This window comes from Capsicum annuum, chromosome 4 (assembly GCF_002878395.1).
Source record: "Capsicum annuum cultivar UCD-10X-F1 chromosome 4, UCD10Xv1.1, whole genome shotgun sequence".
Taxonomy (NCBI): Eukaryota; Viridiplantae; Streptophyta; class Magnoliopsida; order Solanales; family Solanaceae; genus Capsicum; species Capsicum annuum.
The window spans coordinates 21,375,903-21,447,991 of record NC_061114.1 but is presented as its reverse complement, the minus strand read 5'-3'; the positions used below and the strand labels follow the sequence as shown (position 1 = coordinate 21,447,991).

Here is a 72,089-nt window from a genome sequence, read left to right as displayed (position 1 = left end):
ACAAAACCCACTCAGGAGTTGCATGGCAACTCTATGGTCATGAACCATGCTCATTCATTTTTTTCCCATAAATCATGTATGATTTCATTCCCAGCATAAGGAGTCCCAGTTTACTCCGCAGTACGAATCATGTTTCATGAACACAACTTACTTTCATGCACTTTCCATGGGATCATGTGCTCTTTCAGTTCCTAGCATAAGGGGTTCAGTTCTAACTCCCTCAGTGTTACAAATCATGTCCCATGAATGCAGAAACTCCAAACTCAGGTCATGCAGCTCATGACTCATGTACACATGTCACGATTTACAGTATACTTAATTTCCATGACTCATGTATACTCTCAGTTACCTTCTTGGTAAAAAAAACATATTGATATTCTATTTCTCCAAGTTTCAGTCATGTTTCAAGATCAGCTAGTATCCATTCATACTTTAGGTCCTCCTGATTTAATCCTTCAGAAACCTTTCCTTGTGAAACTGTGTAGTAATGAGCAGTTGCTTAGATGAAGAAGAGTAAATATTTCATGTTAAGAAAAGATTGTTGCATGTTTGTTTTACATGAGGGTGTAGTTATGCAGATAGACTTGAACGTCATGTTAGTATACAAGAAATTGGCTAACAAGGGGTTGTACTTTGAAGTTGTGAAAGTGCAGAGTATGATTGTACATTCAGATCCTTGACTTATGTCAGGACCCCTCATGTAACTATCAATAATTCAGTTACTAGTTACTCAGCTATCAGTGCTTCAGTATCTCAATCTATAGAGTGCTTAGTCCTCGTGATCCATGTTACGCTCCTAATGATCACATAAATTCATAATGTGTCATGCATACTCTCAGTTTAGATTCCTCAGTGAATCCATGGGGTCGATGTTCCATCCCACAGTCCTCAGATACAGCATCAGCTCAGTAATCAATATTCAATAAAGGACTCAGACAGTCCTACAAGACTATGACTATCAGTAATTAGTTACTCAGCCATCAAGATTCAGTACTTAATTATCAGTCTAAACTTCAGTTATCAATATTCAATTATTCAAACCCAGTACCAGTATGGGTTCCAGTTATAGGATTAGTTAGGATGTCAGCTTCAGATCAGTGCTCAGCTCAGAAACTCAGTTTGGTTTCAAACTTGCTTGAACACAGTGTACAGTTATCAGCTACTCAGTTATAAGTATTTACATACCTCAGTCTATGGAATATTTCTAACTTATGTAATACGCTTGGTCCTGCATTTTCAAACAATATAGCTTTCAAAAAATCTATGTTCAGTTACCTCATGTTACTCCGTCAGTCCCTTATTATACCTATGATACTCTATGGCCTCAGCCTAGCTATTCAAATTAAGTACAATTCAGTCTTCCATACCCAGTATTCAGCTATCAGTCCTTCAGTTAATCAGATAAGTTAGTGTATTTATGCACTCATGCTCAGCTCAGTTCATGCATTATGTCTCAGTTTCAGATCTCAGATATTTAGACACGACTTAATTCGTAAGTACCTTATGCATCGCCTCAGTTTTCCTTAGTATCTCAGTCAAGTCAACATTCTTCAAGGGATATAGTGTCCCAAGAGGGAGATACACTATAGCCCCTGAGATTTCATGATTTAAACATGTCGTTTTCTTTGATGAATCTATCTTGGAGGAAGGGTTACTTATGAGTCGACCTTCTAACTCCAAAACTCAGTAGTAAGCCATGTACACAATGGCTCAGTTTAATCTACGATATGATACTCCATCCATGTCATATATTACAGACTCAGTTCAGTTCATGTATCATGTTCCAGGATTAGTTACATCCTCATGTTCCCGCTCTTGCATATTAAGTAATTGATCTCAGACTCATTGGTATTTTCAGTTCAAGGTAACAGTCTTTCTTGAACTTACTCGTTCTCATGTTCAAATTTTAGTACCAAACATGATATTTAGTTCCGTGCCCAGTTTTTAGTTCAAACTTAGTATCTTTTACCATTGCATGTTTAGTGGCATGTTCATGAGCCAGTTCAGTCATATATTCACATATCATATATACGTGATCATCTTATCAGTGATTTCAGTCATACATTCATGTATCATGTCGAACATATAATCATGCATCAGATATACATGGATTTAGCTTGTCAGTTATACATCAGATATGCATTCTCATTTTGAAAAACTTAGTTCATCAGAGCACGCAATTCTTCATTCATAAACCAGTATGATATGCTCAATTTTTAGTCATGTCAGTCATGAACTCATGTCTCAGTAGTGAATGTCTTGTACGTACTCTAGTTTATCATTTTTCCCATCTCAGTCAGTCTTATTCGAGGACAAATGTTCTTAAGGGGAGATATTATACTACCCCATGAAATTGCGTGTCAAATTCAGCTCGTAAAGCTCCATGAAAGATCCCAAGACTTAGAAAAATTTTGCTAAGTGTTCAAGACTCACTACTTAGTCTTATTTTAGACCTCCAAACTTTGGGGATTTATTTGGCGACCTTCCTGATATCTATTTTTCAATTCTCAAGTTTTGTTACGATCAGGAAAGCTCGTAGTATATTCCGGGTGAGTTTCAGAATTTTTGGAGTAGCGTAAGGGCACGTTTGGGTGTCCAAAATAGAAGCTTTGGGTGATTAGCCCGCGTCGCCTGCTAACTCCAGTGTTTGCCCAGTTTTTTTCAGCATTTCAAAGTCATATTCAAATGATCATAACTCTCTATATATAATAAACTGTGAGATCTGCTATATATCAAATGAAATGTATGAGAGTATTATTTCCAATTCAATTGATTTCATCCAATTTGGGCATCTGAGTAAAAAGTTATGATCAATTTACTTTAGCCTGTCAGATAGTCAACAGAGGGACAGCTGCGTCTTTTTCTCTTTTCTTAAGGGAATTTTGGTCATCTCTCACCCCATATATACCTATAAACATGGAATTAACCCCATTTTAAACCAAAATACACTTTTTTCTTCCATTTTTCTCTCAAGAACAAGAAGATGGTTTTCAATTGGGGATTTAATTTCAAGAATCTTTCCATCAATCTTCCAAGAATCATAAACTAAGGTATGCGTGTGTTGATTTATGGATTCCTTTCATCCATAAAGCTCAAAAATATCATCTTCTAAATTATGTATTATGATATTTATGATGTTGATGATTGATGATCATGTTGTTGAAATTTGATGATTCCCAAGATGGGATCTTAGTATGTTTGTATAAAACTATGGTGGTATATGATGTATAAACATGTGAAATTGGTGGTTGAATACTTAAAATCTTGATGAATCCACCTATGCTAAAGATTTGCATGTAAGGTGTTTGTGAAAATACCTAAGAAACTAGAAATCATGCTTTTATGACATAATAGGTCCTAAATGACTAGTCAATGTTCTATGCTTATGTTCAACATGATTTCCAAGCAAATTGTTACGCATTGTTGTTGTGATATGGAATGCTCATGAAATTGAATTTATGCAATTATTTACATGTTATATGCATTTCCTTTTCATGATAAAGAATATGATAGCCATGTGTAGTATGAAATCCCCTACTTAAGATATTGTGAATTGTTGACTCTATTCTTATGATCAAGTCAGTCATGTGTGTCAGTTTTCTTCCATCGAGTCCTAGGGGTACTTGTACCTGAAAAATATAGTCGTGTGCCTACAGTCATGTTATGTTGTCACAATATCCTCAGTTAAGCCATGCTCAGTAAAATTCAGTCAGTTATGTGACTCAGAAAATCTCAGTAATCTCATGAACTCAGTCAGTTACCAGAATCAGTAGTAAGTCCATCAATCAATGGGAATTTAGTGTACTCAGTACCAGTACAGTTCTACTCAGTACTCAGTAACTTTAGTTCTTTCAGTCAGTCCTCAGATCTCAGTAGTATTCCATCAGTCAACGGAACTCATTAAATTTAGCTTAGCTCAGCTAAGCAACACTATCAGTCCAATTAATCAGTTCAGTTAGTCATGCTTATTGTCTATTCAGATGGGAGTAGAAGTTAGCACCGAGTAAATCCAAGGATGGGAACACACACTGTCAGATAAGGGTGTGATTCTTAGTAGTCGTCCTTGTGTTCCAGAACTATGTAGCCAGCATAGGTTGAGACATCAACACTGCCATCTTGAGGGTTGATGAGGCGAACATCTGTCGTTCTCATTTGGGGACATTGCCAGATTTGAGGGCCACTCACAGCTTGTCCTTACCTGTGGCACGGTATTGACACCCTTCCAATCAGGGCCCAGTTCAGCTACATTAGCATACATGGGGCATGTCGATTAAACTACTACCTCCCACAGTTTCAGTCATTCAGTCTCAGTAAAAGAACTTAGATAGTTCTTTAGAATATCAGGACTGTCAGATACAGTCAACTCAAATATAGTACGGAACTCAAATAGTTCCGTCAGATTTAGGGATGTCAGCTACAGTCACCCACATTATTAGTATCTAATATCAAGGCTATCAGATATAGTAACTCATGTTATCAGCTATATCAACTATCACAAATCTTTTGCCAGCCATATTAGATTTCAGTAAACTCATGCTATCAGTATTCAGTTTCAAGACTTTCAGATACAGTCAATTAGACCAGTCCTTCATAATCAGGACTGCCAGAAACAATCATTCCTTTATCGGTAATAAAGTATCAGTCTTCTAGTATTCAATAATACATTATCAGTTTCTCACTTATTAATGACTCATAGATCAATATCAATAAACGCAGTCATTTAGTATCTCAAAATCGATAAACTCATGTTGTCAGTATTCAGACTCGGTAGTCAGTATTGTCACGAGTTCAGTAGCATTTACTTATGTATGTATGTATTCTCACGTTTATATCAGTCAGCATTGTTCATGCATACAAACCCTTTGCATTTAGCCTACTTCACTTGTATACTCAGTATTCTCAGTTGTACTGACACATTCGTGCTATGGTGCTTTCTTTTATGTTACACCATAGGTTCAGATACACGATTTCTAGATCAGCAGTAGCAGTAGCATCTCAGCTGTCAGAGTTCTAGCAGTGAGTCCTCATTTCTCGAGGGCATGATCATTACTTATGTTATGGTTTATTTCAATTCAGTTTTGCTAGTCGGAGTTAGTTGGGGACATATCCCATCAACTCCCTATTCAGACAATCATGTTAGAGGCTTTTCAGACTAGTATGTTCAGACTTCAGATAGTATTACAGTTGTTTTAGGTATTCTATACCCCACTCTTATGTTATGATTATTTTGTTTTGAACCTTATGGCCTTACAGTATTACGTATTCCGTATTTATGTTCTATATTATGCAGTGTACAGATACAGATATCAGCCATGGGTTAGCTTATGGTCCCTCAAGGTCATGGGCATCGTATAACATTCTGATTCAGCAAATCAGGGCATTATAATCCATCCCTAAAATAACATCAAAATCTATCATATCCAGCTAAAATAGATCTACCAAGTTCTGCTTGCTGCCAACAGATGCCACACACACCCTTTAGACTCTCTTAGCAATAATTGAGTCACCTATCAAGGAAGAAATAAAAAAAGGATCTAAAATAACTTTAGGATTAAAACCAAAATATACAGCCACATATGGGGTCACATAGGAAAGACTGGGCCTGAAATTAGGCATACAATACACGGCACGAGAAAAGAGTTGCAACATACTAGTAACGACATCAAGTGATGACTCTGATTCCTGTCAAGATGTAAGAGTATACAACCTATTCCAGCCAGTGTAGGTACCAAAAATAGGAGCAAATACAGAAGTAACACCACTAGGTGTAGGAGTAGAAGATGAAGCAACTGGAGCCTTGACCACTCCCGAAGCACCCCTACCAACGAGATAATTTTTGAGCAAATGACCTGGCTGACCATATTTAAAATATCCGTCACTTCCTTCATCACAAAATCCCCGATAAAGATGACCACATAACTGGTAAAAAGGATACGAAAAAGTCAACTGTGCCATACTTGCCTGAGATTACCACCATCTTGCTAACGCTTGTCATCCTACTACTTTGGGTAAGTGCGCTAGCAGTAGAGAATGAACCAGAACTCCCCCACTTCTTCTTTAGCCATTTTCCTCAATCTCGACCACCCTGTTGTTGAGCACCACCCTGCTTAGAGAACCTACTCCTCTTACCTTACCTTTTCCTAAACTCTTCTTATTTTCTCTTTTCATCCTCCACCTGCTGTATGTGGACAATCAACCTTGAAATATCCATATCCTTAATCATCAAAGTAGTCTTACTTTCAAGGATCAAATCCTAAGATTTCTTAGAAGTGAAATTTCTCATCCTCACCCTCATATCAGCCACCAAATCCAGAGCATTCCTTGATAGCTAAAAAATTTCAAATCGTATTCCTTGATAGATATTTTTTCCTGCTTAAGACTCATAATATAATACCCCATACTTATATCTAGCTTGAAATCATCCCGAGTATGTTAGAAATTTACTTTGGAAGATGAACCGACTTTTGTTTATGTATAATTTTTAAGATTTTTACTTTTTGTCATGTGGAAAATTGAACAATCATTCCATCGATACCCATTTCATCCAAATCTGACATCGATAGAGAAAGTTATGGCCAAAATACAGAAGGCAGTCAAAACTGCCTGGATACGACAGTGAGAGTCGACGGACTGTCGAGATAGCGATAGATCATCGCCCAAACCATAATAGCGGAGGCAGTGAGACCACCTTCTATCTAAAGACAAAGGCTCAGGCCAATAAAATGTTGAGCTAGTGACGGACCGTCGCCTAAGTCGTCGTAAGAGAGACAGTGAACCCCTATTCTACCCAGGTGCAACGGTCAGGACCAACGAACCGTCGACCTAACAACGGACCATCACATACTCTATTCATCTATTTTTAAAGCCAATTTTAAAAGGTTAATTGGGTCTTTTCCACCCGTTTTAACCCCCAATTATATTAGACCAAGGCTCATAAGTTCATTATCTATCTACTACATCAAATTAGGGTTTTCTCTCAAAGATAATTCCCAAGATCAAGATCTAAATCCTCCTTCAAGAAACTAAGAAATTCAAGTTCTTCAATTTCAAGAACTTTAAGAAACTCACAACCTAGGTATGTCATATGTTGATTCATGGGTCCCTTTCACCCATGAAGCTCAAGAATCTCTTTTCAAAATTCAAGATTTGTGTATGTATGGATGTTCATGATTTAAATTGAATTGAAATTCATGTTCATGATGTTGTGGGGTTTTGATTCATGTTTGAAACTACATACTCTAGTGGTTGACCCTAGGATTTTGCATAATAATCATGATCAACCCTTAAATTTACACGTTGATTTATGTATCCATGATTATTAGATATGTTGATGATTGGATAACCAAAGCATGCTCCCCATGTGTTTGATTAAATGTCTATATGAAGGAAAAGTGTCATACTAGTATGATAATATGAAATCCCTATTTATGTACAAGTTTATGTATGTCCAGTGTTTGATGAAATATCTTAGTCAATGAATTATGGATATATGTGTAGCCATTGTGGTGCTTTAGAACTTCTACTTCATGAAATCTCCAACTTATTGTATTATGGATTGTGATGTTGGTTATGTATTCAACAAAGTTATGCTTTGTCAGTTTCATGTTATCGAGTCCTGGGGGTACTTGTACCTGACAATTTTGCTGTGAACCTAGAGCCAGTGTCATGTTTTCAAGATACTTTCAGTCAAGCCATGATCCATAGAATTCAGTCAGTCTTATAACTCAGGAAAACTCAGTAATCTCAGTAGTATTCCGTCAGTAAATAGAACTCAGTTAACTCAGTCCAGTCAGTTTAGTTAATCATGTTCAGTGTCTATTCAGATGGGAGTAGAAATTAGCACCTAGTGAACCCAAGGATGGGAACACATACTGTCAGATGAGGGTGTAATTCTTAAAAGTTATCCCTGAGTTTCAGAACTATGTAGCCAGCATAGTTTGAGACATCAACACTGTCAGATGAGGGTTGATGAGGTGGATAAGAACTATCAGATGAGGGCCCCACCATTCTATTTTGGGGACACTGTCAGATGAGTATTACCCACAGCTTATCCTTACTAGTGGTGCAGTATTGACACCCTTCCAATTGGTGTTATAGATTGGACCCCACCTCAGCTATATTACTTTATTTTAGGGCATTTCGGTTAGATACTACTTTTCACAGTTTCAGTATAGAATTAGGACTGTTAGATACAGTTAACCAGTCTCAGTAATAGAACTTAGATAGTTCTACAGTATTCAGGACTATCAGATATAGCCAACTCAGAATAGTACAAAACTCAGCTAGTTCCATCAGAAACTAGACTATTAGATACAGTCACTTAATATTAGTTATTTCAGTTACACAGTTATCAGTATCTCACGTTATCTTTATTCAGACTTAGTAATCATGTTCTCACAAACTCAGTTATATTATTACGTCTTCATGCATGTATTCTCATGCTCGTGTTAATTAGTCAGTTAGTATAGTTCATGTATGTGAACACTTTGCATTCAGCCTACCTCATATGCATACCAGTGCATTCAAACGTACTGATGCATTTACACTATGGTGTTTTATACCATAGGTTCAGAAGCACGAGCTCCAGAGCATCAGTAGCATTCCAGTCTCCACAGTCAGAGTTAGTAGTGAGTCCTCATCCTTCGAGGACATGACCATTAATTTATCATCTCATTAATTAATTTATAATTTGGAGTTAGTTGGGGACATGTCCCATCAACTCCTTATTCAGACAGTTCAGTCAGTTAAAGGCTTTTCAGACTACAGTATGTTCATAATATTTATTTTAGCTGTTTTGGGTATTTCATACCCCATCCATATGCTATGTTTTATCAGCTATGTTATAGTTTTGAACCTTACGGCCTTATAGCCTTTATTTTTGTATTTAGACAGTATATTATGCAGTGTTCAAGTATAGATATCAGTCATGGGTTAGCTTATGGTCTTTCAAGGTCATGAGCACCGTGTAGCATTTTGGGTACCAGATTCGGGGCATTACAAACTTGGTATCAGAGCCTAAGGTTCAATAGAGTCCTAGGAAGTCTAAAAGCTACATCTAGTAGAGTCTTGTACATGGGTATGTTGCACGCCATATTTATGTGCAGGAGGCTATAAGATATTTTAGGAACAATTTCCCTTCTTTTAGTATTCATATCATGCTAGTGAGCATAATCTCAAGTTAATCTCTTAGTCTGGCCTAAGTCATTTTTCTCTTTCTTCTACAGAACATGCCTCCAAAAAGAATAAACGAGAATCAGCCAGCCCCTCAGCTCGAAGATTCTTTGGGTGAACATGTTTCTCATGCAGAGTTTAGGACTGCATTCACTACTTTTACTCAGTCAGTTGCTGCTCAGAATGAACGACCAGCTGTCATTCTCGCCAACCCAGTGGCCAATTCAGTTGCAGCCAGGATTTGAGACTTCACCCGAATGAATCCTCCATCCTTTTTTGGGTCTAAGATAGACGAGGACTCTTAGGAATTTCTTGACCAAGTTCAGAAGGTTACGGATATCATAGGGGTTACTTCTAGTAAGAGTGTGAAGCTAGCTGTATATCAGTTATAGGATATTGTTCAAACTTGGTACAAACAGTAGAAGTCAGAAAGGGTTGTAGATGAAGGGCCTATTGAGTGGGATAAGTTTGCTACTGCCTTCTTAGATAGATTCTTTCCCCTAGAGCTGAGAGAATCTAAAGTGTTAGAATTTATCGACGTCAGGCAAGGCAACATGATGGTGAAAGAGTATTCGCTTAAGTTTACTCAATTAGCTAGATATGCTCCTCATGTGGTTGCAGACAGCAGGGCCAAGATAAGTAAGTTTATCTCTGGGATGAATGATAGTGTGGTCAACGAGTGTAGGTCTTTGATGTTGAATAGTAACATGACTTTAGCCAGGCTTATGACTCATGCTCATTATATAGAGTAGCAAAATATTAAGATAAGGGAAAAGAAAAATAAGAGAGTAAGGATAGGTAGTTTCAACTTTGCTCAGCCTAAATCAGAAGGAGGAAACTGTTCTTAGTTTCGTCCTAAGTCAGCAGTTTTAGCTCCTTCTTCAGCTAGTGCTCCTGCTCCTAAGTTCAGGGATGGTAATAGAGATAGAGCTCCAAGCTTTAAGTCTTAGGGCAGTGTCGGCAATACCCGAACTAATCCCCTTTGTCAGACTTATGGTAAGAACCATAAGGGTGCTTGCAGAGCTGATGTCTATTTTGAATATGGCAAGCTAGTCCACAGAGTCAGATATTTTCCCAGTCAAGCTATCAAGGTCAGCATAACCGTTCCCCAGCTCATTCTGGTTGCCCAAATCAATAGGGTGCCACCTCCAGTGCTACTATTGGGAAACACCCAAATCGACTTTATGCTCTCCAGTCCCGGCAAGATCAAGAAAATTCTCCTGATATATTTACTGGTATGTTACAGATCTTTCATGTGCATGTTTACACTTTGCTAGATCCAGGAGCTTCTTTGTATTTTGCTACTTCCTATATCGCAGTTGATTTTGGAGTCAGTCCTGAAATTCTAGCAGAGCCCTTTTCAGTCTCTACCCCAGCAGGTAAAACCATCATAGCCCAGCGGGTATACAGGAACTTCTCGATCATGATATTTTAGAAAATCACTTCAGTAGATTTAGTCAAATTAGAGATGACTAATTTTGATGTCATTCTCAGGATGGATTGGCTTCATTCCTGCTAAGCCATAGTAGACTACATAAATAGAATAGTCCAATTCTAGTTTCTAAATGAACCTGTCCTAGAGTGGAAGGGTACTACTTCAGTGTTTAGAGGTCATCTTGTTTCCTACCTTTGAGCAAGGAAAATGATATCTAAAGGATGTGTATACCATCTTGTTCGAGTTAAGGACACTAGTTTTGAAACTCTCAGCCTCGAATCAATCCCAGTCATAAATGAATATTCAGATATCATTCTCGAAGATCTTCCAGGAATTCCTCCCGAAAGGAAAATAGACTTCGGCATTGATCTCCTTCCAGATACTCAGCCTATATCTATTCCACCATACAAAATGGCACCAGCAGAACTTAGAGAATTGCAGGAGCAGTTTAAGGATCTCTTAGATAAGGGATTCATCAGGCCCAGCATGTCCCTGTGGGGCGCACCAGTCTTATTCATTAGCAAGAAAGACGATTCTCTCAGAATGTGCATTGATTACCGTCATCTCAATAAAGTCATGGTCAAGAACAAGTATCCACTTCCTAGAATTGAAAACTTGTTTGACCAAATTTAGAGTGCCAGCTATTTCTCTAAGATAGACCTTAGATCAGGCTATCATCAAGTCAGATAGATCAAGCTATAATCAGCTCAGAGTCAGAGAATGTGACATTTTAAAAATAGCCATCCGTACTCGATATGGTCACTTTGAATTCTTAGTTATATCCTTTGGTCTTACTAATGCCCTAGCAGCTTTCATGGACTTGATGAACTGGGTGTTCAAGCAGTACTTGGACATGCTCATCATAGTCTTCATAGATGATATTATGGTCTATTCTCGTAGTGAACATGATCATGCAGACCATCAAGAATCATACTTCAAACTTTTAGAGATCATCAAATGTTCGCCAAATTTAGTAAATGCAAATTTTGGCTAAGGTCAGTAGCATTCCTTGGTCATATTGTTTCCAGTAATAGCATTAGGGTTGATCCTCAAAAGACTAAAATGGTAAGAAATTGGCCTAGAACTGTCTTTCCATCAGATATCAATAGTTTCTTGGGTTTGGATGGCTATTATTGATGGTTTGTTGAGGGATTTTCTTCTATTTCATCCCCTATGTACAGATTGACTTAGAAGAAAGTCAAGTTTTAGTGGTCAAATCCTTGCGAGAAGAGTTTTTAGGAGTTGAAGACTCGACTCACGTCAGCTCTAGTTTTGGCTCTTCCAGATAGTTTCGATAGGTTCATAGTGTATTGTGATGCATCCAGAGTAGGTTTGGGTTGTGTCCTCATGCAGCATAGTAAGGTCATATCCTACGCCTCTAGATAGGTTAAACCTCATTAAAAGAATTATCCTACTCATGATTTTGAGTTAGTAGACGTAGTTTTTGCCTTAAAGATTTGGAGGAATTATCTATATGGAGTTCATATAGATGTGTTCACAGATCATAAGAGCCTTTAGTATGTTTTTCCTTAGAAATATCTTAATCTTCATCAGAAAAGGTGGTTACAGCTCTTGAAATATTATGACATGAGTGTCCTTTATCATCCGAGCAAGGCCAACATCATAGTCGATGCTCTCAGTATATTGTCTATGGTAGTGTTGCTCAGGTTGAGGATAGTAAGAAAAAGTTAGCTCAAGAAGTCTATCAGCTTTCCAGACTAGGTGTTCTCTTAGTCGATACAGGAGAGGGTGACATATGGATTCAGAGTAGTTTAGAATCGTCTCTAGTTTTTGAGTTGAAAGAAAAGCAAGATAGAGATCTCAGCCTTTTCAAGTTAAAAGAGTCAGTCAAGGATCAGAAGATAGAGGTTTTCTCCCAAGGAGGAAATGGTGTTCTATGTTATTAAGGTCATCTGTGTATTCCAGGTGTAGATGACTTAAGGCAGCGAATTCTTCCAGAAGCGCATGGTGCATGCTATTCTATTCATCTAGGGGCCACAAAGATGTACCACGACTTGTGGGAAATCTATTAGTGAAGTGGAATAAAGAGAGAAGTTTCAGAGTTTATGGCTAAGTGCTCTACATGTCAGGAGGTTAAGATAGAGCATCAGTATTCCTACTTAGAAGTGGGAAGAAGTGAACATGTACTTTGTGATTGGTTTGCCTCATACTCATCGCCAGCATGATTTAGTTTGGGTCATTGTAGATAGGATGACCAAATCATCTTATTTCCTTCTAGTCCATACCTCTTATTCAGCCGAGGATTATGCCAAACTCTACATCAAAGAGTTGGTCAGATTGTATGGTGTTCCATTATCTATTATCTCAGATAGAGGTACCCTATTCACCTTTCATTTCTGGAAAGCATTCCAAAAGGATCTTGGCACCCAAGTTCATCTTAGTACAACCTTCCATCCTCAGATAGATGGTCAAGAAGAAAGGACTATTCAGACTTTAGAAGATGTGCTAAGGTCATGTGCAATTTATTTCAAGGGTAGTTGGGATGACCACTTGCCTTTGATTGAGTTAGTATATAACAATAGCTATCATTCCAGTATTTGGATGGCTCCATTCGAAGTTCTCTATGGTAGGAGATCCAGATCTCCAATCAGTTGCTTTGAAGTTAGTGAGGCCTCAGTCATAGGGCCTGACTTAGTATTTGATGCCTTAGAAAAAGTCCAGTAGATCAGAGAAAGACTTTGGGCTGCTCAGAGCCGACAGAAGTCTTATGTAGGTATGTGCAAAAAGGAGCTCGAGTTCGAGGTTGGTGACTATGTCTATCTAAAAATCTCTCCCATGAAGGGAGTGAAGAGATTCGGCAAGAAGGGAAAGCTCAGTCCCCGATATGTTGGTCCCTTCAAAATTCTCAGTTGTTTTGGCAAGGTAGCTTATAAGCTATAATTGCCTTCAGATCTAGCCTCAGTTCATCCAGTCTTCCATGTATCTTTGCTCAAGAAGTGCATAGGTGAACTAGCAGTTGTAGTCCCTATTCAGAGCATAGATGTTTAGAACAGCCTTTCTTATGAAGAGATTCCAATTGAAATCCTAGACTATCAGACTCGTAGACTGAGGAACAAAGAAGTCCCTCTAGTCAAAGTTCTTTGGCAGAATCAGTCCATTGAGGGAGATACTTGGGAAGCAGAAGCAGACATGCGGACCAAATATCCTCACCTCTTCTATGCAAACTCAGATCTAGCTCAAGGTAACAGTTCTCCTTAAGCTTTTCAATTTCATGTTCAGATTTCAGTTACAAGCTTGGTATCCATTTCATATTCAGAATTTCATTATAAACTTGGTATTAAGTACCATTGCATAGTCAGTCATGCATTCATGTATCAGTTCAGTCATATAATCATGCATCAGATATATATTCTCATTGTGAGAAACTTAGTTCCTCAGAACACTCAGTTATGTATTCATGAATAGTTACACCTGTATCAGATATGCGTGTTCAGTATGATATATCAGTTATAAGTTATGTCAGTCATAAGATCATGAATAAGTTATTCATGTTCAGTATGTACATTAGTTTATCATCTCCCCTCTCACTCAGTCTCATTCTAGGATGAATGGTCTCAAGGGGGAGATATTGTAATACCCCGTACTTCTACCTAGCTTGAAATCGTCCTGAGTATGTTAGAAACTTACTTTGAAAGATGAACCCATTTTTGTATACATGGAATTTTTAATATTTTAAATTTTTGTCATGTGGGAATTTGAACAAGATTTCCATCGATACCTATTTCGTCCAAATCCGACATCGGAAGAGAAAGTTATGGCCAAAATACAGAAGGTAGTCAAAACCGCCTAGATGCGACGGAGAGAGCCGATGGACCGTCAAGCTAGCTACGGACCATCACCCAAACTGTCGTAGAGGAGGTAGTGAGACCACCTTCTGCCTAAGGGCAGTGGCTCAGGCCGACGGACCGTCACCCAAGCGATCGCAAGAGAGGCAGTGAACCCCTATTCTGCCCAAGTGCGACGGTCAGGACCGACGGACCATCGACATAGTGACGGACCATCGCATACTTTGTTCAGCTATTTTTAAAGCCAATTTTAAAAGGGTAATTAGGTATTTTCTACCCATTTTAACCCCTAATTATATCAGACCAAGGCTCATAAGTTTATTATTCATCTACAACATCAAATTAGGGTTTTCTCTCAAAGATAATCCCCAAGATCAAGATCCAAATCCTCCTTCAAGAAACTAAGAAATTCAAGTTCTTCAAGTCCAAGAATTTCAAGAAACTCATAACCCAGGTATGTCATGTGTTGATTCATAGGTCCTTTTCACCCATGAAGCTCAAGAATCTCTTTTCAAAATCCAAGATTTGTGTATGTATGAATGTTCATGATTTGAATAGAATTGAAATTCATGTTCATGATGTTGTGGGGTTTTGATTCATGATTGAAACTACATACTCCAGTGATTGACCCTAGGATGTGGTGATTTGCATAATAATCATGATAAACTCTTAAATTTACATGTTGATTGATGTAACCATGATTATTAGATGTGTTGATGATTGGATAACCAAAGCATGCTCCCCATGTGTTTGATTAAATACCTATGTGAAGGAAAAGTGTCATACTAGTATGATAATATGAAATCTCCATTTATGTACAAGTTTATACATGTCCAGTGTTTGATGAAATGTCTTAGTCAATGAATTATGGATATATGTGTGGCCATTATGGTGCTTTAGAACTTCTACTTCATGAAATCTTCAACTTATTGTATTATGGATTGTGATGTTGGTCATGTATTCAAGAAAGTCATGCTTTGTCAATTTTATGCTATCGAGTCCTGGGGGTACTTGTACGCAACAATTTAGCTGTGTGCCTAGAGCAAGTGTCATGTTTTGAAGATACTCTCAGTCAAGCCATGATCCATAGAATTCAGTCAGTCTTATAACTCAGGAGAACTCAGTAATCTCATTAGTATTCCGTCAGTCAATGGAACTCAATTAACTCAGTCCAGTCAGTTTAGTTAATCATGTTCAGTGTCTATTCAGATGGGAGTAGAAATTAGCACCGAGCGAACCCAAGGAACCTAAAAGAGACTCTACTTGACACAGCATTGTGGACTCCTAATTGACCATGAACCTAAAGCTCTGATACCAACTTAACATGACCCTACCTGAGGCCTTGTCGTAATGGGTGTCCCAAGTTTGGCCGGGATCGGAGACCATCCCTGTTACCCAACCCAACCTCCAGCCACATACCTTTAGTTGGCTGAATTTTGAATAAATAAGAAGATAGCGTAACTATCCAGATTACAGACTCAGGGATAGGTCTATTACCAAAATTGACCCAACCGAGTCCAGCCGTCCGAACCTATCGGATAACCAAAACCAACCAAACCATAACCATATGAGTTCCATAATAATTAAATATAATCCTAAATAAAAGACGATGGATCAGTGAGAAATTTAGTCCTACAGTATCAGTCCTAATACCAAGGCTGACACCAATACTGATCTCGCTTATACCAACCCATAGTAGATCTACAAAAGCTTCTAACCAAAAGAATACCAAAGTCCGATTGGGACATGCCCCCAACCACAGTAAAAAAAATGTCCCTAAATGTACCAAAGTATGAAAGAACATCCATGAAATGGAGCTTTCCAAAAAGATGGAAGCTCACCACTTCAATCCAGTAGTTGATCCCGAATGCTAGATAGCTAAGCAGGAGGAGTAGAACGGCTGGTTCTTGTATCGCGTGGGGATATAGCCATATATATATATATATATATATATATAACCATGTCGAGAAAGAGAACCGAGTTTAGAATGAATTGAAAACCATTTACCTAGGTATGTGAAACTTAACCATCCTTAACCACCCATGGACTATATGGGTCCAGTGTAAACCCCTGAATGGGCCCCGATGCGTGTAACCGCACGAACTGGAGATACCATAAGAGTAGGGGATTCCCAAGTACCCTCACCCCCCATGATACATATGTACAATATACTTAGAATTCTTGCGTACCTCATAGTATCATAAAAGGGTCGCCATGCCCTACCACTCATGTCGGCAAATATGGGTTTCTAGTGTTCATTCATTAAACTCCCACCTTTACGGTTAGCTATCACACCCTGCCATTATTGCCCAATTAAAACCATTTTCCAACCAACCAAACCATTGTTATTAACGGAGGTTATACATAGTGGTATCATCATACCGATTATAACTTGCAATTATTGTCTTTAGCCAAACCTTTTTAAGATTAAGGGAGTTACATGTACCCATAGATCACATTACTAATTAACTCAGAAGAGTCTCATGTACCCCACAAGTGTTATGATTACTTGGGGGATTCTATTGTACCCTGCAAAAATGATTGTTAAACCAAAACCATTCTATTTTGACCATTTCAAACCATTTAACCATTTAGGGTTCCATTACCACATTCAACCCATGCATATGTTTCTATTAAAATCCAACAATGTAGTGAAAACATTCTCATAGGCATTTCATCAAACATATTGGGGGCATAGTGTTCCCAAAACCAAAGTCAATACCAAATAACCATTCCGATGCAACCAATTATCCAAAACCACCATTAAAGCATATAAAAGCATAATTAAAACATGGGAAAACCATAACGAAGCATTTATAACTAAAACCCCTAAATTATATTTGAAAATCCAAAACCATACAATAATCAAACCATGAAAACATTGTATAAGACCATTCCTTTAGTTGAAACTAACAATGAGGGAAGAGAACATGCCTTAAACCAAGAAGATGATGGAGAGAAATCACCAACACAAACCCCAAATTAATCCTTTTTAAGAGAAGTTTCTAAGTGTTAATGAATAGAATAATAGGGAAAATAACCTCCCAATAGGAATGTAAGTTGTGGGGCCTTATTAGGTTAAGTGGTGAAATATCTAGATTATCCTCACTTAAACTCCCCAAAATCCCGTTAGGTAGGTACGACTATCCATACCAGTTGTACCCTCCAATACAAATGGTACCCATCACTCATACCCAAGGCCATTTTTATTGGACCCACCACTGTCCAAGGTATAACTCACCCCAAACCATGTTGTATCCAAGTATACGACTAGTACTCATGATCCATACCCCTGGCAGAATAGAATCCCAAGAGGATGAACACTGACCATCATACGAGTCTATGGTATGACTCGTACCCTGGATTATGACTCTTGATGATCCACTCATACTCAGACCCAATTTAATTTACCAAGACAAAGATGAACTGAAGTAACCAAACAACCTATATCCACCGATACGACTCGTACCACCTAAGTCATACCCATTCTAAAAACAAAATCCAATCCACCAACCAACATTGGTTAGCATATGACTAACCCATACCACTCGTATCCCAGTGTACGAGTCATTTTCCCTTATCGTATCCTATCTAAAGACCAGAAATCTAGGAAATTTTCTAAGGGCCAGAAACCCATGGTATTTTAAATATATATTTAAATACTTTAAGAGATAATTAGAATGATTAAAAGAGATTGAGAGATGGGATTGAGAGTTGTGGAAAAATAGTTTTTGCATTAGGGTATTTATAGAAATATTTTTAAAATAAAAAAAAATATTTTAAATATTTGTGCCTTTTCATCATAATTGGTCATTGTGTCGACGATTATAATGCCATTAGTACTGCCAACAGTCCAATTGGCAGAGGCTGGCCTAGGCAGACAGTCAATATTTTTTTTAAATAACTGGGTTGGTCTGGTCCGGACACCAGTGTGCCTGGTCTGAGTTTTTAACTAGGTCGGTCCATCAAGCTCCTTAGACGAGATGACCCAGCATCGATAATGGCCCAAAAACCTTCTTAACCCTATCGATTCGAGGTCATACCGGCTCGGCTAATTATTTGGGATGGTCTAATCGAGCTAGACCAGCCTGACCTACCCGTTTGATAGGTTTAGTCCTTATTCCACTATCAAAAGAGAGTTTGACTTTCTAATATCATGTTTCTCATTATTTAAACCTATGCAATGTATTGTTCGCTCTGATTCAACAAACCTAACAATTCCTCTCTCAAACTACAATATCATCAAACCCAAAACTATACATATTATATAATTTGTATTATACCTCATAAAATTCTTGTACTTTTCTCTCTCATTTTCAAATTGCTCGCCTAAGATGTCATGAACACTACTTTAAAATCTTGTCAGCCGAATAAATTGTCAATTTTTTTCTTAATTTAGCATCCATCACGAACAACATAAATCATATGATAATATTAAGTTTTGATGAATGATTTAATACTTGATTTAATTGTAGTTATTTAAGAAAAAATATATTCAAAAGAGTCCTTGTTAATGCTAAAAAGGAAGAAATATTTCAAAATATAATTCAAAAAGGAAGAAATATTGTTAAATTTATTGAAGTGCTTGATTAATGGTATTTTCGCGTCTCTCTCTCTTTACTTATTCTTGAAAATGAATATTTATTATTCCTTTTTTTAATAAGAAAAATATTTTGGATTGCCTTCTATTCTATCTTCCAATGGCTAGTAGTAGTTCCAATCACTATTATATAAGCATTGAAAGACAAGAGGAAGAGACATGTTTTTGTCTCAACCTTCTCTAGTTCTTTGCTCTAATTTATTCAAGCATTGTATTCTCTTGAGGTTTACTGTGTAGTAAAAAGAGAGGATAAAATACATAGTTGGTGAAGCATTGTATCAAAGTGAGAAAGAAAAAGAGTATGAGTCATAGCCAAAAAGTTCGACCTAATCCTTGTGCTTTGACTTGATTTTACAAAGAATTAGTAGAATCTTTCCAACCCAAGATGATTGGAGTAAGACCTATAAGAAGTCCCAGTATAAAAATTTGGTGTCATGTTTCAGAATTTTTATTTTCTGAACATTACTCTACTATCTCAATAGTCAATTATCTGTCCAAAAGAGTTAACTAATTTGAAACAGAGTAATTTACCTCTCTTTTTACTATTTTAACTGGTATTAGATCAAGAACTCACAAGTATTTGCTTAACAAGTGAGAAAAGATCATCGCTCAAACAATTGGTGGAGCTTTATTCTCAGAGGAATCTCTCAAACCAGACCTCCTAAATTCAATGGAAAATATTTTTATCATTAGAAGATAAGAATGGAAACCTTTGTTAAATCCTATGATGTTAAAGTCTGAAAGGTAATCAAACTTGGTGATATGCCACGTGTCTCTACCAACCAAGACAAGGATAAAAAGAAACCTAAGAATGGTAAAGCTTCCACTGATAGTACTCCTTCTCTTAAGAACTATACTAATGAACAGATAAAAATTATTCATATCGACTCAAAATTCAAAAATGTGCTATATAATGCTATTAGTAGTGGAAAATATAAAAAAATCTCAAGTTGTGAAAATGCTAAGGTGTAACACCCCACATTTTACATGTACTAGTAATGTTCACATAAAATGACATACGACTTGATTTAATTACTACCAAAATTTTTCAAGTGTTCAAGTGTTAGATTGGGGCACTATATGGAAGTCTATTTAGAGACTGTGGCCTTAAATGGAAAAAAAAAAAAAAAACATTGACATGCTTATGGAACCTAGGAAGCTAGCAGGTGAGTCACCTGTGTGCTTAGCTTAGAAATTATATATACATGAGGGAGAAGAATTCATTCATAAGTGAACTCACTTGAAGTCTAGACGTTAGTAAAAAGAAAGGGGAACGAAGACAAGGCTTAACGCCGAAACTTTCCAAGTCTTGTGACAAACGAAGCCCAAGTTAGGGAGGCTATTAAAGACAATGGTTTAACATTATATTGGGCCAAGATGTTCAGCCCAAGATTTTTATATAATAGGCCCAACCACATTCATTCACTACTAACAAAATTGAGCCCAAACAAAGTGCAAGAAAGAGTAAGGAAATGGGCCACTAAAGCCCATTGATTTAGAGATCCAAAAGGCCCAAGTGAAAGGGGAAAATTAGTCATTGACCAACTTGAGTTAATCAGCTACAAATGTTAGGAGAAAGTCGGTCTAAAGTCTCCTTAAAAAGGGACCAAAACCGAGCTCTAGGTTAACCAAAGAAAAGACCAAAAATTTCAGAATTTCTCTCTAAGTTTCTCTTGGTATTTCTTCACCTTGGAAGGCAACCAAAGGCTACTTTTGGAGTTCTTGAATTAGACCTACACCTTGGGAGTTAAGGTATGTAAAAATAACCATATACTTGATATGAATTTTCCATGGAAAACAAGATAAGTTGGCTGGTTCACTGTGCAGGAATTTCTGGACAGCTTGTGTCCTGAAAGTTGTTGTTTGGTTTTCTTGGCTTTGGAACGATTTTTACCCTGATCTTTCACTTTAATATGATGTAAAGTTGAGGTTATTAACATTTTATAGTGTGTATATGGTTGCCAAGGTTGCTGGACTGTTTTGCTAGTTCTTTGGAAACAAGTATCCTTATATGATCTTATGTGCTTCCAAACTGGTATTGGACTGTTTTGTTGAGGGGGCTGTTGTTTCACGTTTCCCCCTACGTTTTGAGCTATTTTGTGACTATGTTAAGATTTATTTGATGTATATATATGTTGGGAGCATCTGGTTCAAAGTTGGGACAAGTATGAATTGTTAACGACGAAATGTAGGGAGACGACGAGATGTTGTGCTTCTTAGTTGAGCGTTTTGTAAAATGCTTATGTGTTGTAGTTATGGACTGTTGCCAGCATGTTATAGAACTAATATAGGCTGTATACATCATGTATATGATAATCTATGCTGGTTGAATACAGTTAGAATTGAGAAAGTCGGAATAACACCATTGAGTTGATGGTTATACGTTGTTGCCAAAGTGTTGTGTCTTGTGAGATTGGGCTGTCCAGATGCATTGATTAGCTGCTAATACTAGCTTTAAAACATGATATTGTAGATAAATAGTTGGAAGAAAAGAAGTCATTTCGACGTAAAAACAAGTTGATATGTCGAGGTATGTAAGGCTATTCGATCTCTTATTATTTGGCATGGAATCCAAAGTCTTCATTGGCACATAGAGATCTTTACAAACTTTGACATAACCACTCCACTCTTTAACATGTACTTGTGTGTCCAGATTCGAGCATTGTCACTGCTGCATACATACATTGGGTACCATGACATATGAGTCTTCTTTTTAGCTAAATAAAGTTCATACGTTGTTTATGTCCTACATGTTTCACTAATTGTACAACCCACTCTTTTCATTATGACATGATGTTACATGGACACATACTTGTCATTTGTCATGCTTATAGTCTTATAGCTCAAATGTTACGACCACCAAAGATTCATCTCAAAAGTAATAAGAGGATATATGTATACAGTTGCTTCTGTTGGGTGGTATCCCAGGGGTGAAAGAATCACCTAGCATGGGTCAATCCCAGTATTACAGGGGGTATCCCAGGGGTGAAAGGAAAGCCTAGCATGGGTCGATCCTGATATAGAATTACCACTGATCAGCTGGTCATTTGTATTACATGTTGTGCACAGATTATTCAAGTAATAAGAGTAAAGTAACATAATTGTTATAAGATACATGACTCCACAATATTCATAAAGGTGGTCTTTTACCCTACAACAGTACATGGTTTCATTTGAGTTTTTATCTCATATATAGTACATGTTGCCTTACATATTCAGTACATTATTTCGTACTGACGTCCCTCTTGGGGGACCTGCATTCCATGCTGCAGGTACAGAAGCTAATAAACCTCCCTAGTAAGAGTACAGGATATCAACCGCAGTCACTGAGCTCCAGGTTGCTTCGGGGCTTTGAGTCTTATCATATCTTTTTGCATTGTATAGTATCTTATCATGAGGCGGGGCCTGTCCCGACCCTTATAAGATAACGTTTCTTGTCTAGAGGCTTTGTAGACTACGTAAAGTATAGTATGGTCATGTATCGTACCGTAGACATTGTGGCTCCAACGGCCTAGTCATATAATATCTTTTGGCTTGCTAGTCCTATTTATCTTTTGAGGGCATGTTTAGTATGAAAGTAACTTATAATGTTCATAGGTAATGTATCGCTACAGGTTGGTTCTCCCGAGCCTTACCGGCAACGGGTGCCAGTCCGCCTTAATAGGATTTGGGGCGTGACATAAGGAAATGTTTGATAAATTAGAAGTGACCTATGAAGGAACTGAGAAGGTCAAGCAAACTTTTATAAGTTTATTGGTCTACAACTATGAAATTTTCAAGATGAAAAATTGGGAGTCCATTGAAGAAACATTTACCAAGTTTGACAAAAACTTGGAGAACTCAAAGCTGTAGGAAAAACATATCCTATAGCAGATCAAATCACCAGTATTCTTAGATGCTTATCTCCTCAATGAATTTATAAGATTATGGCTCTTGAAAGTGTGAGCTTAAATAAAATAACCCATGATGAAGTCAGAGGAGATCTCATTGCCTTTGAAAAACTTATCTAAACAAGAAGGATCAATTGTAAGATGAAAAGAAGAGAACCGTGGCCTTCAAAACTACAAATGAAGAAGAAGATGATGTCTTGGATGCAGATGAACTTGCTCTCATCATAAAGACAATTTTTGAAAATTACAAAAAATTCAAAAATCAAAGAAGGGAAAAACCAAACTAGTCAAAGGAAAAACAAAATGTTGACTTTAATATGAATGGAGGTAAATACTATAGTTGTGGTAGATATGGTCATATTATCTATGATTATCCATAAGATAGAGGAGGAACCCCCCTCTCCCCCAAAGAAAGTCAAATACTTTCAGCTGTGGGAGTGATGAAGAACAATCAGACCATGAAAATGAAAACATTGTATACTACCGCTTCATGAAAATTAGAGAATTTAACCAGGTATAGACAAACTCCTGTAATGAATGCTCTAAATTGCAAATTCTGTTTGACCTTGCCATAGCTGACCTAAATAAAGCTCATGACAAAAAAAAAGATTTTATTAAGAGAAAAAAAGGACGGAAGCTTAAATTTAAAGTTTGTGAAATTGGAAAAAAATTGCAAAAAGAAGTTGATGAATTAAAAGTCAGCATAACAACTTTGAAAAATCTTCTAGTCACAGTATTACCAAATTAAATTAGTCGACTAATACAACTAAGTCAACTGATAAATCTGACAGTGCTATGTATGATAATAGATATTATAGTTGTGAAGGATCTCAACGGTCAACTAACTCTAGTAAGTCAACCAAAGAAAGCAATCACATTCATAAACTTATCATAACAAATATTATACCCGTGATAGATCTCAAAGGTCACCTAACTTCAGAAAGTCGACAAAAGGAACCAATCATAGTCATGATACGTATTATACAACTATTGAACAATAGTCTACTTTTTGTTATCATTGTGGCGAGCCTGGTCATAAATATTTGCAAGTTTTGCTCTAGAAATCTTGACAAATAATTTGGAGACCCAAAATCGAGTCAACAAACTCAAGGACTAACCATAAGGGATCCAAGAATACTTGGGTACCTAGAAATAAATAATGCATTAATTTGCAAGAACTTCACTCAAAATGTAAAATAAAATGGTATCTTGATAGTGGATATTCAAATCACACGACTAAAAATAAAAGTTTGTTTGAAACAATAACAGATTTTTATGAAGGGGACATTATCTTTGGAGATAACTCCAAATGCAAAGTAATAGTTATTGGTACTATATCCTTCAATAATTCATGCAATATTACTAATGTTTATTTGATTAGAAACTTGAAGTACAATCTGATGAGCATTAGTCAACTGTGTAATGCTGGTCTGGAGGTAAGATTAAAAATGATGGGTGTATAATTGAAAGATATGGAAAGTAAATTCTTACTGGAAATAGACAAGAAATGTGTATATTCTAGATTTCACAAAAAAAGACAGAAAGACTTTTATGTCTTGCCTCCATCTCTAAAGATCTTTAGATTTGGCATATAAATCTTAATCATGGAAGTATGAGACAAATTGAAAAGCTAGCCAAACATCAACTAGTGACTGATCTCCCAAATCTTGATTTCAAAAAGACTCACATCTATGATGCTTGTCAACTTGATAAGCAAACTAGAAATTCTTTTTCTGTCAGATATGTTATCTCTACAACTAAACGATTGCAGCTACTTCATATGGATTTATTTGGTCCAACTAAAATTACTAGCATTGATGGTAAAAGATATGCTTTTGTGATTCTTGATAATTATTCTAGATTTACATGGATCATATTTCTTTATAACAAAGATGATACTTTAAAAAAATTTAAAGTATTCTGTGAAAACAAAAAGACAAAGGCTACTATATTTCTGCCATTAGAAGTGATCATGGAGAAGAATTTGAGAATAAGGATTTTGAGATCTTTTGTAACAATCAAGGTTACACTCATAACTTCTCTGCTCTAAAATCCCCTTAACAAAATAGTGTGGTTGAATGAAAAATAGAACTCTTCAAGATATAACTCGAACCATGATCTATAAACACTCTCTACTATATAAATTCTTGACAGAAGCTATCAGTATTGCATGTCGTATTTTGAACAAGTGTCTCATTAGATCAATTCTGAAGAAAACTCCTAACAAGTTTCGAAACAACAAAAAACCTAACACTGGGTACTTTCATGCATTTGGCTTCAAATATTTTGTTCATAAAAATGGCAAGGGCAACATTGATAAGTTATATCCCTTAAGTGATGAAGGTATTTTTATGGAATACACCAATTATAGTAGATCTTACAGAATTTTCAATAAACATACTCTTTGTATTAAAGAATCTGGGCATGTTGTTTTTGATGAAATTAACTAATTGTGAAGCATGTTAGTTCTGTAGATGATGAAATTGAACAGGTCAAAAAAATAAATCCTCATCCACTGAAGCCGACTCTACCTCAAAGTCAATTAATACTGACACTGATCAGCTAACTATTGTCTCGAATGATAAATTTGTACTTGAAACAATTCTAAATGAGTGAAGAAATATACCTAATTATCCAAAGAAGTTTATCATTGGTGATCCAAGAGAGGGAATAAAAACAAGGCCCTTCAGTAAAAGAAATGCAAATATAACCCTCATATCTCAACTTGAATCAAATAAAGTCAATGAAGCATTAGAAGATGAAAGCTGGACAAAGCAATGAAAGAAGAACTTGAACAATTTGACAAAAATAATGAGTCGACTTTTATTCCAAAATCAGAGAATGCTTTAGTCAATGGAACCAAATGAATTTTTAGAGACAAAACAGATGAATCGGGTAAAGTTGTGCAAAAATAAAACTCGTCTAGTCACTTAAGGCTACTCACAACAAGAGAGAGTCGATTATGATGAAACTCTTGCATCTGTTACAAGGTTATAATATATTTGAATTTAATTTCTTATGCTTCGTATAAAGGCTTCAAATTATTTTAAATGGATGTGAAAAGTGTTTTTCTATATGAATTTTTTGATGATCAAGTTTTTGTAAAACTATCCCAGATTTGAAAATTCAAAATTTTCATATCATGTGTTTAAACTCTCAAAAGCTCTCTGTGGTTTACAATAAGTTCCTCGAGCTTGGTATGATAGACTGAATAATTTTTTAATTAATCATAATTTTTTTAGAGAAAAATTGATACAACTCTTTTATCAAAAAACTTCCTCTAGAAATTTAATAATTCAAATTTTTGTTGATGATATTATCTTTGAAAGTTCTAACGTTGTCTTGTGCAAGGAATTTTCTGAGTTAATGCAAATTGAATTTGAAATGAGCATGATGGGAGAATTACCATTCTTTCTAGGATTACAAATCCATCAGTCAGCTGAAGGCACTTTCATTTTCCAAGGTAAGTATACCAAAAAACTCATTAAAAAATTTGGTGATGAAAAATTCTAAATCATCCAGTATTCCTATGAGCTCTACATGTATTCTTGAATTAAGCAATGACAGTAATAATGTTGATGAAATCAACTATCTAGGTAACATTAGTTCACTCTTATATCTTACAGCTAATTGACCAAGCATACTATTATACAAATGCCTCAGGTTTCAGTCAGCTCTTAAACAAGCTCATCTGACTATTGTAAAGCATATTATTAGATATCTTATTGACACAAGTTCGTATGAATTATGGTATATTAAGTCTAATAAAATTAATCTAAAAGACTTTTCAGATGCAAATTATACAGGTGACAAAGTAAATGAAAAAAACACCAGTGATAATTGTCAATTCAAGAAAAAATCTCGTCTTATGGAACAACAAGAAATAAAATTGTATTTCTCTATTTACTACTGAATCTGAATATATTGAAATAGATTTGTGTTGTGCTCAAATTCTTTGGACGTCTCATTAAATCAGAGATCATGATTTATTCTTCAAACTTGTGAAAATATTTTGTGATAATTCTAGTTCTATATGCTTATCTAAAATCATGTGCATCATTCTAGAGAAAATCACATTGATATTAAGCATCATTTTATTAGAGACCATGTGTTAAAGGGTGATATTGAATTGTCCTTTGTTAGTCCTGATTTTCAATTAGCTTTTTTACTAAATCTCTATTAGAAGAAAGATTAGAAAATCTCTTGGCACATAGATGATAAGACCTTATATCAAAGTGAGAAAGAAAGAGAGTATGAATCATAGAAAAAAATCTTGACTCAATACTTGTACTTTGATTTGATTTAAAAAGAACTAGTAGAATCTTTTGTAATATAAGGGGACTGGAGTAAGACCTATTAGAGGTCCAAACCAATATAAAAATCTGTTGTCATTCATTTCAGCATTTTTATTGTCTGTACTTTACTCTACTATCTCAATGTCGATTATCTGTCCAAGCAAATCGACTGCCAGTTCCAAAAAGAGTAATTCAACCCACCCTCTTACTACTTCATTATAAGGGTGAAAACTATTTTCATTCTTGATTTTAAAAATCACAATTCTTATCTAGTGTTTAAAAATCTGCCTGAAATATAAGGACGTTCGAAGAAATTTCTATCTAAGTTGAGAACAAAGTAGTATGTACTATGTATCAAGTCTAATAAATTTTCTATGTCTCACAAATAAAATGGTATTTAATTTTTATTTTTTAACAATTAAATTCATGCTTAGTAAAATATTAATATTTAAAAAATTAAAGTCATCAGAAACAACTTTGCTATTTTATGTCTGAGTTAGTGGTATGAACTGTGTAGATTTTTCCCTTCCTAAACTCCACTATATGGATATATACTGAGTATGTTGTTAAAAAATTGAAGTCATGTTAGAGTAAAACAGGTAAATATTTTATAATATAAAAGCATAAATTTATATCCTACAAAAATAATATTTATTATGAATAAGATAAATTAAAAATGATAAAAAAAAAATAGGACAACAACGCAAATGATCCCTATTATTGGGCAAAATATTTGATTTGATCATATAAATTGACAAAAGAATTTTATTAAGCCATGTGACTAGGAGATCACACATAAAATCATTGAAACAACTCATTAAGAGATCACAAATAATACCGTTGAAACAACTCATGATGCGCAATAACTCTTGTAGTCTCTTGTGGTCTCATTCTTGTCCGAACCCGGGCACAGTAGTAGCTTTAATACTCCATCCATTCTATTTTAATTGAGTATATTTTATTTTGCACGATGATTAAGAAATAATAAATAAGAAAATTTGGCTAATAGCCCTCTTCAAGTTTTTAATTAGCAAAATGACCTACTTTTATTTTCTCATTTTAAAACAAAATTAAAAATATAAATGACCTACTTTTATTTTCTCATTTTAAAATAAAATTTAAAATATAAGAAAAATTGGACTATGACGACATATTAAAAACTACAAGAGCTATTACAAATTACAAATGTACTTAAAACATAAAGCCCTAACTCATTTTTACAATTTCAAATTACTTTTTTCCCTCTCTCTAACTTTTTCACCTTTATTCTTACTAAAAGCTCATTGTTTTTTCAACCTTCTCCTTTTTGAAGCTAGTATTTTATTTCAAAATATTTTGTCTTCTCTCAAATTTGTAAGTTTCTACTCTCCTTTAATTTTAGTATCATTTTTTTATAAAGAAAAAGGTTTGTTTATATATATGTAATCGATCGGATCAATAATCGATTTGTCTATATATCGATCGGATCGATAGTCATATATCATTCGGATCGATAATCGACCTGTCCATATATCATTCGGATCGATAATCGATCTGTCCATATATCAATCGGATCGATAATCAATCTGTCCATGGCAAATTAAGTTTTGAACTGATTTGTAAGCGTGTAAAAGATTTTGGTGGGAAGGGTTTTGTTTAAATTCTGTAAGTTGGTGATTTGTGGACTAATTTGTAACTTTTAAAACTTGTAAATAAATTTTTAAATCACAAATAAATTTAAATTTTTAAAAGTGGGTCATTTCTGTAAAAAATTGTAGTCTATTTAGTTAAAAAGTAGACTTGAAAATGTCATTTAACAAAGAATCTCATGATAAATAAAATGATGAATTTTACTATTTTACCTATTATCCATATTAATGTTATTCATTGGACATGAGAATGAAAATTGGAATTGTAATCACATTTAATATATACTACTACCTTAGTGTACGTGCTTTGCACGTGTGTCTTTTCTTAATTAAGTAAGTTTTAGAGAAAATGCTCTATTTTCATCTTAAACTATACGCGAAAAAGGCTGACACACACTCAAACTTTAGGAGGCTCCTATTACCCCCTGGACTAATTAAAATCATATTTTTCACAACCTTAGTCCGGGGGTAATAGGACCCTCCTAACGTTCGGATGTGTCTCAGCTTTTTCACATATAGTTCAAGGTGGAAATAGAGCATTTTTCTTAAGTATTATAGAAAATTTATTAAAACATAGCAATTTATATTAAAATCAATATTGTATCTAATTAAATAATATAAGAAAATTATCATATCTCAAATATGTTATTGCATGTTGTGTTTCCATTTATTGTTTCTTTAAAATAAAAAATTAGTTTTTTTCACCAAATAAATAAATTAGTTCTTTTTATCAAGATTCACGCAATCAAACACAGTAATTACTAATCATTGTCATGTAGTTATCCTGTTGTTAAGCTACTCCACTTTAATATTAATCAATCATATTATTACTAAATCAGTTTTAGATTTTTAGTTTTCTGAGTAGTTGATTTGCTGATCAATTAGCTTAAATTCAACAAAGAAAAACATTAGTTTAATTATTTACCTTCTCACAAAATCAATAAATATTTAATGGACAAGAACAAAATCTGATGAGTTACCTTTAGTAATTACTACCCCAATGATTGTGGGTGTCTTCTTAGGCTTCTAAGTCTAAGAAAACAAGCCTCCAAGATTGCCCAAAAGTTTGTCAATTTGTAATTAAATTTCAAGCTTAGTTTCCAGTTGATAAGCACAACAATAGAATAAAAGCTACAATAATTTAGATCATTCAAAATTAATAGTATGAAAAGAATCAAAATAAAGATAAAAACCGCAGAAGGAAAACAACAATAACTTATTTCTTTCAAAACTAAAAATATGAAAAACAATTATAATAAAGATCAAAACTAAAAATTATTATGCGAAATTAAAATTTAATATTAAATTTTTTTTCAAATAAAGTAAAGAGAAAAACTTAACCTGCTCTAAGCTGATGATGATAAATTAGGGCATTCATGTCCTCCTTCGAAAGAATAAATGACAAACAAATTTTATAACAAATCCTAAACCTAAAGAATTCTATCTTGAAAAGGATTTTGGAATTTAAACAAAATTAATTATTCTTCTAATATTAAAAATAGACATGTAATTATTATTTTTTCATATTAATTAAATATTCTTGCACTTTAACCATATAACTAATAATAAAATAATTGGCACTATTAGTTTTTTCGTATTAAATTATTTGTTATTGTTACATTTTATAATATCTAATTAATAGTTTTCATATTTATATGTAATTGTCATACTTTAACCATAATTCTTATGGAAAATTGGTCACATAAACCAAATAGGAGACAAACTTGAGAAAAGTACGTAGAAAAATTTTCACGTGAAATAATTTATTTTTAGGATTTAAAGAATCCTAGTTCTAACCATATATATTTTTGTATTTTAGGACTCCTTAGTTATAACTTTGTTTCTATATATTTTTTTTAACCATATACTTTAGGATTCCTTAATTATAAATATTAAAAATAATTATTTAATAATTTAAGAAAATGAGTAAAAAGATTATTTTGTCTATTGCGAAAATTTTTAATGAAGGGCAAAAAGTTCAAATCGTTTTTTAAGGATCTTCACACTTTTAATATATTATATAGATATATAGATTATATAGATATATCGATTATAGATATAGATAGCTTTTACCCTAAAAACCTAAACCCTAATCTTTATTCTAGATCATTTAACGTAAAGCTAACCCACCATTCAGAGTTTAATAAGTGATAAAAATTATACCATTTAGCTCACTGCTAATACCTAACACTTCTACTATATATAGAATTGTCTCTTTATTAATGGCCTCGTTACTCTTAATTCCCTCTTCTAATCTCTACCTTCACATATAAAAAAGAAAACAATATGGCTGACTTAACAAATTGCGTGCTAGCAAATCTTTGAAAAGAAAGTAATACAGTATATGAAATAAATTGAAAGCTTCCCGTCAAAAGCAAAGCAATGGAGGAGGCTTTGAAGGTAGATGACTACACGAGGGGGAAACTTTCGTAGAAGCTTTACCATTTACTTTATGGATATAGGTATGAAATTATCCTACATTCTCGAAAAAAGTTTCTTATAACAATTGTTTTGGTAATCCAACTTTACACTTTGGTGTAATGGTGTTTCCCACTTTTAATAGATTACTTGAGTTGTATTGCTGTGTATTTACAAACACAAACTTTTAATAAAGATGCTTACTTCAACGAATGGTACAAAGCCTGTCCCAGAAATTTATTTATGACTTCCAGAGAGCACTATAAATTAATCCAATTTCTCTATACTTTACCCTGAGAAGTTGTCGATAGCCATTGTTATGGATTGCACCATGCAGAAGATGACTGATATGCTTTAATTGATGGTGCATCCAATCTTCAACATATTCCATTATAACATGATTTCATGACTTGCACCATACAAGATAAATTAATGTATTCAGTACCAAATTGTTTCAATAAAGCTAAGATCAAGATAACCAAAAAGTGTTCAGTTTATTTAAATGAATAAATATCATATACATTCCTGAATTTCTTAAATAAATAAATAAAAATTAAGAAAATACATTCCTAAAGATGGAATCATCTTCGATTATCGTGTGGCTCACAAAGTTGAGATCATTAATTTAATTTTTTTCTTTTCAATACCGACATTAGAGTGTGACTAATTCAGAATCACGCTACAGAAGTCCCATTAGAAAAAATGGCAAGCAAAAAGTAGTTGAATGAAGGAAGAGGAACATAAATGTGTGAAAGTTATATAACTTACCAATGGAGTACATAATTCGAAGAGTTGGCTTCCAAAACCTAGAAGAGTTGGCTTCCAACACATTACATAGTTCAAAACCTAACAAACTACAACGTAAAAATAGATATCAGGAAAAGACACTAAGATCAGACAAATACCAAGTTAAAAGCGTGAAAAGAGAAAAGAAAGAAAAAAAGTGTAAGGGGTACATACTTCGAAGAGTTGACTTCCCAAAACCTAAAAGAGCTATCTTCCAATGAATAAAAGTTCTCAAAACATAGAAATTCATAAGACAGAACTATATACCAGAAAGAAGAAGGCGCAAGATCAGAAAATCCAAGTTAAAATCGTGAAAAGGGAAAAAAAAAATATAGGAGCATAAATTAACAGTTACATTAAAAAGGGGTAAGAAAACCCTAATAAATAGTTCTTTTCATATTTTTGCCAATATTTAATTTATTGGACGTATTAAAGGGTTTATGCTATTTTTTTGTTTTGCCAATTTTAATTTTTTTAGCCAACTTTCTAGTGTATTTTATATGAAAAAGAATTCCTGCCATTTTTTTCCTTTTTTCGTGGGAAAATTTAATTGGAAAAGTGTTTATACTTTTTTTTTTTTTCTATTTTCGCGATGTTGGTGCTTTCTCTTTGTATATATAAAGAGTACTAAAACTAATAGAAACTAACTTTTACCTAAAATAAAAACTCCATAAAGTTAGGAATTTAACCATAATAAGAAAACCTTCTTTATTTAATTTTTAATATATTTATTATAATTAATATTTAATATTATAAAAATAATGATATAATAATTGAATAAAAATGGTGAAAAGACGATTTTGTTTATTATGTAATCTTTTAATGAAGGGCAAAAAGTTCAAATCACTTTTCTAAGGGTCTTCATACTTTTAATATATTATAGAGCAAAAAGTTCAAATCACTTTTCTAAGGGTGTTCACACTTTTAATATTTTATAGATATAGATATAGATTATAGATTATGGATTATAAATATAGATTATAGATTATAGATTTAGATTATAGATAGATAATTATTTTTTACAATATATTATTGGATTCAATGAATAATTTATTTTCATAAAAATGTATCTTTTCAAGCAAATAAAGTCATCAGATTATATTTTTAGATATACTTGTAGTAGTTTTATTTTAATACAGAACATGGATTCTAATTTAGTAGTACGTCCTTGATTCATTCCTAAATATATTATTTTTTTACCATATATTTTTGGATTCCTTAATTATTAATTCTTTTAATATTTCTCACCATATATGTTTCTCTTATCATATTGTTTTAGGATACCTTAATTTTAAATATCATAAAATAATTAATTAATAATTAGCGAAAAATAATAAAAAGACGATTTTGTCTATTGCAAAACTTTTTAATGAAGGACAAAAAGTTCAAACAATATTTTTAAAGCGCTTCACACTTTTAATAGATTACATATTTAAAGCACTTCACACTTTTAATAGATTTATATATATATACAGACACACATGCCATGCGCATATATTTCACTTTAATGAGTTCAATTTTATAGAATCGTTTGAATATAAAAATCTTAGTAGTTATCACATAATTATTAACGATGTGAGTACTGAAGTTAATAATAATGAGAATAAGCGAGATAATGCTAGCTTAACTATCTAACAAACCTTCTATAATAAATTTAGTACCTTTTACAATTAAATTTTTACTAATCCAATATAATGAGGCACAAAAGGACAAAATTAAAAAACTTCAAATATAATTTGATATGGCATTTTGAAACATCTCATCGAATATTTATATATTTTTGAACTTTCATGCAAAGAACCTCATGATGTTTGAAACATCAAGGCATAATGTTTTTAACAAAATTAAGAAAATAGTGAAATTACTTACAACAAACAAACGCACAACAATAAAATATAAGGTAGATTTATTTTGAGGTTAATCTATACATTCAGATTTAACACTTAATTATAACCTTATACTTTTGAATTCAACAAATAAGTTTAATAAATAATGTATCAAGTGTTATAAGTGTATTTACATTATAGTGAATGTCTATCAAGATCTATCAAGATCTACTTTGATATCTATTAGGATTTGAAGCATCCATCTTTTACTCAGACTAGGAGTAAATTTTCCTTATAAATAAAGGGTTTTTGTTCATTGTATTTACAATCTGATGATCTCTCATCCCTCAAAAGAAATAAGAATTACTCTCTATTCTCTCTCTACTCTTCTTCTTTGTTCTTTATTATTTTATAACATGTTATTAGCACGAGACTCTACCAAACAAGGTGAGATTATAAATATGAAGGATTTCAAGGTTAGTAATTCTATATGTTATCTTTCTTTTGCTACTACTAATATAATTATTATTGGATTTGAGGAAAAATAATTGATTTGAAACTATTTATATTTTAAATTTATTCCTCGAGAATAATATTATCAAAAATGATGATAATATGTTGGGTTCAAGTCCCATCGATTTATGCCTAAGACATTTTATATGGATAAAATATTGAGTTTGAATCTCAATACACCATATTGATGATATTGTGATGACTAAGGCAAAATAATGGGCATTGGGTGAAAAGTAATGAAATTTAACCCATTGAATATGCTCCATTCCATGAAGTGAATGTGGTAGCAATATATGAAAGTCTGAAAAATGAAAACTTACTTCATTCTTGAGATGTATGTGGTAGCAGTGCATTATATGTCTGAAAGAAGACAAGTGATTGAATGCACAAATATAATAATGATCATCAAAAGTGATGATATTTTCACACGATTATATGATTATAAGATATTCTGGAGAAAAATTCTCTACATCATATGTATGCCTCGATTTGCTTCTTAAGTAGCAAAATCTTGAAAGAGGTTATAAGCTATCATAATTTGATAGGCTTAAGGCACGATTATATTCCATTCCTGGGGAATGAGAAGCTTATTAATTCAAACGTGCACTTGATTGTGATTGTATCACAACTCACCTCCGAAGAGGTTGAATAATTTTGAAATGTACTTTTGAAGTAGTAAATTTGAAATTTATTCATGTAATAGTAAATCTGAAATTTACTAAAAAAAATACATGTCATGGTAAACTTGAAGTTTACTAGAATAAAAGTTCATAAATTGATATGAACGATTGTGACATTTCGAAGATGTGCATGTATTGAAGAACTAGAAGATTCTTCAAGAATTGTTTATGTCGTTTGTTCTCATGATAAGTTGGTTGGACCAACCAACTAATATTGGGATTGGATCCCTTCAAATCTAAAAAATTTAAAAGGTGAATAAGGGCACGTTCATCTATCATGTGATATGTTAAAATGATGCATTAATAAGATGATCACATGTACATTCACTGTCAACCTGCAGTTTGACATTCATAAAGTTGCTTGCTCAACAAAATTGAGCTAAGAACATAATTTTCAAATTGTGCAATCAAGAAATTTATCTTGATGATGATGATTTGGTATTGAATGCCTTCGATAAATAGCTAAACTATCGCTAATGAGAACAAAGCTTCATGTGCTATTCTGAAATATGATATGTTGCATACAATAACACTTGTATGCATTAGACCAATACATTATGATTATTTCTTTCCCTCAATTGGTTCAAGGTCATGAACCAACTATTCCATCTAATAGTTTTGATGTGCGGTATACGATTAATGAATATACCATGATGCACAAAGATGAATCCATCAAAGAAGATGGAGGATGTATGTTAGCTTTCCTAACATAAGGGGGTGATTATAAGCAGCTATGAAGTATGTTAGGAATTATCATCAGATTCTTATTCAAAAGATAATTCAAGTCAAATGCCGAACGCATCTCATATTTAAGCCGCAAGTACTCCTATTTTATGTCTCTAAAGGACAAAGTCTATGCATGCGTGAAGCGTGATAGACCAATCGGTTCCAAATGAAATAGTACTTGTATAGAATAAGGAGCAAATAATCATGATAAGAAGGTAATATGCGCTTGAAGAGTCTATGACATAACACTTCATGAAACCTTATGAGAGGTTCAGGTACCTGAAAATAATGAAGTGATGAGATCTCAAAATGTTATGTCACATTGTGAACTGATACAAAATGATATATCATCAATATCTTTGATACAATATTGGCACAATATTGTGAAAGATTATGAAGATCTGCATTCTATGTTAATTTAAGCATGCTGACGTAGAAACATTTATCAAGTGACATGAAAGGATGCATCTTGATAAGCGTAAAGCTTATTTGATTTGCCGTCCAGACACTTGAAGCTAAGATGTCACACATGAAATGTTGAATATTGTCACTTGACAAAATTTATATGAAAACTTCTTTAAGGATTCAAAATATAAAAGTTTCTGGGAAACTTATTGATAATCCTTATATTGTATAAGCTTATAGCTTGAAAATTATTGAAACTCTTGGAGAGTTTTAAAAAGCAATAAAATTATTTGCTGAAATGAGAAATATACCAATTTGAATTGGCTATGAAGTACCATATCTTAGTACAATTGGTGCACCCATGTATTTTGTAAAATACTACAAGACCCAATAAAGTCTTTCGCTCAATTTGTTAGCAAGATATATTTCTACTCCTACTACAAGATATCGAAATGGGATAAGATACATGTGTTTTAATAATTTTCTAAAGATTGTAGTCTCGATATTACTGGTCATGCTGATAAAGGGTACTCATCTAACCCGTATAAATCTCGGTCTCAAACATATAATGTGTTCACATGTGGGATACTGCCATATCTTGAAAATATACAAAGCAGTCTATCTAGCCACTTTATCGAACCATAGTGAGATAACAGCTATTCATGAAGCAAGTCAAGAATGAGTATGGTTGAGATCCATGATATATTTCATTCGTGAATTTTATATTGTATTGTTTTCCCCATTCTTTTTTATTTTTGTTCTTAAAGTTTCAATGTTTGCACCTAAAACTAAAAGTATGATATTTTTTTAATTAAAAGTTGGGGGTTAGGAAAAGTGGATGAAATTACAAGGTGGAGAATAGAAAATTCGTCAACACCACGATAAAATTTAAGCAGTCAATCAACTGAATTACTAAGTTCCATGAATTTTATCATTCTTTCTTTTTGCCCCTGGTGAGTTAATTACTCATTTTGTTTCAATATATTTATTTGATTTTGACTTGCATGGAGTTTAATTAAAAAAATTGACTTTTGAATCTTATTATTTTAAACAAAGATACGTAAAATATATATATTTAAACGTGAAGATGTAGCGTTAAACATATCAGGTGAATGTTGAAATTAATGAATTATAAAATAAAAGGAACATACATTCTTTTTGCCGAGGATCTTTCGGAGACAAACGCTCTACATACCTGAGATAGTGGTATGATTTGCGTCTAATCTAAGTGGTATGATTTGCGTCTAATCTATCCTCTCTAAACCGCACTTATAAAATTTCAGTGTGTGTATGTTGCTGTTGTATCAAAAAGAAAAATAAGACCAAATTAAACGGAGGGAGTAGATTTGAGTAATTTTGTTTGAATTTGTGTGATTTACTGCTTACTTTGTAAAGGAAATGAAGTTGTTAAAATAACCTCTTACAGAAATGCAGGGTAAAATTACGTAAAATAAACTTTTGTGGTTCGTATCTTTCGTGAACCTTTGCACATAGCTGGGGCTTAGTGCACCTGACTGCCCGTTATTCTGTTTTTGTAGTGATGCAGAGCCATGATATAACTGATAAAGTTGTTGTCATGCGATAAAGAGGTCACGAGTTTTTGTTGAAATGTAAGGTAAGACTGTGTACGATATACACGTGGTTTGACCCTTCCCCAGACCCCACACAAGCTGTCCTTTTCTTCTGTATTTACATTGTCCTTCTCCTGGTAATTCATCTTATTGAGTTAATTTGTTATGCTGAAGATGCTTGTACTATTTTATGTTTTTTTTTTTTTTTTTTCATTTTTTTTGTGTTTGTTCTCAAAGTTTCAATCTTTGCACTTAAAAGTATGGTTTTGTTTTTAAAAATGTGGGTTAGAGAATGCAAAAACGGAGGAGGAGATTACAAGGTAGCGAACCGAACCCTCACCAGCAATAGGGTAAAGTTCAGGTAGGTAGTCAACTAACTGGGCTACTAAGATTCTCCGTAAATGTGATGAAGATCAGTAAATTTTATCATTTCTTTTTGTGTGTGTCTCATTTGCTGTTTTTTTATTCGACAGTGTCACAAATTGGTAGTTTTTCAACCAATGGATAGGCCTCAAATTCCAGTGAAAGCAGTGAATTTTACTCGGAGGCATTTAAATATGAAGCCATTAGTTCCATTAGCAGCAAATATTGTTGCTACAGGTGAGTTAATTAAGCACTCAAGTGCAATTTGTTTTACTGGTTTTGACTTGATGTGGACTTTAATAAATTAAAGAGACTTTTGAATATTGTGCTTAAACTAAGACATGTAAACTGTACCAAAATGTCGTCTTAAACATGCATGTGTAAAATTGAAATTAAAGAGTTTCCAAAAAAAGGGAAGAGACATTTTTGTTGAAAGGACTAAAAAGTGAAGTAAGACAAATAAATTGAAACGGAGGGAGCAGATTTTAAAAACTTTTTTTTTTTTTTAAAAAAATGATTTAGTGCTAAATTTGTAATGGAAATGACTGGAGTTCTGTAAATCTTTTTTGGGTGGTTAGAGGTGGAACAGAAAGCAGAGGCACAGATGATTATGAGAAACTGGCAAAGGAGCTTACAAATGCTTCTCCTTTGGAGATTATGGATAAGGCTCTTGAGTTGTTAAAACTGCCTCTTGCAAAAATGCAGGGCAAGGTTGCGTACAATAGACTCTTGTGGTTCGGACCTTCCTTGGACCCCACACATAGCTGGGGCTTAGTGCACCTGGCTGCCCATTATTCTATATTTGTAGTGATGCAGAACCATGGCATAACTGGTAAAGTTGCTTCCATGCGATAAGGAGGTCACGAGTTCTTGAAGAAATGCAGGGTAAGACTATGTACAATATACACATGTGGTCTGGTCCTTCCCCAGACCCTACACATAGCCGGAACTTAGTGCTCTGGGCTGTCCTTTCTTCTATTTACATTGTCCCTCTCCTGGTTATTCAGTTTATTGAGTTAATTTGTTACGCTGAAGATGCTTGTAGTATTTTATATCCAAATTAATTTTAGCCTCCAATTGATTGTTTAAACACAACTTTAATTTAGGAAATAAATATAAAAGAGAAGCAGTAGTTACTTATAATTGGAAATGAGGAATGAGGAAATCCCATAGAAGTATGAGTTGCAGAGTGAGCAGTAGAAGTTTGGTATCGAGACTGAAAATAATAATTTGGAAACTCCAAACTTCAAGATTTTGATGAAGAAAAATGGCCTGGTTTTAAATATCGACTCAATAATATCTTAGTTGCTGATTTTGGTTGCTATAAGATTTGTATGTTCTATGCTCTTTTATTGATGAATTAGATTGCTTTAGGATTATCTTCGGCTGTGTTGCACGCTTGAAGTGACTGAATTTAAGCATTGTACCATGAATACATTTTATCATGTTGTTTCTTACTTAATAAAAACTTGCCTAATTTTTGTTTCATAGGAACTACTCGAGGTAGGGTATCATATCTCCTAAATGTATATGAACATTGCCAGCTAGTTTCATTGATATGTTTCTCACTAAAGAGAACTCTTGTTGCATTGCAATTTAAGCATTGTACTACTCTTGTTGCATTGCAATTTACGCATTCTCATTAAACAAGCTATGATGCATGCTTGAAGTGACTGAATTTAAGCATTGTACTATGAACAAGTTTTATCATGTTGGTTTTTACTTAATAAAAACTGGCCTAATTGTTGTTTCATAGGAACTACTCGAGGCGGAGTATCATATCTCCTAAATGTAAATGAACATTTCAAGCTAGTGTCATTGATACGCTTCTCACTAAAGAGAACTCGTGTTGCATTGCAATTTATTAATTTTACCAAATGAATCACCAGTTAATGCGTTGAGGATTTTAGAGGTCATGATGCTATTTCGGTTTTTGGTCATTTAGGATTGGTACATGTGCTGTTCTACTTGTTTATCAGAAATGTTGATTTCCTTTAAGATGTCTCTCAAATAACTTTCCAGACTGGTTATCTCGATATGGACAGCTCTTAAATGATATCCTTATTTCGCACTGGTGCTGAAGATGTTGCTTTGATAGAGTACACTCGTTTAACTAGTCATCCATTTAGAGTATTCAGCCTTGATACTGGAAGGTTTAATCCAGAAACTTGCCAATTATTTGATGCAGTGGAGAAGCACTATGGGATTCGTATCGAATATATGTTTCCCGATGCTTTTGAAATTCAGGCTTTGGTGAGGAACAAGGTCCTCTTCTCTGTCTATGAAGATGGCCACCAAGAGTGCTGCTGCATAACGAACGTTAGGCCCTTGAGGAAGCCCTCAAAGCCTTACGTTCCTGGATAACAGGGCAACGTAAAGATCAGTCCCCTGGTACTCGATCTGAAATTCCCATTGTTCTGGTAGACCCTTCGTTCGAGGGATTGGATGTGGAACCGGCAGTTTGGTGAAATGGAATCCGGTTGCTAATGTGGACGGCAAGGATATTTGGAATTTCTTGCTAGCCATGAATGTTACAGTTTAATCATTGCATGCACAAGGTTACGTTTCTATCGCATGCGAACCTTGCATGCGGGCTGTACTACCTGGCCAACATGATCGAGAAGCAAGGTGGTGGTGGGATAATTCCAAGGCCAAGGAGTGTGGCTTACATAAGGGCAACATCAAGGATGAAAGCATGAACGGTAATGGAAATACCGAAGTCAATGCAAATGGTAGCACTGCTGTTGATGATATTTTTGATACCAAGGACATTGTAAGCTTGGCAAGGCCTGGAATTGAGAATCTATTGAAGTTGGAAAATTGAAGTGAACCTTGACTTGTTCTCTATGCACCTTGGTGACGCTTTTGCCAGGTAATTTAACTTCTCATCAACAACTTTTTCTTTCTCCACCGAGGCTGATCCTAGATTTGAATTTGATTAGTTCAACCTTTAAGGTTCTTAGCACTGAGCATAGTGTACTTTTGGCATTATGGTTTTAGAATTTAATATTTGTTGAATACTTGGTGACTTTTCACGTATGTAGCCATGTTTTGAAACTGCTGCATTCCCTTTTACTTTCCAGCCGGATGGTATTTGGGGATTATCTTAATGATCTTTTTTCTGAGTCTGTACAGGCAATGGAAAGATCCTATGTTGAGTTGGCGGAGAAATTGGCAAGTTCTGGTGTGAAGGTAGGGAAGTTCAGGGCAGATGGTGAAGAATTGCAGCTTGGCAGCTTCCCTACAATACTCTTCTTCCCTAGGCATTCTTCGCCGATTAAGTACTGGTCGGAGAAGAGGGAAGTAAACTCCTTGCTGGCTTTTGTGAATGCCCTCAGGTGAAAGACATATACTGTTTTTACATATCTTGGTGAGAAGCTTTTCAGCAGTACAAAAGTTTCCGCAAGCTGATCTAGACAGAAGAAGTTATCAAGAAAAAGGGACTTGTGGTTGTATAGAAGTTAGATGGTAAAATTTACTGTCCTCAGAGTCCTCTCCCTTCTTTTTCCTTTTTATATCCATCTTTGTTCAGACCTTGATTTCTAGGGACTCAGTTGTTTGAATCAATATGAAGGAGCCTTTTTTGAAATAGCCTCTTGCAGAAATGTAGAAATGTAGGGTGAGACTGCGTACAATAGACCCTTGTTGTTCGACCCTTTTCTGAACCCCGTGCATGCACCAGTCTGCTTTTTTTTGATAAAGGGGCTTGTATTGGTTTCTTCTTGATTATGCAAAGCCTTGGTAGAGCAATTTCTCTTTTCATCAGCCTTCATGATATACAAATAAGTGTAGTGTGCTCATTTTTCTTAAGTGTATAAGACTGACTGCAAATTGCAATATCCCCACTCAGTGTATATATAATTGCCAAATCAAGGAGACCCATGAGTTGTTTCTCTGGATATTTGTTGGCTACGGCTACCTCGTGATGACTTCTCCTGTCACTAACCCTGCCTTATACATTTGTAGTATCATTTTTTGTTCTTATCTGCTCAAAAAGCTCTAAGATTGCTCTTTTATACATGATTAAGTTATATACTACATAAGAGGGTTTTGTTCAACTTGTGAAGAGATCATTTCTTATAATGCCACAAATTGGATCATGTTGTTTGCTTGGTGCAATTTCTTCTAATGTCACAAAAGGCAGGCGAGAAAAAGTAAACAGTAAATCGGTTTGGCTATTTGTGTAAAGATCTTTTTTCTTTTTTTGGATTTGGGGTGTAGAAGTTGAAGAAAAAGCAGAGGCAGAGGATTAGGAGAAACTGGCAAAGGAGCTAAAATGCTTCTCCTTTGGAGATTATGGATTAGGCTCTTGAGAAATTTGGGAGTGATATTGTTGCTATTGCTTTCAGGTAATTTTTCAGTTCAATGTTCTGTATTTAGAACATTCTACTCATGATGAGGTGGATCCAGGATTTAAACTTGTGTTCAACTTTTAATATTCTCAGTGTTGAAATCATTGTAGTGTTAAAGTAATGGGTTCAAACTTCATATTTTTTTCTGATTTTAGTAGGACTTAATATGCATGTATCTATACTTCGTTTAGTTGTTATTATGTGTTTTTTTGTACTTTGATTATTATAATATTTTGTTGTGTTATGCTTTCATTTTCGTTACTTCTTTTTCTAAATGCTATTGGACTATTTTTTCTTGAGCTGAGGGTTTATTGGAAACAACCTCTCTACCTGTGTGGTAGGGGTAAGGTTTGGCTATAATCTATCCTCCTCAAACCTCACTTTGTGGGACCACATGCGTTAAAATAATGCATTGGGCCTATTGGAGGATGCAACACTGATATGAAGAGGCAGGGAAATTTCATCTTAAGTACACACACAGTACCCATCATTAACAGCAGATACAAGGGAACTAGCCTTCATAAGCCGCCTCTACTTTTCTAAAGATGGAGGTTGTGAAGATGAAGAACACTTACCACGGTTAGTGGAAATCACCTTTCTACTATTCATCTTAGCTTCAACAATCCGATAACCAGACGCCCCCGGATCAACATCCGGATATGCCACCACCACCTTCGTAGAAGGGAGACCTATTAAGATAGGCTTCAAGTTCACACTTGGTAGCCTAAAGGACTATCAAACACGAAATGGACGCTAAAGGAATAAAAATCAGCAAGTTCACAAAGATAAAACAACACACTAGAAGGAGAAGAAGAAGAAGAATTGCATGAAATTAAAGATTGATAGAGAGACCCTCACTTCCACCAATGAATAGCACTAGAAGGTGTATCAAACCTTCTAACACACATCACCAATGTAAGATCAAACTAAGATCAAACCACTCTCTTAGGTGACCCAAAGGAAACACTCTTCCTCAAGCACACCTTTCTTGCCAAATTTCACAATACAAGTGAAACCCTAACTTCAAATGTATTCAAGGAACCAATTTTGGGTTTGAGAGCTAAAACTACAATCTAAGAGTAATATCCAATTTCATCAAAGTCTAAGGAAAATACAAGCTAAAGGGTCTATTTATACTTATTACAGCCAAATGACCAAAATACCCTTAATGAAAGATGCTCCTTTGGAGTGTAGAAAGGGAGTTTGAAAAGACCATAATGTCCCTAAGTTGAGGCGCCTTTGGAGTATATTCAAGGTTGCCTTGGAGTGTATTAAAAGCTCTTCTTCACAAGGCTAAGCTCCTATTTGCATGAACAAGGCTTGAAAGGCTTCAAAAGGGTCTTCAATCCGCAACTTGAACCTTTGACAATACCTCGTACTATTTGTGCTCTTCATGCTTGTATCATCCTCTCCATCTTGAAAGGAATTTGTCCTCAAATTCACACCTTGCAAAACCAAAGAGGGAAGAAAACAAGCACACAATCCTCTTGGTAGGAGGGTTAGCATTAGTACCACAATTATATCATCACTCCAAGGTGGTTCACACTTTACATCCACTTATCCTTGGTATTTGACATGAAAAGCTTAGCATATAGGATACCAAAGACATGAATAGCATCAATATCTAAAGTAAGTAAGCACGACCAGCAACTATAAACTTCACATTTCAAGAGTATTCCGGGGTCAAATAGAAGAAATATACAAGAATCTAAGCTGAGGTTAGCCATTCCTTTTACTAGAGCGTCAAACTCACAATCATCTTCATTCAAGAAAGGAAAACAGCCACCAAGCTTACTACCTCTACATAATATCAATTCAAAATTAACATGGTTATCATCATAGGCAAAGAGGTAGTATAGGAAGGAATCAAGTGTGAAGGCATCAACCAAGGTACTATCATCTACAAGAGGGTCATGTAGTTTGTGAATACTCTTGTCACATAATAATGGAACCGTATTCAAGCTATAAGTGCTAGCACTAGATGGACACAAATCATTCTTACGAAAAGAATTGATTTTGTCATCTAAAGGATCAACTAGTGCTTGCGTACTCACAACAAGAGTTTGGTCCTTATACAACCTATCAACACCAAGAGTATCACAAAAGGGAGATTCATACACTTCTTGACTAATCCAATCCGAAACTATACCACTTTGGCTACTACAAACCACATCACAACAATTCAATTTTTTAGGAGTGTAGAAAATAGCTTTGTTACCTTGTAGATTATGAGAAGTGTTTTCTTCACTTAGTTTCGCATCATGGCAGCCCTCATGCTCTACATTACAAGGAATATGTCAAGGTTTTCCTTTGGATTCACTTCTTCCTCGCTTATCCCAAAATGGGGACTTTCGGCCAAGGACTTGAAGGAAACTTCCTTGGGCTTTTCCTCGGGACTTCTAGGGTCTTGAACCTGCACATGAGAAGATAAAATACTAGGCAAAATGCTAGTATTTGAGTTAGTGAATAAAAAGGGTCCTTGGTGGACAAGATCCACAATCAAGTATTTTTTTTCCCTTCCAACTTCACTACCCATGGTTTTCCCTTCCTTTTCCCTTCTTTGTTCACATTCTTCTTGTACCTCACTAATAATTTTCTTTCCATCTTGAGGTTTGGACTCACTCTCTTTGGTTTCTAACTCATGGAGAGGAGTCATTGGATTTTGTGAAGTATAGGATCTTTGGACTTGAGGTGTTTGGAATTGTGGAGATTTTGGTGGACATAGTCTATCAATCCTCGCTCTAATTCTAATCATGCCACCCCTCATTAAATCCATATCACCCCTTATAGCATCATTTACGCTCTTCATTTCTTGACTCAAGGCCTCTATTTGGGCCATCAAAGCTCCCATAACATCATTTCCCAAAGGTTGGGAAGTAGTACCTTCGGTTTCCATGGAAAATGTACCTACGAAGTGCCGAAAAACAGCAAGCAAAATAACCTACAAAACGAACAAACGAGTTAGTTCAAAAGCCTCACTTCACTCACACTCAACCTCACCTTACACTTGGCTTTACAAGTGTTGGAGAATCAGAAATACTTGGCAAGTTACTTGAGAGGTGAGAAGCTTTGAATCGGAATGGATCTTCATTTGAAACGACTCAAAATAAGTGATGCACGAACTTGAACCAACAAAATACTACGACTTAAAAACGAGAAAAGCACACAAAAAAAAAACCCGAAGGCACAAAATAAACGAACTCAAGACTAATTATCAACCTAGTAGGTACTTACTAGCTTGCTAATTAGTTATAGAATCAACATAAAAGCAACTAGAAACAACAAATAGAAACTAGGAAATCTAAATTTAGAGGTGAATTTTCGTTGAGCACAAGTGATGATGTGGCACTACGTGGTTGGTTGTCACTTTTTTCGAAATTCTAATTTTTTTTTCCAACTTGTTTTCGGCCAAACACTTCTTATAAAGGAAGAGAATTCGGTTTTGGAGGGAAAAATTACAAGATTGAAGCCTTTTCAAGCTTCAAAATGGATAAGAAATGAATTGGTCCCCCCTTTGTACTTGCAATTGTACTTTGTTGTCCCCTTATCCCCACGTCCTTTTGGAAGAATAGAATATTGTTTGAATATGCTTTTGGACAAACAACCTTTTCACTGTCTTTCTTCCCCTTTTTGGATCAAACAAGAACTTTGAATATCCTTCTTCACTAAGTTATGAAGATCATGCATGAACAAGATGAATATTCAAGCGTTGACCAAGTTTGACCACCTAGCAAATGAACTCCAAATCTAATTTTTTTTGAAGATCTAGGTTCCTTAGCCCAAAACAACTTCAACCAACCAAAAATCAGCCACAAATAAAGCCTAAATCACCAAGACAAAAAACATGTATAGCACAAAAAGCTTCAAAACTCCATAGCATGGTGGATCTACGCTCAAACTCAACCAAACTTCAATCTAAAAGTAGATCTAGACTCCCTAGGTGTTAGAGAGCAAGAATCTAACACAAGAAACCTTCAAAACAAAGTAAAAATTTGTAGATCTAAGACACTAAATTCGGATCTAACACAAGACAACACAAGACACCATTTTTTTTTGTATTTTCTGATTTTTGACTCTCTTTTGATGAGATTTTCTATATAACAACACTAAAACCGAGATTTAGGGATATTGAAACAACCCTAAACAAGGCTTTGATACCAAATGATAGCCTAAAGGACTATCAAACACGAAATGGACACTAAAGGAACAAAAATCACAAAGTTCACAAAGAGAAAACAACACACTAGAAGGAGATGAAGAAGAAGAATTGCATGAAATTAAAGATAGATAGAGAGACCCTCACTTCCACCAATGAATAGCACTAGAAGGTGTATCAAACCTTCTAACACACATCACTAATGTAAGATCAAACCACTCTCTTAGGTGAACCAAAGGAAACACTCTTCCTCAAGCACACCTTTCTTGCCAAATTTCCCAATACAAGTGAAACCCTAACTTCAAATGTATTCAAGGAACTAATTTCGGGTTTGAGAGCTAAAACTACAAGACTAAAGCTACAATCTAAGAGTAATATCTAATTTCATCAAAGTATAAGGAAAGTACAAGTTAAAGGGTCTATTTATACTTATTACAACCAAATGACCAAAATACCCTTAATGAAGGGTGCTTCTTTGGAGTGTAGAAAGGGAGTCTGAAAAGACCATAATGTCCCTAAGTTGAGGCGCCTTTGGAGTATATTCAAGGCTGCCTTGGAGTGTATTAAAAACTCTTCTTCACAAGGCTAAGCTCCTATTTGCATGAACAAGGCTTGAAAGGCTCCAAAAGGGTCTTCAATCCGCAACTTGAACCTTTGACAATACCTTGTACTCTTTGTGCTCTTCATGCTTGTATCAACACTAAAATGTAAACATAAAATAAGTTCACACTAGTTATTTATCTCAACCATTAATAACTCTAGACCCTGAATTTAATTGGTTTTACTTCTAAAAAAGTAGATATATTTAAATGCTTAATTAGGTGTATCTTTAGCACTATCGCTCGCGTTCATACTTAATTTGTTTCTTGGGCCGTCTATCCAACAATGCCCGCAACAAAAATAATCCTAATTTTTAATTTTTTCTTAACAAATTTTACACAAAATAGTGTTTGCATAAATCAAGTTAATACATTATACACTGATTATACATTTACATAACTTTGTCGATGATAGAATGGAGCAGTAAATACGTATCCAAAGTGCTGGAGAAATTGCTACTTCGGTAGCAATAAAATGTGGGTTACAAGTTTGTACAAGATAAGGAGAAAGATGCTCGAAAATTTCTTCTACAAACATCAAAATCACGAATGTAGATATACGAAGAACCGTGCCATGATTTTTTGCAATCCAACAATTTTTTGATATTTTCCTCCATGACCTGTCCTCGTGGCAAGAGACTTCAAGAATGTGCTGGACCTATTGACGAAGATCTGCCACGGCATTCGGCATCCAATATCCATTTGGTGGCTGATAAAGGAAAAAAGATAGGAGAAGAAATTGTGTTAAAGGAGAAAATTATAATATAACCCTAAAAATGGTTCTCCTATCTCACTTACAATTCATGTTCCACACCTCTGGGAAAGGAAGATGATTGTTCGGGATAATCTCAAAAGTTCTTACAGATACAAATCTCTCCATCCAATGACGATCTTTCAGCTCATCTACGCTTGACAGAAGACCTGATTTTCCTTACTTAACGAGATATACAACCCTACCTCAAAAGGTTCGAGGAGAATAGAGACACATCAAGTGGCTTAAAGTGAAACCCACATTAGAACCAAAAGCTTTTACAAGAAAGTAATGGAGGTAGGTGATGGTCCTCCATACTGTCGGACCTACTTGAGCACAACAAATGTTATAGCATTTGCTTAGATCTAAAATTATTGGGTCAATCGCAGGCTTAAAACATAAGGCGAATGGATAAGTATATACATTGGAAAATCCTAATTTGAAAGAGGTTATAGCATCAAGAATAAGGATTTTGGTAATCTTATCCAAGCAACAGTCCACCAGGACAACTTTAAAAATAGAAGAAACTATCAACGAATGATAGTTTTCAACTGGTTCACCCCTATCTCTCACCGTAGATGGTTGTTGTTTGGTCCAGTTACAATCCCAATTATAACTCACTAGAAAAATAGAATCCAGTTTTGATCCAGTATCAACGATGGATAAAGCATGAGAATAATGGTAAACAGAAGAAATCGAAGAAGTCTTATCCATCTATGAGAATGTTAGGAGACAAATTTGCTATTGATAGAGCAAAGACGAAAAAATTTGCAGTTTACTCCATAACAAAATGTCATAGTAAAACAAGATAAAGAAGAAGAGGAAACAAATCTCATAGAGAATTTGACTCATTATTGCGGCGCTTCAATAATATATAAACTGGCCTCAAAGACTAATCACACACTAACACGTGTCTTGGAAAAGTCTTTCATATGTCAGGACACATCTTGCGGAGAAGATCTTCCTTTTTATGGAAGCTACTCCTTCTAGCACATTCTAGTTTGACACTTTTTTTTTGGAACTTGTAACTTTTGTATTTAGACCAATACTTAGGTAGTACTAAAAAATTATATTTACAAGGGGAAAGACTATAAAATTTAACCATAATAAGACCAAGCCTAGATGGTAACTAGGACATCTAGGATTGATTATGTGTCACCAAAACACAGTTCGGTGCACAAAAAAACAAAATAACAAAGTACAATTTAGCTTAATATTCTGTACTGAATTCCCTCCATCCTCAAAATACCTATCATTTCTTCCTTTCCAAATTGTTCACGATATACATGGGAATGATCCTCCACCTCTCTCTGTTCCTTGCACTCACTTCAGTTTCCTCCCAGCTAAAAAGAGTGTCAATAATCTTAATTGGCATTATCCATGCTATGTCTGTGAGATTGATGAAAATTTTTTGTAGTTGATCTGTGATTTTGTAGTGTAGGAAGAGGTTATTTACTGTTTCCATTTCCTTCTCACATAATAACGTCTGGAGCAGAGAGAAATTTTCCTTTGATCAAGATCTCATGAGTCAAGACAGCTTCTTTAGCTACAAGCTAGGTAAAACATGCAACTTTGTAAGGTATCTTGATCTTCCAGATGTGTTTTCATGGCCAGATAATGCTTTGTGGTTTTATGTGATTCAACAACTTATACCCTGGTACTAACTTTATACAATCCACTTGAGTGTCCATCCCACCATAGACAGTCCACTCCTTTGACCTCCTTGAAAGATCTCTAACTGATGTGTGAGTGTTTAAAGAAAAGGCCAGAGGACTCTAATTGACCTCCCTAAGCTAACTCCATATGGAGTGCTGCCCTCCTTGCCACTTTGCATTTTACACGGTGATAAAATCATAAATAAGATAGTTAATTTTACTAATTTGTCCTTTATCTATATTGTTTGAATCCTATATATGGATATGAAATATTTTCCAACTATAATTCCCTATAAAAGGAATGATGGATAACCTACTTAATTCACAAAATAAATGCAAAAAACAATACGAAGACATCAAATTCTATCAAATGTTGTGTGGTCGTTCACTTAAAACACTTTTAGTACTAGTAATCCTTAAAATGGGTGGGAGTAGGATTACAAGCAATTAATGAGCTCCTTGAAAAAAGAAACTTTTTGAAACTTCTAAATTTGTTTTGGATTCCAAAGAATACGTCAAATGGGAAAAAATAATTTCAGTTAAAAAGGAATAGCTCGTAATAAAATGGGGAATAGTAAAATAAGTGTAGTAGATTATTTTAGCTTGAATTGTGTGATTGACATTCTTTTACAAGTAAATAAAGAAATTAGAGTTTTTTGGGATAACCATGGTGTTCGGGCCAGCTTTCGCGCACCTTGACTAAATCCACGTGATACCTGCCACCTCCCACCACCAACAGATATAAGATAATTTTGTCCACCAAGGCTAGGACAGATGGGAAGAATCACCTAGTATTTTTTGTCTCTGCTGGGATTTCAGCCTAAGACCTCAGATTCTCAACCCACTTCATTGACCACTAGGCCACACCCCTGGATGCAATAAAGAAATTAATTTGCTTACTCTAATCATGGTTAGGACTTTGATTTAAGTAATTAAATATGAACCTTTAATACTTAATCATGATATGTGGCTTCCATCCAAGTAGGATATTGGGGAAATGGAAAGATCGAGTAATGGAGAAGAGCCTCGTCTGATCTAATATGGCCTTTCTCGGCGGATTCCAGAAAAAGAAGTAACGGAAGTGAAAGAATAACAAACAAAATACTTCAATAATCAAAGTACAAGAAACAATAAATAATAAAAAATAAATGAAGTATAGATATATGCATATAATGCCTACTGAAATCTGAAAAATATTATATTTGAACCCATAATTGTAACGCTACAATGAGAATCTTAAAAGTTAAAAAAGTTTAAATGCTGGATTTGCCTTGTCACAAGCAGAAAGTTCTAAATACAAAATATTGCACTGAAAAATTACTTGAAAGCAATAGCAATATCACTCCCAAATTTCTCAATATGCTTATCTATGACCACGAAGCATTTGTTAGCTCCATTGCAATTATCTCTTATTGTTGATTGGATCTAAATTGCTACTAGAAAAGATTCCTTCGGCAGTGTAATTTTTCAATTAAAGTGTTCATAGTCGAAAAGCTGGAGCGGATGCAAGACAAAGAGGTAGAGGACCATTCCCATGTATATCATGGACAATTTGGAAAGAAAGAAATGATAAATATTTTGAGGATAGAGGAAATTTAGTACAAAATCTTAAGCTAAATTGTATTTTGTTATTTTATTTTTGGTGCACCAAAATGTACTCTGGGCGACGCAGAATCAATCCTAGATGTTCTAGACACCATCTGGATTTGTCTTATTACGGGTAAATTTATAATCTTTCCCCTTGTAAATATGGTTTTTTAGTATGACTAAGTATTGGGCTAAATACGAAAGTTACACGTTTCAAAAAAAAATCTTCCAAACTAAAATGTGCTGGAGGGAGTAGCTTCTAATAGAAGGAAGATCTTCTCTATTAAATGCGTCCTGGCATATGAAAAACTTTTCCAAAATATGTTTAGCATGCGATTGGTCTTTTGGGCTGATTTATATAATATTGCAGCACCGCAATGATGAGTCAAATTCCCTATAATATCTGTTTCCTCTTCTTTATTTTGTTTTATTGTGATTTTCTATCATGGAATAAACTGCAGACTTTTCCTTCTTCGCTCTATCAGCAACAAATTTATCTCTTAATATTCTCATCTATGTTGCTCGGACTCGGCTATTTTGCTGCCGAACCCGTCTTGATACGAGACTAGGGCGGGGACGGGTGCTTCCGCTGTCTCCAATTCGGTCAAACGATTTCGAAGACGTTGACCAAACTGAATAATAAATTTGAGGGAAGCATCAAAATTAACCGGTGACTTACCTGAAAAAATCTCGACCAACAACCACCAGAACAGAGACGGTGTTATCGATGGCCATCGCTGTCGCTGAAAATCATCATTGCCATCGTCGGAAAACATCGTGCAGTCGTCTACGGTCAGTTGTCATCAATCGTCCGTAGTCATCGGCATTAATAGTGACGGTTTTTTTTTTAATGTGATTTGTTTGTGGTTTTAATAACATTTAATAATATTAATAATATTAACCACAGATATACCTTTTAATGAAAAATAAAAACACGTGTATACAAGTGTCGGTCAGTAAACCTACTTTGTTTAAAAATTAAACTTATTTTTTATTTTTTGGTAAATAAACGTCAGTTTTAATTTTGGAAAAAATTTCTAATACGAATACTATTCCTAATTGAAAAGTAAAATCAATGAAAAAAGTAACTAAAAATAGTAAAGTAAATAAAAAATAAATTGAAATCCTTGTGGGTCAAGGAAAATAAATTAGTTTAAAATAAATTATAACTCTATATTTATGGTATTTAATTTTTTTAAGCCGAATCCCCGCACCCATATCCACTCTCGAATTTGCACCCCCGAATCCTAAAATTTATATCTTGATGAATTCGACTCTCGGATCCGCACCCGTCTTGGATACCCGCACCTGAGTCCGAGCAACTTAGATTCTTATAGATAGGTAAGATTTCTTCAATTTCTTCTACTTATCATTATTCTTATGCTTTATTCGTCATTGATGCTGGCTCCGAAATGGATTCTACTTTCCCAGGAGTTACAATTGGGATTGTGACTCGAAGGAATGACATCCATCTACTATGAGTGATAGGGGTAAACCAGTTGAAAACTATTGTTTGTTGATTGATTCTTCTGATTTATTTTTGAAGTCATCCTACTGGAAAGTTGTTGGGATAGTGTTATTGAAATCCTTATTCTTGATGCTGTAACCTCCTTCAAATCGGGGTTTTTCAATGTATATACTTATCAGTTCACCTTACGTTTTAAGCCAACGGTTGACCCAATAATTTTGGATCTGTGCAAATGCTATGACATTTGTCTTGCTCAAGTAGTTCCGGCAGCATAGATAATCGTTGCTTTCCTCCGGTACTTGTCTTTAAAAGTTTTTGGTCCTAATGCAGCTTTCACTTCAAGCTACTTGATGCATCTGTATTCTCCTCAAACTTTTTGAGGTGGTGTTGCATATCTCGTCAATCGAGCAAAATCAGGTCTTTCGACGAGCATAGATAAGCTGAAAGATCGTCATTGGATGGAGAGAGTTGTATTTATGAGAACTTCTGAGATTATCTCGAATAATCATTTTCCCATCCCAGAGGCGTGGAACATGAATTACAAGTAAGAAAGGAGAACCATTTTTAGGGTTATATTACCATTTTCTCCTTTAACTCAATCTCTTCTCCTATCTTTTTTCCTTTATCAGCCACCAAATGGACGCCGGATGTCGTGGCGGATCTTCGTCAATGGGTCCAGTGCATTCTTGAAGTCTTTTGCCATGAGGACAGGCCATGGAAGAAAATATCTTAAAATTGTTGGATTACGAAAAATCATAGTACGCTTCTTCGTACATCTGCTTCTGTGATTTTGATGTTTGTAGAAGAAATATTCAAGCATTTTTCTCCTTATCGTGTACAAACTTGTAACACATGCTATTCCTACCAAAGTAGCAATTTCTTCACTACTTTGGTTATGTACGTATTGCTTCATTCTATCATCTGCAAACTTGTGTGTATGTATAATCAGTGTATAATGTATGAACATGATTTATGCATAAACTATCTTGGGTAAAATTTGTTAAGAAAAAAATTAAAAAATTAGGATTATTTTTGCTGCAGACTTTGTTGGATAGATGACCCATGAAACAAATTAAGTATGGATGCGAGCGATGGTGCTAAAGATACACTGAATTAAGCATTTAAATGTATCTACTTTATGTAGAAGTAAAACCAATTAAAGATGAAAAATGAATTCAGGGTGGAGTTATTAATGGATGCGGTAATTGATTAATGTGAACTTGTTATATGTGAACAATTTAGTGTGTATTTGACGCTTATCTTTAATAGGTCTCCCTTCTAAAAAGGTGGTGGGGGAAGATCCGGATTTTGATTCTGCGGTGTCTGGTCGTCGAATTGCCGAAGCTAAGATGAGTAGTATTCTGATAAAGAAATGGACCTTGGGCCTAACTCAACCTCAAAAGCTAGTTCATGAGGGAAGGATTGCCCAAGACCATATAAGGGGACCAAGGACCCTTTAGCCACCGATGTGGGACTTCAACAAGGACCCTTTAACCACCGATGTGGGACTCCAACACCCCCTGTACGCCCAAAACTGGACATCTGGAGCGTGAACAATATAAGACGCAGGGGGGCGACATTGAAAACAATGAATTGGGTGGGCCTGACTCTGATACCATGATAAAGAAATGGACTTTGGGCCTAACTCAACCTCAAAATCTAGCTCATGAAAGGAGGATTGCCCAAGACCATATAAGGAGACCAAGGACCCTTAACCACTAAATAAATACTCAGATTTGGTTCAGAATAGCGATAAAACACTGAATGATCAGCTCCACTACGAATCATGCCAAACTCCTGAATAACTGTACTGAACTTTCTGAACCAGGCTCGAGGGGATTATTTCAAACTATAGAGTGACTTGCGCAATCGATATACAAGGCTACTAGACTCCCCCTGAGCAACAAAACCAGGTGGTTGCTCCATATAAACTTCGTCCACAAGATCACCATGCAGAAAAGCATTCTTAATGTCTAACTGATAAAGAGGCCAATGACGAACGGCAGCAATAGGGAGAAAAAGACGAACTGATGCTATTTTAGCCACGGGAGAGAACGTGCCACTATAATCAAGCCCAAATATCTATTTATATCCTTTGGCAACAAGGCGAGCCTTCAGCCAATCAACCTAACCATCTGGACCAACTTTGACTGTATAAACCCAACGATAATCAACAGTAGATTTACCTGCAGGAAGGAAAACAAGCTCCCAAGTACCACTCGTATGTAACGTAGACATCTCATCAATCATAGTCTGTTTCCATCTTGAATGGGAAAGTGCTTCACCTGTAGTCTTAGGAATGGAAATAGAGGACAAAGATAATACAAAAGCATAACGGGGTGATGACAAACGATGATAACTCAAGAAAGTATAATGTGGGTTAGCATTATGAGTGGATCTTATACCTTTTTGAAGTGCAACTGATTGACTAGGAAGAGGTAGGTCTGCAATAGAGGAAGCGTCAGGCGCAGGACATGAATCATCTGGGACTGATACTGGATGTGGGCGCCGGTGATAAGTCAAAAGTGTTGGTTTTTAGCTTTGAAATTGGAGAAATAACAGAGAAAGTGTTGGAGAAAAATAAAATACAGCAATAGTATTGTCAAAGGAATTTTTTTTATTAATAACTCAAAGCATATATTTATAGCTAAATTTCTAACTACACTCCAATTTAAATTCGGATAACTAATTTCTATTCAAATAATAAAGGGACAATTAATTCCTAAGTCTAAGCCACATAAGATTCTAATAATTTAAAACTACTAAAAGTATCTACTCCTACTTTATTTCTGAAACATATCTTCAACACTCCTCCTTGGATCAAAAATTGTAGATTGTAGTCTCAGCTTTGGATAAAAAAATTGTAGATTGTAGTCTTATCTTTGGCTGAATTTGACCTCTTGAATAAATCTGCTAATTCATCTTTGTTCTTGCAAGGCTTGTGTGCATCTTTTGTTGGATTAAATAAGAAACTTTTGCCTCTCATATCAACTGAAATTGTTTTGATTGCAACATTCCTTTTTACTTCTGCAGGAATATAATCACCATTCTCAATTCTGATTTTCTTATGTTTTGAAGGCAAAAACTCTTTAAAGTGAGTCTTTTCATATGTCATGTGGTTTGTAAAACCATTATCAATCATCCAAAAATCAGATTTCTTGGTTAAAGAATATGTTGCCACAAATAAGTGATCTTCTTCTTCTTCTTTGGTGACTTGGTCATCTGCTTCATATTTTCGAGATTTGTTTTTGCAAATCACAGCTTCATGGCCAAGTTGATTGCAAATCTTTCATTGTGCATCTGGTCTCTTCCAACATTTAAATGGAGGATGACCTATTTTGCCATAGTGCTGGCAAGGTGGGTAATTTTTTCTTGAATATTACCTTTGCTTTAAGTTTTGTGAGTCTTGTGGTTGGCTGCCAAAGCTCCTTCAACCATACCATCCTGCCTCATAAGCCTTCTTTGCTTTTCCACCTGCAACGTATTTAACAATTCTGCCAAGGTAATCTTGGACAGGTCTTTTGTATTTTCCAAGGTAGTTATTGATACTTCATATCTTTCAGGAAAGTAACAAGAATTTTTTCAACAATTCTTGAATCTTTAAATTTTGTGCCAAACAATCTTATCTTGTTAATAATGCTAAGAAGTCGGTCTGAGTATTTTTTGACAGTCTCAGATTTCTTTGTCTTTTGCAATTCGAATTCCCTTATTTGATTCAACACCTTCATGCCTCGTATTCTTTCATCTCCGGTATATTCTTCCTTCAGATAATATCAAATTTCTTTTGGTGATTTAAGGATCATAATTCTCATGAAAATTATTGGAGACAGACTGGCAAACAAAGTTGCTTTTGCCTTTGATTTTTTGATTTTCTTTTCCTTTTGGCTTTTAATCTGGCCCACCGTGGGATTATCGGGCAGCAGAATAACATCATAATCCTCCTCCACGGCCTCCCAAAGATCTAAAGCCTCAAGATAAGTCTCCATTCTTATTGCTCAAAGATGGTAATTCTCACCATCAAAGACAGGAGGACCTATTTGGGAAAAGTTGTTTTCAGAATTCATCTCTCACAGATCTTTCAAGAAACTGGCTCTCGATACCAATTATTGGTTTTTAGCTTTAAAATTGGAGAAATAACAGAGAAAGTATTGGAGAAAAATAAAATACGGCAATAGTATTGTCAAAGGATTTTTTTTTATTAATAACTCAAAACATATATTTATAGCTAAATTTCAAACTACACTCCAATTTAAATTGGGATAACTAATTTCTATTCAAATAATAAAGGGACAACTAATTCCTAAGTCTAAGCCACATAGGATTCTAATAATTTAAAACTACAAAAATTATCTACTCATACTTTATTTCTGAGACATATCTTCAACAAAAAGTGGTGATATTGTGGCTGGAGATAGAGAAGTATACGTAGATTCCTGAAAGATTGGTGTGGGTAAAACTGGAGGTATAGGTAAAACCTCAGAGATATTAAGATGATCAGAAGATGTATAGTAAGGTTGAGATTCAAAGAATGTGACATCAGCGGACATAAGGTAGCGACCCAGATCAGGTGAATAGCATCGATACCCTTTTTGAACTCGAGAGTAACCAAGGAAGACACATTTGAGAGCACGGGGGGCTAATTTATCTTTTCCTGGGGCTAAGTTATGAACAAAACATATGCTCCCAAAAACATGAGGGGGATAGAGTAGAGATGTGACTGAGGAAATAGTATGGAATGGGGAACTTTATTCTGGATCGAAGATGATGGCATTCTGTTAATGAGATAGCAAGATGTGAGGACCGCATCGCCCCAAAAACGCAGTGGAACATGGGATTCAATGAGAATAATGCAAGCATTCTCAATGAGATACCTATTTTTTCTTTCTGCTATACTGTTCTGTTGAGGGGTGTATGGACATGATGATTGGTGAATGATTCCTTGATGAGTCATAAACTCCTGAAAATGGGAGGATAACTATTCTAAGGCATTATCACTACGAAAAGCACGAATAGAAACACTAAATTGATTTTGTATTTTACCACAAAAACTTTTGAATATAGAGAATAACTCGAAACGATCTTTCATTAAGTAAACCCAAGTATATCTTGAAAAATCCTCAATGAAAGTAACAAAGTAACGAAATCCTAACGGTGAACTGACTCTACTAGGACCCCAAATATCAAAACGAACTAATGAGAAAATAGACTCTGAGCGACTTTCAATACTAAGTGAAAATGTAGCACGGGTGTGTTTCCCAAGTTGATACGACTCACAATCTAATGTGGATAGGCTAGACAAACTAGGCACCATCTTTTGTAGCTTGGATAGACTAGGATGTCTTAGACGCTTGTGAATAAGGTTGGGAGGATCTATAGCGGAGCATGCTGGGAAGGAATTTGAAGCGGTAAGATGGACCTTGGTCCTAACTAAACCTCAAAAGCTAGGTCATGAGGGGAGGATTGCCCAAGACCATATAAGGAGACCAAGGATCCTTTAACCACCGATGTGGGACTCCAACAAGGACCCTTTAACCACCAATATTGGACTCCAACACCCCCACACGCCCAGGACTGGACATCTGGAGCATGGACAGTATAAGACGGGGGGCCCAACATCAGAAACAATGAACTGGGTGGGCCTGGCTCTGATACCATGATAAAGAAATGGACCTTGGGCCTAACTCAACCTTAAAATCTAGATCATGAGGGGAGGATTGCCCAAGACCATATAAGGAGACCAAGGACCCTTTAACTACCGATGTGGGACTCCAACAAGGACCCTTTAACCATCGATATGGGACTCCAATATTTTCTACTAACCATGATAAGTGTTCTTCATCCTCACAACCCCTATCAGTAAAGAGGAGGTAGCTTGTGATGGCTAGTTCCCTTGCACCGGATGTTAATGATGGGGACTATGTGCGTACTAAAGATGAAGTTTCCCTATCTCTTCTTGAAACTAATCATCTTTCTAAGCATGTTGTTATTGAACTCGAGGACGTAGAGGAAACTGACAATGAAGTTATTGCTGTCATGAGGCGAAGTCACAAAATCTTGCTCTAATCAGCCTATGTTTCCTTTATTTGTCCCCTCCAACGAAGCCATCACAGAGTCTGAACTTCCTCAGCTTAGCAATGCATTGGAAAGAATGAGTACTCCAGGTTTTTCTGCCTATCCAGATACTTCCTCTTGCCCACCAAGGTGTGAACTGGATCAGATGGGTCGCCAGAGGAACCTTTTTTTGAGGAGGGCTTACAAGCTTTGGATCGGGTATACTTTCTTACCTTAATTACATTGGTCTGTTTTCTTCAGATCTTGATCTGACTATTTTTCTTTGTTTTCTCTCAAGACAGCACACTCTTGGTTGAAGGTTTGCTTAGCCTTATGGGAAGAAAAGATATGCAAATTCAATTGGATTCTCAAGCGTTAGAGATTGATGTCCTGAAGGCTGAGCTTGCCAATAGGAAATCATAAGACGTGGCAGCCGCTGAACTTATGTCAATGTTAAAGGCTGATCTTCAAGAGACAAAACCAGGTTATGAATGGGCCACTTTTAGCTTAGATTATGCTAACTGGTATTTGGATCATGCCAACCGAGAGAAAGAGAAGTATGTACATGAAGCTAACCAACTTTTCTCGGACTGTTGCTTCCTGCAATTAGAAATGAAAATCATGGAGGAGGATCTTTGCGCATATGAAGAAAGAGAAACCTTCCTAGAAGATGAGCTTCAGCGGCTAAGAAGTGAGCTATCAGCTAGGGCTGATTTAGTGAAGCAAAATATGGATAAGATTAGGGGTTGGCTTGCCAGGGCTAGGAGTATCATTCAAATAAAGAAAGAAGTTCTCCAGTCTTCAGAAAGTGAAATTTCCGTCTTGAAGAGCTACAATGAGGACCTCAAAACCCAGACAAACATAGCCCTTGCTGACCTAAAAAAGGAAAAGGATCACCTCACTCTTAAGACTAAATTTATGAGGTGGAATGTCCGGAGGTTCACTCTGGAACTCTGGAAGAGGTCGAAGCAGGTATTGTGAACCTTGATGCTGCTATCCTCCCATGAGATGGAGGCAAAAGTTGATAAAGATATGTTGCCTACTCCTCAACTATCTCCTGCCGATATACAAGCAGTGGCGGAGCCAGAATTTTCACTGAGGGGGTTCAGAAGTAAATATACGGACTAGTCGAAGGGGGTTCAACATCTACTATATATACATAAAAATATTTTTGACCACATAAAAATAGTATAATTTTCCAACGAAGGGGGTTCGGATGAACCCCCTGAATTGTATGTAGATCCGCCACTGCATACAAGGGGATATTCCTGATAGGGAGAGGACGATCAAGATGATCAAGAGACGCATCCGCCAAGTCATGCCGATGCTCACAGGGATCTTCCCGGAGAGTGCGATCAAGGGGATAATGATTCCCATACGTCTTGAGTGCCAAGCTTCTTGATGTTCTTACTTATCTAGTTTAATGATTTTTGTTGTATCTCCAATCTTGTTTGACCTTTTAGATTATTGTGGAACCTATGTTTTGATTTGGTTAATCTCTGGTTTCTATTTGTTGTGCAACATTGCTTGCTTTTTGATTTGGTTAATCTCTGGTTTCTATTTGTTGTGCAACATTGCTTGTTTAATCAAACTGTTTTGCATATTTTTGAGTTGTATTGAGCACTTTGAGCATGAACCTGGCCAAACACCTTTAAGTTAATTTTGGTCTGGTTTAAAATTAGAGTTTCGTTGTTTAATATTGAGGATACTAGATCCGTACCATTGTTATGTTTTTAGAGGTATATTATTGTATCTCTATACTTCGTGTCAAAAGTTATAGGTTCATATGAACCCATACCAAAAGTCTACGTCCGCTATACCTCTTATTTATTCTGGCTGTATCATGTTGACATTTTTAGTGCTGAAGATGATTGTACTATTTTGTTTCCAAATTAAGGTATGAGCTTCCAATGTATTTCTCTTTGGCAAAATATGTGTCAAATAGAATATTTATTAAGTAGTAGGAATGAGAGAACCCCATGGAAGCATGAGTAATCACAAGAAGTTTAGGATGGAAATGAAAATTAGCAATTTGCTAAGATCTAAATTCAAGTAGTGATCTGCTATCTGATTACAAATAGTGCAATTATCTATTCTTGTTGTTTTGGATCCAAATTGCTACTAATTTTCCTATATTCTGGACACTTTAATTAATCGAAAAATTACATTGCTCCAGGAGTCTTTTCTACTATGATGTATGCTTTAAGAGAATCAGTTTAAGCACTTGAAGCTTAAAAAGCTTTTTCGCCTTGTATAGGAAGAGCCAATGCATATTTCGTTAATGTCCACTGTTTTGAACCTAGCTAACTAGTTTTATTTTGTTTCTTACTAAAAGACATCTTGTTGCTTTGAAATTTGCTAACTTATTATGAAATCAATCACTAGCCAAAGTTCCATTTGCTGCAATGAGAATTAAGATGATGATTCTAGAGTCCGTCATGACATTTCATTTTTTGGTCATTTATGATTGAGTATCCTGATTTATGTGTTCTACTTTTTTTATAAGAAATGTAGGTTTAAAATGACTTTCCTGATATGTTATCTCGCTATGATGGAGCTCCTAAATGATATCCTTATTTTGCATTGTTGCTGAAGATGTTGCTTTGTTAGAGTATGGTCATTTAACTGGTCGTCCATTTAGAGTATTCAGCCTTGATACTGGGAGGTTGAATCCGGAAACTTACTATGGAGAAGCACTATGGGATTTCTATTGAAGATATGTTCCCTGATGCTGTTGAAGTTCAGGCTTTATTGAAGATGCCACCAAGAATGCTGCCGCATAAGGAAAATTAGGACCTTGAGGAGAGCCATCAAAGTCTTACGTACCTGTATCACCGGGCAACATAAAGATAAGAATGCTGGTACTCGATCTGAAATTCCCATTGTTCAGGTAGACCCTTCATTCGAGGGTTTGGATGGTGGAGCCTGCAGTTTGGTGAAGTGGAATCCGGTTGCTAATGTGGATGGCAAGGATATTTGGAATTTACTTCGAGCAATGTTCTGGTTAACTCATTGCATTCACAAGCTTACGTTTCTATTGGATGTGAACCTTGCATGCAGGTTGTCTTATCTGGCCAACATGAGAAGGAAGGTGGTGGTGGGAGGATTCCAATGCCAAGGAGCATGGCTTACATAAGGGCAACATCAAGGATGAAAGCATGAGTGGTATTGGAAATGGCGCTGTCCATGCTGATGGTAGCGCTGCTATTGCCGATATTTTCGACCCCAAGGACAATGCAGAATCCAGAATGTATTGAAGTTGGAAAATTTAATTGAGCCTTCACTTGTTGTTCTTTATGCACCTTGGCGCCTCTTTTGCCAGGTAATTTATCTTCTCATCAACAACTTTTTCTTTCTCCACCGAGGCTGATCCAAGATTTGAATTTGATTAGTCCAATCTTTAGGGTTCTTAGCACTGAGCATAGTGCACTTTTTACATTACGGTTCTAGAATTTAATATTTTTTGAAAACTTGGTGACTTTTCAGGTATGTAGTCATGTTTCGAAATACTGGATCAATTGAGCCCTAGATTTTAGGCTGTGGCGTTTGCCTTTCTTTCCTAGCCGCATGGTATTTGGGAATTATCGAAATGATCTTTTTTCTGATTTTGTACAGGCAATGAAAGGATCCTACATTGAATTGGTGGAGAAGTAGGCAGATGCTGGTGTGAAAGCAGCGAACTTCAGGGCAGACGGTGAACAGAAAGAATGGCAGCTTTCCTACAATACTCTTCTTTCCTAGGCATTCTTCACAAGCGATTAAGTACCCGTTGGAGAAGAGGGACGTAGGCTCCTTGCTGGCTTTTGTTAATGCCCTTGGGTGAATGACCGGCGGATATTGTTTTTACATATCTTGATGAGAAGCTATTCTGCTATACTAAAGTTGCGCGCAAGCTGCCCTGGACGCAATGAGTTAACAAGGACGCAATGAGTTAACAAGAAAAATGAACTTGTGGTTGTATAGAAGTTAGGTAGTAAAGTATACCGTCCTCTTAGTCCTCCCCCGTTTTTCTTTTGCCTTTTTCCCTTTTCCTTTTTATATCCATCTTTGGTCAAAGCTTGATTTCTAGGAACTCAGTTTTTTGAATCAATATAAAGGGCCTGGTTTTTGTTGCATCTTATTTATGCGAAGTCTTGGTTAAGCACTAATCTTTTCCTCAGTCTTCATGAATATACAAAATATTAGATAATTTCCAAGTCAATGAAATTCATGACATGCTTTTTTCACGTAACACTTTTTGCACTTAATCATAATTGATCTCTACCAATAAATATATATAAACCAAACCTCTTTATATAATGGGGTCGTTTACAACAACATAATTAGTGTAATTCCACATGTGGGAACCTCCCCAACATTTCCGAGTATAATGGGTTAGTTTGGATGATTGTTATAAAGAGGTTGTATTAGATGATTTCTTTCCATTGTTGGATGAAAATAGTATCTATTAAACCAACTTCATAATTGATAATTGAAAGTTTTAATAGGTTTTAAAGAAGTGAGACATAAATCAAGAGCTTGAAGGGTGAAAAATGCAATTATGATGGAAGGATATTGAGAAATCTCATAACAACCTTCAACTTGTTTTCTTCTGCAAAATTTGAAGTTTATGAATTCCTACCCCGACTTTCATTTAATAAATGATTTGCTTATAGCATCTAAGTGTGTGACCTAGTGGTCAATGAATCTCAGCACAAACAAAAAAAACCCTAGCTGATTATTCCTTATTTGCTATATATATGTCTACTAATAACTTTTCGGCCCTCTCTTTGTAAAATACCATGTAATGTAGTGGTAAAATAAAGAACTCACATACACTAAGAATCCCTGATCATTTTATTTTTGGACTGATTATTGAGTTTTTCATGGCATATACTTTTGTGTGTCATTTTTTGTTTTGTTTTTATAGTTTCTGGTAAGAAAAACTCAGAGGTTGCTCGTTTATACATGGTTAATTAGTTATGATACATAAGAGGATTTTATTCAACATGTGAAAGTGCTCATTTCTTGTAGTGCCACAAATTGTTTCAATTGTGATCATGTTGTTTGTTTGGTGCGATTTCTGAGAATGATCTTTTTATATGGTTAACTTAGGTAATTCTTGGACTCCGGTTTTGAAAGGAAGAGGGTTGGGAAAGAGTTGCAATTTTTGTTTATTTTAAGGAAAAATAACATAAACATACAACTTAATTTATCATATTTACACAAATATCCACCCTTATAAAGTAACTATAAAATTCCAAGTAATTTTATATCTTTGTTGGATATATCGGGAGCTAATTATGTATCTTGATAGACCTAAAATCACAAAAAATATATTGGAAGCTAATTATGTATCTTTACAAATGAAAAAATGAATTTTCATTGAATGTATTAGGAGCTACTTATGTATCTCGACAGACCCAAAATCGAGATTTTCAATAATTATGCAAAATGACATGATTTTCTATAATCAAGCTTCAAACTATCGGGATCTATGTTGTTTGCCCTAGTTTTTTTTTTTGGGTCCCAATTTTTTTTTAGTTGTCCAAATTTAGTGGTTCTTTTTTTTACACTTTCTTGCTTTGATTTTTCAACTATTTAGTGAGTAATTAATACATTTAATTACTTGTTAACTAGTTTTAAATCATCAAATCCTTTCTTTGATTCCTTAAATTAAGCAACATAAATAATTTTTCTACTTTAGTTACATAATTTTTTTTTTGTGTCCGATTTTTTTTGTGCTTTTTTTCTTCAACTTTCTTCATTTTAGTTCGTTGATAAGCTTCTTGATTCAAGTCTTTTATCCCTCAATCGAGTCGTCCTTCTTTCAAAAGTCATAAAAATCCGCTCCACAAAAATATGTGATCTTGAATTGATTGAGTCAAGCTAGTTCACTACCAATTTTGAGGCGGCACTTTAGGAGGTGAGTTGAGAGTTTACATACGAGTGACGTAAGACTTTTTCTACAAATATTATTTGTTAAGTTTTGTAGGTATCATGTCAAATGTAAGTCCAAGTGGGGAAAGGCTCCAACCACATCTTGGAGGCCATCACCCAGCTCACGAAACAAGTGGCGGAAATGAGTGTGGATATGAGTGAATTAAGAGCAAAAAGGAATGGAAGATTTCAAGGTATGGAGGAAAGGTTAGTATGAGTGAAGAGAGAGAAATCAATTAAAATAGAAAACAAGGGGGTAAGGTGGGCGTCGGTGCAATCCACCACCATCATTCTTAGGCAAGTTAATGAGTTATGTTACCCTCCATAAAATTAAACCCGAGACTTCCAACAACCTACCTTCCGAACAAACAACACTCTAAATTTTCCAAGGCAACCTACACCATATCCCCAACCACAACCCTATTATCCTCCCTAAGAGAACCGATATTTTATGGACAATCAAATTCGATACCAACTCCACCCCGAAACACATCAAATACATCCTGACTGGTTTTCACACATCACACCCACAAAATGCACCATAAATAACATAACAAAACTACCAATACCAAAATCCACTCTATGATGAAATAAATGATGAGTTCCATAATGATGAATTTTGGAAGCATGAAGATAGAGGTAGTTATGGAGTACCAAGGGAAGGAGTACAACCTCAGGAATTGAGGTGAGACCAAGGCATGTGCGTCAAAAATACGAAAATAGAGGAGAGGGTATAGAAAATCAAGGATATAAGATGCGATATAGATGAGATAGGATGGAAAGTATAAGAGATAAGTTTGGGGAGAGGAATGATCAAGACTGAGGCTTATATACCATCAAGGTCACACTTTCCACGTTCAAAGGAAGTAGTGACCTCGATGAGTTCTTGGAATGAAAAATTCAAAGTGAGCGGATATTTTTCACAAATAATATCTCGAATATGTTGAAGGTGAAGTATTCTTTCACACAATTCTAAGGCTATGCATCCACTTGGTGGAAGTTTGATAAAATCTAGATTAGCTTTAAGCCTTTTACTAGAAGTCAAGTCCGGGAGTTTCAAGGGATCCAAGATTATTCATAAAGCAAGATGTACTTAAAAAAGTCTTAATACCATCAAGAGGGTGTAATTTGTTGATGATCATACTCACATTGGGTCAAGGGTTGTTGGAGGAGTCAATGGAATGCAAGACAGGGCTAGAAATCCCCTTAGAAAGAACATGCGCCCAAGGTGATTTAGATCCGCCTTTGACCCACTCTAGCATTTCAAGAGCGGGTCAAAACAACCTCTAGTGCTCTTGGGATGCTCTCCAACTTCTTCAAATCCGCTTAAGCAGATTGTGTGGGCTTTTTCTTGCAATTGAGTCAATTTTGGGCCCTAAATATTTAATAATTAGCCTGAACTATAAATACTTGGGAGCCTAGCTTATTTTCTTAGCTTTTGCTTGATTATTGATGAATGATTCTCCATTGAGTGAGAGTGTTAAAAAACTTGTGTTTAACTTTGATTTAGAAATATTGGTTTAGGGAACGTTCGTCTCCCTTTTGGTCATCGTAAGAATTAGGTGTTTGGTTAAGCTTGTAATTGTCGGTATTAGGATTTAATATATCATTTTGTTCTTGATTACTTCTTATTCTTGTGTCTAATTTTTATCCTTTATAGATTTTCTTTTTACTTTTTGTATTCAATATTCAGTTTAATTTTATTTCTATCATTTAATATCAGAACCGAGTTTAATTTCAGTCCTACGAAGTCAATCTTGGGTCTAGTTGTCTTCGAAAATAAAAAATCCCAAAAAATATTACTATTCATGTTTTAGGTCTTAGATCACATTTTAAGTTTTTGATTTGTGAGTTTTTTTGGTTTTTCTAGTGTTAGATTTGTGGTCCTAACACTATTAGAGTTCAAATATCAAATTCGAGCTAAATCATATTATTTTGTTTTTCTAGTGTTAGATTTGTGGTCCTAACACTATTAGAGTCCAAATATCAAATTCAAGCCAAATCAGAGTTATTTGAGCCTTAAACTATCATTGGAAGCTTAGGTTTAAACAAGTTTAAAGTGGGTTGCAAGATTTGAAATTTTAGATGCGAAATTTGAGCAAAATAATGCTTGGAAGGAGTTTAGGATGTTGAAAGGTGCCTAGATTCAAATTTTCAACTCATTCTGAGCTAAGGTAAAGAATGGTGTTCTTGGAGAGATTGCTATCTTCATATTGAAAGTTCATCCAAAAGTGAGTGCTTGATTCAAGAAGAAGGAAGAAAAAGAGTGAAAAAGTATTTGTACTAAACCTCTCGAAAGGATTCCAAGGATATTCCAATAGAAGAGTGCAAAGGGGACCATTTAAGGGGCATTTTTGGCCTTTTGGCAAGCAAGGGATGGGCTACTTGCGCCTAAGGTGCGCTACAGTTACGCCCAGGCTGCTGTCATACCTCAAGGCAGTGAGCAAGCTCTCCCCTACACTAGACATGCGATGGGCTACTACCACGCCTCAAGGCAGTGGGTAAACTCTCCGTTCTATGGTGGATATGCTCGCAGATCAAGCCTCACCAATACCAAATTTAATTTCTAAACGTATTCTAACACCCCTAATGATACGATCCAAGACTCGGGAACTCAAATCTATGATGCGAAAAGTAAAGATAGAAGGATAGGATAAATAGGATAGAAAGATAGACACAAAATTAATACCAAAAGAACAATCGAAGGATGTATCGAATCCTAAAACCTCCCTTAATGACTATTAATAAGCACCTAACTCTTACAGTGACTGTAAAAGGAATTTGATCTACGTTACAACCAGCATTTCTAAGCAAGGTTCAGTAAATGCTTTTCCAAACACTCAACACTCTTAAGGAGTCTCATGAATAAATCATGTAAAATTTATCATAAAAAAACTAAGAAAATAAGCATAGCTACCAAGCCTTTATAGTTTGGCTACATATTGCATAATTAGGGCCCAAAAGTGACCTAAATGTAAGAAAAGACCCACTAGGGGCTGTTTTTACCCATTCTTGAAATGCTAGAGCGGATCAAAAGTGGATCCAAAACGCCTTGGGCGCATGGCCCTTCCAAGGGGCTTTCAAGCCCTGTTTTGCACTCTTTCAACCTTGCCAAATTGTAATCTTCCTTTATGTGGCATCTTTTAAAAGCACTAAGGATTCATCAAGCACCTCAAGCATCATATGTATCTCATCCAAAGGTCCGGAGGCAATTTTGCTTGTATCACCTAAACTCCAATTTACTCAGGTTTGATTCCTTAGTTTCATTTCTTGATTCCTACATTCATATCTTGATTCTTAAACTACTCAACAACAATTCACCTGTTAAGTTGGTTGATTAGTTCTTGAGTTTGAATTATTTGATCATCTGATATCTTTCAAGCTTTTTTTTTTATATCGTTGTTAGTTCTTAATCCATGTCCTTACATATTTAATTGACTCTTTCAAACAAGAATCCAATACGATCAAGAGTAGAACTTGACACCTCGATTACCATATGGAGTATAAACCATTTTTCAACATTTGTGAACCAAGTGAGGTAAACAAAGGTGTGAAGAGTTGTGAGGTTAATTTCTCTATGTTAATGCATTTGTTGTGTTTTTTAGTGTCTTTATTCATAGGTGCAATGGCTACAGAAGGCGACACTTCTTAAACCATGGAAAACCACTTATCAAGTGTTATTTTAGTAGCCATTGAAACTCTCAATAGAAAAATTGATTCCATGGACGCTAAGATAAATTCACTTTACCTTAAGGTGGATTCATTTGAGGAGAGTGTGTCCAAAATAGGTGGAAAAGTAGATAACACAGAAGGTTAACTAAACTCATCCCTATTCACACCTTAACACTACCATGCCTCAACTAGTGGGCATGCTCCAAATCCTTCTGCTCGCATATGCCTCGACTAGTGGGCATGCTCCAAATCCTTCCGCTCGCATTTCTTCAAAAAACCTTCACCAATTATCAATCCACCAATATAAGCATATAATCCCATTCCTCAAGCCACTACCTATTTATAAAACCGAAATCTTGATCGACCACTCCAACCTCAATTCAACCAAACACACAAGACAAACCTCAAAACTGAATTCCCTCATTCCAAGCACCCTTTAACCAAAACCAACATATCCAAATAGAAGATGAAAAGAGGGAAGAACAACAAGTGGAACTCGGAGCATTCAATAAAACTGATATATTGGTAGAGTAAATGAGAGGTAGTCTAATGGATCAAAAAGGTTATTGAGGTCGAGAAGGAAGATTTTGATGGTACCTAATGGTAGAGAAAACTTGGAAAACTGACCCCAAGAGTATGATCAATGGAACCAACAAGGTAATAGGGATTGAGATGTGTGTACCAATTTAATCAAGGTTAGTATTTCAACTTTTAAAGGCAAGAGTGATCCCAAAATTTATCTCTTATGGGAGTCCTCTTGTGAAAGGGTCCTCCAAGTCAATGATATCACTGAAGATAAGAAGAGTTTGCTATGCCATAGCACACTTTGAAGGGTATGACAATGCGTGGTGGGATTATGCCATGAGGTTTGAAAATATGTTAAATGAAAGACAACCACCCCCATGGGATGTATTGAAGGGACTCATGATACAAAGGTATATGCCAGAGAGGTATAAACATGAGTTACTTGCCAAGTTATAACACTTGAGGCAAGGGAGCAAGAATGTCTTGGCCTATTATGATGAATTCTAACAATTTATCTTGAGCTTGAGCATCATGAAAATGTGAAACATGACATCATATGCTTCAAGGTTGGGTTGAACAAAGAAATCTCCTCATACATGACTATCCACAAGTTTAAAAATATAGAAGAAATCTTTCGAGTGGCCTTGGATATTGAGAGGTATATCAAAGAAAGGGAAACTTACAAACTAAATGGGTTCTCATCTACCAAAACTTGGAGTAAGAAAAAAAGGTAGTTTAATCATCATTGGGATGGAGCAATAATAAGGTATACAAGTCTAATGACAAGAAGCCCGTAGAGAAGAGTACTCTAAAGAACCCGCCAAGGAATGAAGGTAACAAATAACCTACTCCGAATCCTAAAGGTTTTCAATATTTTAAATGTAAACAATGGGGACATAAGGAAAATGAATGCCCCAACTAGAGAAATGTGACCTTTAGGGAAGGGAAATTGTATTACCTTAGAGAAGAGGTGGATTGGAATATGAGAATGATGAAAAAGCCCAAGATAGAAAGGGGTCCAAAGAAAAAGAGCAAGTAGAGGAAGATAAAAAAACTGCTTGGCCTCAATATGAAGAGTTTGGGGTTTTGAACTTTATTTTGAGGCATGCAATGATTAGTAAGGAAATAGATAATCCTAGTCAAAGGGAAAATCTATTCCATACTAAATGTCTTATCAAGAACAATGTGTGCTCTTTGATCATTGATAATGGGAGTTATTCTAATGTGGCTAGTGCTACTTTGGTTGATTTCTTAAAATTTCCCACAACCAAATATGCCACACTATATAAGATTCAACGGTTAAATAATTATGGTGAGTTAATGGTGACTAGGAAAGTGGTGATTTGGTTAAAAGTCTGAAATTATCATGATGAGGTACATTATAATGTGATACCCATACAAGCTTGTCATATCTTGCTTGGGAGAATATGATAATATGATCGTTCAACCAAGCATGATGGGAGGACCAATCAAAATTCTTTTGAGTTAAATGGTCAGAAATTTACTCTCCATCCACTTACGCTATTTCAAGTGAATAAGGGTCACTAAAAGTTAAGAGAATTAAAAAAGAAGGGTAAAAATAAGGTGAAGACGAGGACTAAGGAAAAGAGAGGGATGAAAAAGAGAAAAAGAGGAGGTTAAAAAGGAAGAGACCCTTGGTGATGTTGGCTAAGAACAAATATCTTTTCAAGGATCATGAAGAAAAAACACCTACGCTCCTCGTAGCCCATACTTTTTATGCTAACCACTTTACTTCTCCTATTCCTCATTTTATTTCCCTTGTCTTGCAGAATGATGAATATGTGCTCCCAAAGGAGCTTCTCCAAGGACTACATCCACTTTGAGGAATTGAGCATCAAATTAATTTTGTACCAGGTTCTTAATTACCCAATAATCAACGTACCCAAGTAATCCAATGGACACAAAAGAGCTCCAAAGGCAAGTTAAGGAACTCCTCAACAAGGGATACATAAAAGAGAGCATGAGTCAATGTGTGGTCCCAGTGTTGCTGGTGCCAAAGAAAGATAGGACACGATACATGTATATTGATTGGCAAACCATCAATAATATAGCAGTAAAGTATCACCACAAAATTTACTATTTCGATGATATGATTGATGAGTTGAATATTTCTTGTGTGTTTTTGAGATAGTTCTTAGGAGCGGGGTACCACCAAATTCAAATGCAACTAGGTGATGAGTGAAACACTGCATTCAAGATATGTTTGGTCTATGTGAATGGTTGGTCATTCCTTTTGACCTCACCAACGCTACTAGTACCTTTATGTGGTCAATGAACTATGTGATGAAATCGTTCATAGGGAAGTTTGTTGTGGTATACTTTTATGATGTTCTAGTTTATAGAAAATCCCTTGAAGAACATGTCTTAAATTTGCAAAATATGTTTGAAGTGCCTAGAAAAGAGAAGTTATATTCTAATCTTGAAAAATATTCTTCTGGTGTGAATAAAGTTTTGTTCTTGGGATTTGTTATGATCTTAGGAAGAGCCAAGGTAGATGAATCTAAGATAGATGCCATCAAGAATTGGCCAACTCCAAAATCCATTGGTGAAATACGAAGCTTCCATGGGTTGGCTAGTTTTTATATGCAATTTTTCAAAGAATTTACAACCATCATCACTCCCTTGTCCAAGGTGATCTGTAAGTATAAACCTTTTAAATAGGGTGATGATCAAGCCAATGCATTTGAAGATTTGAAGGCTATGCTTAGCTCCACCCCCTTGTTGCAGTTACCCAATTTTAAAAGATGCTTGAAATTGAATGTGATGTAAGTGAAGTAGGAATAGATGCCTTCTTAATTCAATATCTTAAACCTATTTCCTATTTTAGTGAAAATCTCAAGGGCGCAACTCTAAATTATTCCACTTATGATCTAGAGTTATACGCCTTGGTTTGAGCATTGGGTAATTGGCAATATTATTTGTGGCCCAAGGAGTTCGTAATCTGAACCAAATATGTATCCTTGAAACATATCTAGGCCTAAGATAAACTAAATAAAATGCATGCCAAATGGATTGCTTTCCTAGAGAATTTTCCTTATGTAAATGAATACAAAAAGAGAAAGAAAAAAAGTGGTAACCGATGCATTGTCTAGGAAGCATATGCTATTCTCTACATTGTCTTCTAAATTGATGGGATTTGAGAGTCTAAAGACAATGTATCCTGAGGACCCCAAATTTTCTCAAATCTACTAAGATTATGCGACATGGGTTAGTGAAAAGT

General features: G+C 35.3%; 1 long non-coding RNA gene and 2 pseudogenes across 1 annotated transcript; 2 read left to right on the top strand and 1 right to left on the bottom strand.

Annotated features, from left to right (window-relative positions):
* The first annotated feature begins 38,028 nt into the window (after window positions 1–38,028).
* On the top strand, window positions 38,029–41,482 carry LOC107869052 (annotated as a pseudogene).
* Window positions 41,483–42,195: 713 nt separating this feature from the next.
* On the top strand, window positions 42,196–62,555 carry LOC107869053 (annotated as a pseudogene).
* LOC124897855 lies at window positions 47,571–52,030 on the bottom strand. The gene is made up of 2 exons (XR_007054804.1): window positions 51,893–52,030; window positions 47,571–47,929 (listed from the first exon to the last, which is right to left on the bottom strand). It is a non-coding gene; the product is annotated as an uncharacterized LOC124897855 (long non-coding RNA).
* Window positions 62,556–72,089: the final 9,534 nt, after the last annotated feature.